General features: G+C 48.8%; 1 protein-coding gene across 11 annotated transcripts; it reads right to left on the reverse strand.

Moving 5' to 3' along the window:
• Positions 1–22,408: 22,408 nt before the first annotated feature.
• On the reverse strand, positions 22,409–60,409 carry LOC117360477. 11 transcript variants are annotated; one of them, XR_004539425.1, is made up of 7 exons: positions 60,147–60,409; positions 32,008–32,418; positions 31,785–31,907; positions 31,606–31,692; positions 24,706–25,421; positions 24,516–24,623; positions 22,409–24,382 (listed from the first exon to the last, which is right to left on the reverse strand). XR_004539425.1 is itself a non-coding variant. In XM_033944266.1 (6 exons), exons 1-6 carry the CDS (start codon positions 60,178–60,180, stop codon positions 25,234–25,236), a joined length of 732 nt encoding a protein of 243 aa, XP_033800157.1. In that variant the 5' UTR covers positions 60,181–60,409; the 3' UTR covers positions 22,409–25,233. The 11 variants fall into 11 exon arrangements, 2 of the variants coding, with proteins under 2 accessions (XP_033800157.1, XP_033800155.1); XR_004539427.1 differs by having other exon boundaries at positions 22,409–24,201; positions 24,311–24,382; positions 24,516–25,421; XR_004539428.1 differs by having other exon boundaries at positions 22,409–23,241; positions 23,334–23,396; positions 23,755–25,421.
• Between the last annotated feature and the right edge of the window lie 2,978 nt (positions 60,410–63,387).

The raw sequence follows: 63,387 nt of genomic DNA on the forward strand, positions 1-63,387 counted from the left end.
TGGAAATCTGCGGAATGTAGAGATTTTGTACTTCTGTGATAGTATTTTTCAGTAGGGACCATGCCTGGTCTACCGTTTCAAGTTTGTCCACCTTTTTCTTGAGTCGTTGTTCTACCATGGCTCTCAGGCGATCGTATTTACCCTTTTTAAAATTTAAGGTTGTGGTTAAGGTTTTGGCACGTTTCCCTTTCCTGATGTCAAGTTTAAAGTTGATCACATTGTGATCGCTTGTCCCCAGCGGGACCGTGACTTCTACTTCTTTTGTCGGTCCCATGAGGCCATTTAGGACCAAGTCCAACGTGGCGTTGCCTCTTGTCGGCTCTTTTACCATTTGTTCCAGGAAGCAATCCCCTAGCGCCTCCAGGAACTTGGCCTCCTTGCCGCAGTTGGAGGTTCCTAGTTTCCAATCTATCCCCGGGAAATTGAATATTATTAATATTATTATTATTAAATTGCCTGTCTTGCATTCTTGTTTGATTTCCTCTATCATTTCTGAGTCAGTTTCCTCCACCTGTCCTGGGGGACGATAGTAAAGGCCAATTTTTGTGTCTGCGCCGTTTTGACTAGAAATCTTGATCCAGAGGGACTCCAGCTTCTCTTTCATTTCCATCATAGCCACCCCAACAGATTCTACTCCTTCCTGAACATATAGGGCAATACCTCCACCTTTCTGCCCTACTCGATCTCTTCTATATAGTTTGTATCCCTGTAGTACTGTGTCCCATTTGTTTTCTTCATTCCACCATGTTTCTGTTATGCCAATGATTTCCAATTTATCATGTCTTGCTATTGTCTCTAGTTCCCCCATTTTATTTCCTAGACTTCTAGCGTTCGTATACATACATTTGAGTTCTCTTCGTGTTGCCTTTTTGGACTTTCTACTCTTGGCTGTCCCTACTGTTTTTTTCACGGTATCCTTTACCGCTCCTGTGATGTCTCCCTTGTTTGTTGTGTGGTCGTCCCCTCCTGTGTCTGAGTTGTCCCTTCTTGCCTTATCTCCCTTATTTGCTGTGAGGTCATCCTCTCCTGTGTATGAGTAGTAGCCCTTGGTTCCTTCGTCGGGGTATCCTGTCGTCCGTGCCATCAACTGATGGTCGACTGTCGGCTTTCCCCTGTCTTTTAGTTTAAAGCCTTCTCGATGGCTTTCTTCATGTTGCCTGCCAATACTCTTGCTCCTTCCTTGTTGAGGTGTAGTCCGTCCTTTCTGTAGTACTTGCTTTTTCCCCAGAACGCCGTCCAGTTGCGTCCAGTACTTCACAGCATGTTTACTTATAGCTTTTTACTTATTCATTGATCTTCAGAAGTGCCAGTATTAGCCAATTGATTTGAGTGGCCAAATACTATGTGGCACTAGCCTCCTCATCAGACTGTTGTGTTTTATATAAAGTGCTTTAGTTCATTAGTGCTTCAATACTTCAGTAAATAAATAATTGATCTTTCAACTTATCTTTTTCTGAGTTTTCCCTTTGTCAGTAATTATCGGGAAGGGACCTGTCATTCCGACATGTTTTGCCCAAAGGCTGTATCAAGAAAAAAGTCCCCTGCAATAAAATACATTCATTAAACTCAGTATAAAATATCAATTTAGTAAACAAGCCTTTCTGCTATTACAAACCTCTCTAAAAACATCTTTAAAGAAAGGGGTCCCTCTCTACCGACAAACCTTTTAGTTACCCCTTCTACTTTAGCTCCACACCATCCTGATCATTGGCAATTTTGTGACAAAGATGGCCGTGGCATTTTTTGCTCCTCTTTTTAAACCTCCCTCCTCTCTGACATCAGGAGCAGCAGTAGCGAATCAGGAATCAGATAAGAGACATCCATTCTATTTTCTGGTTTAGACCTCCCGGGTATACCGTATTCAACCTAAAAATCCAGTTTTGTTCACAGTAATTTAGCTTACGTTCATAGTTACCTCCCTCCCACCCTTCTTTGACATGATCTATCACTCACCATTGGATGTCTTGTAAACTATGATGTTTATCCTGCCAGTGTTGTACAAGCGGTGCTTCCAGGACACAATTCATAATGTGAGATTTATGTTCAATTAGTCTGACATGGACTGGTCTTTTAGTTCTTCCAATATATATCAGACTGCATGGACATATAATGCTATATACTACATTACAAGAATTACATGTTGTCCTACTTCTTGAACGGATTATGGTCTAATATATTTTATTGAACACAGCCAAAACACCAAACAGAGAAGCAAAAAGAAGTAGTAACAAGCTCAACATTTTCGAATAAAGAACCCAAGCCCCACATCACCCCACCCACGTAAGCCACCCCACCCTACTACTAAACTATCCCTCCAACCCTCCCCCCCCAGGGTCCTCCTTCCTCCAAGTACAATAGCAAAAAGAAAACACAAAAAGAACAGGCATACCAAATTTGACATAATGGGACAAAAACAGAGATTCAACAATTAAGCAAACAGCTGCGAGCTACCGGGGTCATGGTAGTCCAAAATGGTTCCCAAGTGCGCTGAAAGATGCGGCCCCAGAGAGAGGATAAATTTGTCACATCTCTCCATTCCCACATCACAAGAGTAAGCATCCGACAGCGCCAAAGGGAATAGTCCGGAGCGTCATCCTCATGCCATTTCTACAAGATACATTTCAGAGCAGCGAGGACAGTCCATTTAAGGAAAGCAGCAACCCCCTTATAACGAGGGTGATAATGAGGAACAGCACCAAATATAAACAAAGGGGAGCGGTGAATGGCAATGTTCCAAATGCGCTCCACAAAAACAAAGATAGTCCAAAAATCTTGAACCTTAGGGCAAGTCCAGAACATATATCCCAAGCCCGCTTCTGGAGCCTGGCATCTAAGACAGGCAGCGATCACACGAAGTCCAGATAAGCCCTCTTTGGAGAGATGTATAAACGGAAGACCAACTTATAGTATTGCTCCCAAAAAATAGTATATTTTCGAAAGGCCGGCAACCTACGAATATCATCAGACAGGTCAATGGCGAGGTCACGGGCCCAAGCATCCCTCAGTTTTGAATGATCAAACAAAGGAGACTCATCCTTCAAATGGCGATGATGGAATTTAAGGGGAACAGGGAGTTGGGAACCAATGGTGAAAGCCGTGGACAATAGCTCTTGGCAAGAGGCCTGCAAAGAACGAAAGGACAAGGAAGAAATATAATGTTGAATTTGCATATAAGCAAAATAATCAGTGGGAGGGAGATCAAATTTGTCTCGCAGCTGTACAAAAGACTTAAGGTTGCCATCATCATCAACCAATTGAAACACATAATGAATGCCCCTTGTTTCCCACCAGGCAAAACTCGGTCCATCTATTCCCAGTAAAAAGGAGCAATTAAAGCGGATAGGCAGGAAAAGAGTCACAGTAGCAGAAAGAGCATGAAATTTACAGACCTAGCGCCAAACCTTCCGCAAGGGACGGTGGAGCACCTTCGTAGTAAGAGGTTCAGGCAAAAGAGAAGGAAGAGAATGAAGATACGCACTAAAGTGAGTAGCCCGAAAACAGAATAGTTCCAAAGAAGTGTTAGTGAACGCTGAAGTACCCCTGAAAAAATCATTAATGTGGCGCATGCCACAGCCAACGGTCAGATAGCGAAGGTTCAACAAACCCAGCCCACCCTTGTACCACGGAGCTGCAGCCCGTTTGTAAGGCAGTCGAGGTCGCCTCCCAGTCCAAAGAAATCGTTGAACCAAGCGTTCCAAGCATCGTTCATCTCTAGAAGTCAAATAAAGAGGAAGGACCTGAAATGCATATAACCAACAGGGCATGTTATAAAGATGCCTAATAATGAAAACGGGAGAGGTCCCCAGAGTTGTAATTTATACTGAAGGGCCTGAAATAACGGTTCTACATTCAAATGATACAGACTAGATAAATCCCGAGGAATAAAGACTCCCAAATATTTCAAAGTAGAGTCAGCCAACGAAGAGGAAATATACCCCTCCATGTGGTTCATAATTCAAGGGAAACGGGCAACGCAAGGGACTTGTCTAGATTAAGAGACAGACCAGAATAAAAACCAAATTCAGAAATAAGGTCCAACACTATCGGTAAAGATTCTTCAGGCCTAGTAAGAATCAAAAACATGTCATCTGCAAATTCTAAGACCTTTAACTCTACCCCCTCAATGTGAAGATCCTGTACTGCCACAAACTCCCAAAGAGAGCAGAGCAACGATTCCAAAGAAAGGAGAAACAGCAATGGGGAAAGGGGGCATCCCTGCCGGGTACCACGAAGAATGGGGAAAGAATACGTACGTGTCCCATTAACCAGAATAGAAGCCCTCGGATTAGAATAAAGAGAACGTATGGCGTCAAGATAAAAACCGCCTAACCTCACATGTTCCAGGGTACGAAACAAGAAAGACCAGTGGACACTATCAAAAGCTTTAGAAGCATCTAAACTGACAAACAAAGCCGGAATCTGGTGAGATTGACAGTGAGCCAAGGCAAAAAGAACCTTACGGACGTTACATACAGACTGATGTCCCCTGACAAACCCGACTTTGATCTTCATGAATAAGTTTTGGGAGATGTGGAGCGAGGTGATCGGCCAACATGCGAGAAAAAAGCTCAAGATCCACGTTGATCAAGGAGATTGGACGATATGAACCTGGCTAATCAGCCGCCTTACCAGGCTTTAGCAACAAAGAAATAAGGGCCTCATTAGCATAACGTGGAAAAGATCCCAGAGCAATAGCAGCGTTAAAATAAGCCAGCAAGGGACCACAGAGATGTGACGAAAGGAGACGATAAAAGTCACCCGAAAATCCATCTGGACCCAGTGCCCGATCCGAGCGGAGAGCTTTGATTGCGGATTCCAATTCGGCTGCTTGAAAGGGACTATTGAGAGAAGACGCTACTGCACGATGCAGGCAAGGAAGTCCAGAGGACTGAAGGTAGTCTGTCAGTAAGTCTGGAGAAGCATTATTCGGAGCATCATATAAACGTCAAAAATAATCTAAAAGAACCGCAGAGACGTCAACCTTGTTAGTCACCCGACCCCACCCTGGGTCCGGAGAGTAAAGATCGGCTTCCTACGAGTCTCAACCCTTACCAAACGTGCCATGAGGTGCCCAGGCTTATTACCAAAATGATGAAAGCGGTGTTTATGAAAAGCAACCCATTTTAGGAAACGGGAATGAATCAGCGAATTCAGAGCTTCTTGGGTAGACAAATAACGGTCTCGAGCCTCCCTTGAGGGATTTGAGTGAAACGATCGCTTAGCTACTCGTAAGGCCCGTTCGAAGGCAATGATATCTCGATGAATACGTTTATTGCGAGCACTCAAAAAAAAATGATATGGCCCCGAAGCATTGTCTTGGCGGCTTCCCAAAATAAAATAGGATCATCCTGATGAAGAGCATTATTAGTAGAATAATCCTCCCATTGGGCTTGCAAAAAGGTTTGAAAGTCCTGGGTTAGATAACCCGGAAAACGCCAGAATGGTGTCCAAAGATACGTGGCATCCAGATGAATATCTACCCATATCGGGGTATGGTCAGAAATAGTCAGGGGACCAATCTCAGCTGAGCGGACTGATGAGAACAAAGTCAAGGACAGGAAAATGTGGTCTATCCGGGACCAAGTATTATGAGCCCGAGAAAGGTGAGTATAGTCACAGGTTTCAGGGTGAAGGAGACGCCAAGGGTCAACCACTGAAAGAGTATCACAAAAGTCAGAAAGAAGATGACCCTTGGCTCCCATGGAAGCAAGAGAAGTTCCAGACTTATCCTGAACAGGATCCAGCACCAAATTAACAAGTCTCCCAATATCAAAAGGGGATCCCCAGAAAAACGAGAGCAGAGCTGAAGCAACCGTTGCAAAAAAGCAGATTCCAACGAATTTGGGCTGTAAACCACAAGTAAGAGATAAGATTGAGCACCCAAAGTCAACCGCAAAAGCAGATTATCTCCCATCCATAGCTTTTTCAAGAACTTGCACACCAAGAGGGGAAGACTTACGAACCAGCACAGCAATGCCACCATGGCGGCCCTGAGAAGAAGCAAAATGAACCTCCCCTACCCAGGAATGACCCAGCTTTAGATGTTCCGTGTCAGTCAATCGAGTTTCCTGTAAGCAAGCAATATCTGAATGAGAACGCTGCAAAGCAGCCAAAATTTTGACCTCTTTATCGGGGATGTAATGCCCCCAACATTCCAAGAGGGGTACTCAGGTCAGAAAATCAGGAAAGTAGCATAATGAAAAAGAAAGAAGAAAAAGAATGAGACTACCCCAGGAGCCCAGCCACCCCCCAGAGCAGTAGTGCCAAAAAAATGGCATGGCCTGAACAGGTAAACAAAAGCAAGGTAACTGCATCAAACATCTAGTACACATTCGAAGGAGGACCCCCCACCCCCAGAAACCCCACCCACTCCCACCCAAACACCACCCCCTCCTGCCCCAACCAAACCCCCCAAAATCCCAACCACAAGCACATTTCCAGCCCACTTACATGGAACGGAGAGGGAGTCACGCTAGGACGAGAATAGGGCCCCCAGTCCCCTGTGACAAACCCAGCACCAGCACTAGTCCGGTCCCTGATAGGATCGGATGCAGAAGAGCAGACCAGATTGATTCTGGCAATCACCTTGAGGCTGACCTCCCTTGCCCCCATAACCAAGGAGATAGTGAACTGGAACAGAGACAGGCAGATTGGCAACAGCAGCTTCCGGGCTTTAGAACAGCTAAAGAAGCCACAAGGAAAGTTGCTGCAGTTGAAAAACCCAGGCAGAGGAAAACTGCTGTAGAGCCAAAACCCATCCCCCGCTACAAGCTGAAGGGGATTGGCTCTGATCTGTTTAAAAGCAGGCAGAGACAAACAGGAAGAGAAGGAGCGAGTGATGAGGGCGAGTCACTCCCACAGCCCAAGGCAGGAGAGGAGCTGTGGAACAGGGCAGCAGAGGAAAACATGCTGGATTATCCCATGCAGGATTTGGAGGAAATCTTAACCCCTTCAAACTATCCAGTGCCAGACCAGGTAGAAGGCATGGAGGTAGAAACAGCTGGCCCGAGGGTAGAAGGCCAAGTGGAAGGTATGGAATTCTGAATGAAAGAATACAGCAACAGGAAAACTGTTTGTACTTTATGTTTTCTTTTTGCATATCGTTTTTTTTTTCTCTCTCTCTGCTGCCCAAGTTACACCTGAAGAAGGGGATATATATATTGAGCTGTATAAGCATGAGAAGTTGGAGAATAATACTTGCCTGAAGTCTGAATCAAGTAATGCATTCAAAGACAAGTTTATGAACCAGAGGCAGGCTGCACTGTTTTAGAGTGTAGTTGGAACTGTAAGAAAGTTACTGTGACTCCCGTTGCAGGGAGCTAATTAGATTAACCGTCTCAGCTGTGTGATTTGTGCCTGCACGTAGGAGCTGAGAGAAAAGCTGTACTGCTAACAGAGTGTGCTGTGACGATTTTTGCCTACTGAGTTCTTGTCTGTTTGAAAATGTACTGTAAGTTTGATTTTTGCCAATTTACTATTTTTGTTCAATGACCTGCAAAGTGATATTGTTTTGCTGTTGCATATCTTTTGACCTGGAGGTCAGAATAAACCACTTATGTTTTCCTAAAGAACTCGTTTGCTTGGTGATATAGTGAAACCTTGTACTTACCCTATATCTCGAGGGGCCTAGACCGTTGTCTGGGGCCGCCTAAAAATCCTGGAGGTACCCCTAGTTGAAGGGGACGCGCCCGAAGCAGTGTGTTTGTCACACGCCAGCCCTGGACTGCAAGGGGGTTTGTGACACCCCCCACCCCAGACACACTCCACCAAGATCTAACCAGAAACTAAAAAAACCCACCCATACTCACAGCAAACCAGCCACACCACACATACACTCACTCAGTCACCCAAGAAGAGCTCCACACCACAATGAAGGTCGAAATAAAGGTGGATAGCAAGTGTGGCAGCACCATAAGGCCACACAAAGCATCAGAGCCCCCCAAATAGCCCATCCTCAAACTATCTCCAGATCTCGCAACCGGCCACCCCACAAAATCCACACACACATAGCAAGCACTCAGATATTCCCAACACCAGAGAGGCTAAGACAACCCAGAAACAAGAACAGAACTCCAAGCCAACAATCAGCCATACCCGTCCTCCCCTAATGGGTCCAAACACTACCGGGAACCCCTAAGCAGATAACCCCCAGACTCAAACAACAAACCCCACAAACATACCACAAGCACTCAGAAAACAACAAAGCTCAGAAACAAGTCAGTCCAGCGAGGGCTCCAGAATTCTAAGGGAGCCCCCACTCCACCAGATTGCCCAGTGCCCTAATGACATCTGCTAGAAAGGGTGCAACCACTTAGCTCACCACCACCACCTGGCTGCCTGGAACAGCTCCTGCAAAGGAGCCAAAGATCCATGCCCATACAAAATAAAAGTTTGACCCCCCCAAAAAGAAGGGCCAAAAAGTATGGGAGGAGATCAGAGACAACAAACATCCAGGAACATCAACGACAAGGCTCGGAAAGGTACAACAGTGCACAGCGTCCACTCAGACAGCCAAGGATGAAAAGTTGACAGCTGCTATCGAGGAGGCCAAAGTCCCAAGCATGTGCCAATCCGAGCACCAGCAGGAAGGCATGAACCACCACCGCAGGCCCTGTAACTTCAGGGGGCCGAGGAAGGCCCAGACTCCCCCAGCAGAGCATCTAAATACGCCTGTGCCTCCTCCACCGAAGCAAAACTCCTCCACCCAGCAGTTGTCCAGATCCGCAAAGCACAGGGTAGAGCAGCTGGAATCATTGTGCTCGAAAAGTGCGGAGCACACTCTGGAGAAGCGACGTCTGCGTTCCTGCAGCGCTGGGGAGTAGTCCTGGAAGAGACGAACCGGGGCTCCATCATAGGTGAGGGTGTTACGCCTCTGACGATAATTCTTCATCAATTCCTGCTTGTGGGCTGAGTTATGCACTTTAAAGATAGTGACTCGGGCGCGGGTATGGTCATCGGCTCGCCTCCCAAGACAATGGGCCCGATTCAGCCTCAGCGGCCCCATGCCTGCAGGGAGTGGCAATTCCGCACGGAGCCAGGTCTCCAATATGGCAAGCAGACGAGAATCTGGTACCGCTTCCGGTAGACCAATCAGGTGTAAGTTATCACGTATTGAGCGATTTTCAAGGTCTTCAATTTTGCCGGCTTGCCTTCAGAGACACCAAATCTGCCGCCGAGGCAGTATTGGCCTCCTCCACGTGCGCCACTCTGGTCTCCAGTTCCCCTGTTCGTCGAGTCATCTCAGATAGTAAGGATTCAAGTGAGGTGAGCTGGCCCGACAGTTGGTCAAATCGGGTATCCAAAGCCCTCACCACCGAGGTGGACAGAGCCGCGATATGCATTTCCGATAAGGGAAGCTCAGAGCCCGTGTCAGTCGCCGCCATCCTAGAGTCAGTCCGCAGTGTTCGCGCCTCTCGATCTTTATTGCTGCGGGTCACTTTCCCGCTCATAGCAGTGCTACCGGGCTGTACAAAGCGATCCATATACCAACAAATAGATAAAGTAGATGCCAAGTCAAAAGAACAAGATAGGCAAGGCGCGGGGGGATCCGGGGGCCCCGAAGCTCGAGCAAGGCACGTCCTGCTCGGCTCAGCACATCACGTGACCCCTCTTGAACGGATTATAATCTCCCTTCCTGGGGGTTTCCATTCCCCACCTTCAATTGTATTAGTGCACCACTGGCAGTTTCCACATTTCACATGTTCCACGTCCTGATCTTGATCTTGTACCACATCACCTCCATCATACCTGTGTTTAGCTAGTTGTTCTCCCAGATTGCTAGCTCTACTATATGCAATCGTGGAGGAAAAAGAAGTGGCGGATAGACTAAACATGTTCTTTTCGTCATTATTTACAAAAGAGGACATATCCAAAGTGCCGGAACCTGAAAAAATCTTCATAGGAGATCAAGCAGAAAAACTAACATCTATCGAGGTAAGCCCTGAGGACGTACACAAGCAGATGGATAGATTAAAAACTGACAAATCTCCGGGCCCAGATGGAATCCACCCTAGGGTATTGAAAGAACTAAAGGAGGAAATAGTGGAACTACTACAGCGTCTTTTGGGCTAGCAATAAATCCCGATTAACATATTTTGCCCTCAGGAAAGCTTTCCATATTGCTTTCCTGGGGTACCCCCTCTGGAAAATGCGTATCTCCAAAATTCTTGATTGTTTCACAAACTCTTCTTCTGTACAAAGTCTTCTTAATCTCAAGAATTGCCCCACTGGTAGATTAAATTTAAGCCTATAGGGATGATGACTGTGGAATTGTAACAGCATGTTCCTCTCAACTGGTTTTTGATATAATGTGGGTTTCAAACAGTCATGTGTCCGAATGATGCTGAAGTCTAAAAAATGTATACTGTGATTATTATATGTAAGAGTAAATTTTATTTGAGGGTCCAAGATATTAAACTCCTGCACAAAATCTTTCAAAGAATCCTCAGTGTCTTTCCATATAAAAAATATATCATCTAGAAAACATTTCCAAAGCAACACTTTCTTAAAATTTTCCAACACATATATCAGAGTCTCCTCCATTTTTGCCAACTAAATCTATCTAATCTAATCTAATCCTTAGGTTTGTATACCGCATCATCTCCATGTTTGTAGAGCACATGAGGGTGCTAGGGTTGCTCCCATAGCCACCCTCTGTGTTTGGATGTAATAAGATCCAGAAAACCAAAAATAGTTAGAACGAATCACCAGTTCTCCCAGGCTAAGTAAGAATTCAGTTTTTATTCGTGGTTCACCTTCTCTACTATCCAGATGGTATTTGATAATATCCAGTGCAGCCTGTTGGGGTATCATGGTATATAGGGAAGTAACATTCCTGTAGAATGGTAATAAAATGGGTGGAGTCCCTAATAAAGGAAGGAATTTTAGGTGTTATCGGTTGGAGGAAGCAATCAACAAACTAAGAAAGGGGTTGCAATACAGAACGCTTGGTAGAAACTATAACCTTAATGTCCTTATGTACCTTAGGTACAAAAAGCACAGTTACTTACCGTAACAGGTGTTATCCAGGGACAGCAGGCAGATATTCTTGACTGATGGGTGACGGCACCGACGGAGCCCCGGTACGGACAATTTTAGAGTGATTGCACTCTAAGAACTTTAGAAAGTTCTAGCTAGGCCGCACCGCGCGTGCGCGAGTGCCTTCCCGCCCGACGGAGGCGCGCGGTCCCCAGTTAGGATAAGCCAGCTAAGAAGCCAACCCGGGGAGGTGGGAGGGACGCAAGAATATCTGCCTGCTGTCCCTGGATAACACCTGTTACGGTAAGTAACTGTGCTTTATCCCAGGACAAGCAGGCAGCATATTCTTGACTGATGGGTGACCTCCAAGCTAACAAAAAGAGGGAAGGTTGGCCATTAGGAAAACAAATTTTGTAAAACAGATTGGCCGAAATGTCCATCCCGTCTGGAGAATGCATCCAGACAATAGTGAGATGTAAAAGTATGAACTGAGGACCAAGTAGCAGCCTTGCAGATTTCCTCAATGGAAGTGGAACGGAGGAAAGCTACAGACGCTGCCATAGCTCTAATCTTTTGGCCCGTGACAGAACCTTCCAGTGTCAGGCCCGACTGAGCATAACAGAATGAAACGCAAGCAGCAAGCCAATTGGACAGGGTGCGTTTAGATACAGGATGACCCAACTTGTTAGGATCAAAGGACAAAAACAGTTGAGGAGATGATCTGTGAAGTTTGGTGCGTTCAAGATAGTAAGCCAGAGCACGTTTACAATCCAAGGTATGCAAAGCCTGTTCACCTGGATTAGAATGAGGCTTTGGGAAAAAAACAGGTAGAACGATGGATTGGTTAAGATGAAACTCAGACACAACCTTAGGAAGGAATTTTGGATGTGTACGGAGGACGACCTTATCATGGTGAAAAACAGTGAAAGGTGGATCAGCCACCAGTGCATGGAGCTCACTGACCCTCCTGGCAGAAGTGAGAGCTATAAGAAAGACCACTTTCCAAGTTAGAAATTTAAAATGCGTTGTGGCCAAAGGCTCGAAAGGAGGTTTCATTAATGCAGAAAGAACCACATTAAGATCCCATACAACAGGAGGGGCCCTAAGAGGTGGCTTCACATTGAAAAGGCCCTTCATGAACCTAGAAACCAAGGGATGAGCTGAGAGGGGTTTTCCATGAATCGGCTCATGAAAAGCTGCAATAGCACTAAGGTGAACTCTTATCGAAGAGGATTTAAGACCAGAGTCAGATAAGGATAAAAGATAGTCCAACACCAGTCCCACTGCTGTAGACATGGGATTATGGTGATGTAAAAGGCACCAGGAAGAAAACCGAGACCACTTTTGTTGGTAACATTGAAGAGTAGACGGTTTTCTGGAGGCATCAATAATAGAACGGACAGGCTGAGAAAGGAGAGAGTGAGCCGAAGTCAGCCCGAGAGATACCAAGCTGTCAGGTGCAGAGACTGTAAGCTGGGATGAAGTAGAGTTTGCTGATGCTGTGTAAGCAGTGAAGGAAACAGAGGAAGAGGTATGGGTTCCCTGGAACTGAGTTGAAGCAGAAGGGAGAACCAATGCTGTCTGGGCCACCGTGGAGCGATGAGAATCATGGTGGCTTGTTCCCTCTTGAGCTTGAATAATGTGCGCAGCATGAGCGGAAGAGGAGGAAATGCATAAAGGAAGAGATTGGTCCAATCCAGGAGAAATGCATCGGGTTCCAGACGGTGAGGAGAGTAAAGTCTGGAGCAAAACAGGGGCAGTTGATGGTTGTGAGGAGCTGCAAAAAGATCCACTTGAGGTGTGCCCCATTGAGAGAAAATGGACTGGAGAGTCGAGGGGTCGAGAGTCCATTCGTGAGGTTGAAGAATTCTGCTGAGATTGTCTGCTAAGCAATTCTGTTCCCCTTGGATGTAGACTGCCTTCAGGAATAGGTGACGAGCAGTCGCCCAGGTCCAAATCCTTTGAGCTTCCTGACACAAGAGACGGGATCCCGTCCCTCCCTGTTTGTTGATGTAGTACATTGCAACTTGGTTGTCTGTGCAAATGAGTAGTACCTGAGGAAAAAGAAGATGTTGAAAAGCTTTGAGGGCGTAAAACATCGCTCTGAGTTCCAGGAAATTGATGTGGTGTTTCTTTTCCTGGGCAGACCAAAACCCCTGAGTTTGGAACTCGTTCAAGTGAGCTCCCCATGCATAGGGGGAGGAATCCGTGGTGATGACCAGTTGATGAGGAGGTAGATGGAACAGTAGACCTCTGGATAGATTTGAGGATGTCAACCACCAAAGAAGCGACTGCCGAAGAGACGAGGTCACAGATATGAGTTGTGAACATGGATCCGTCGCTTGAGACCATTGAGTCGCTAGGGCCCATTGAGGAGTACGCAGGTGGAGACGTGCGAAGGGGGTGGAGGCCATGTGTCCCAGAAGTACCATCATGCAGAGATGGAAGTTAGCTACCATACCTGTTGACAGAGATGAAGAATGGTGTGAAGGCGATTTTCTGGAAGAAACGCCCTCATCCGAACAGTATCTAGAATGGCTCCGATGAATTGAAGTCGCTGAGTTGGAATAAGGTGCGACTTGGATAGATTGATTTCGAATCCCAATAGTCGAAGAAAGAGAATGGTCTGATTGGTGGCAATCTGAACGGCCAGAGGAGAATGAGCCTTGATGAGCCAGTCGTCCAGATAAGGGAAGACTTGAAAGTTGTGGGAGCGGAGATAAGCTGCGACCACAATCAGACATTTGGTGAATACCCTGGGAGAGGAGGCTAGGCCGAAGGGTAACACCTTGTATTGGTAATGATGTTGGTTGACAAGGAAGCGAAGATATTGTCTGGACGTCAGATGAATCGGGATGTGAGTGTACGCCTCCTTGAGATCGAGGGAACATAGCCAGTCTTCCTGAGAGAGAAGAGGGTATAGGGTGGCAAGAGATAACATCTTGAACTTCTCCTTGACCAGACATTTGTTGAGATCCCTGAGATCTAATATTGGTCTGAGATCTCCGGTCTTTTTGGGTACGAGAAAGTACCGGGAATAAAATCCCAGGCCTTGCTGGTCTTGAGGAACTGGTTCGATGGCATTGAGAAGAAGGAGGGATTGAACCTCCTGAGCGAGGAGGAGGGACTGAGCCTTGTTGGAAGCAGACTCTTTTGGCAGACCTAATGGTGGAGGAGTCTGAAAGTTTAGGGAGTAGCCGTGGGCGATGATAGCAAGTACCCACTGGTCGGAGGTGATTGCTTCCCAGCGAGAAAGAAAAACATGGAGTCGACCTCCTATGGGCTGAGGAAGAGGACAGGAGGGAGGAAGACTGGCAATGCCCTGGAGAAGAGAGTCAAAAGGGCTGTGTCGGCTTAGGTTGAGGAGCAGGCTTTACGGTAGGCTGTTGTTGCTGACGGGCCTGTTGCTGTTGTTGACGCTGTCTGCGAGGTTGAGGAGGATGAGGCTGAGCCGGTCGAGCAGAAAACCTCCTTTGATATAAAGATTGTTGCCTGAATGGATGAGGAGGAGGAGGTTTCTTCTTGTTTTTCAACAAGGTGTCCCACCTAGTTTCATGGGCGGAGAGCTTTTGCGTGGTGGTATCCATGGACTCCCCAAATAGCTCATCCCCTAGGCAGGGCGCATTGGCAAGCCGGTCCTGGTGGTTTACATCCAGGTCTGAGACACGTAGCCATGCCAACCTTCTCATTGCCACAGACATAGCAGTAGCCCGTGATGTCAGTTCAAAAGTATCATAAATTGAACGGACCATAAACTTTCTGAGTTGCAAAAGACTAGAGGTACATTGCTGAAAAGCAGGAAGTTTACGGTCCGGAATATACTTTTGAAAAGAGGTTACCTGTTGAATGAGATGTTTCAGGTAAAAAGAGAAGTGGAATGCGTAATTACCTGAACGGTTGGCCAACATCGCATTTTGGTAAAGGCGTTTCCCAAATTTATCCATGGCCTTTCCTTCTCTGCCAGGAGGGACAGAGGCGTATACACTAGCTCCTGCAGATTTCTTCAGGGTTGACTCCACCAGCAGAGATTCATGGGGAAGTTGGTGTTTGTCAAATCCTGGAATTGGAATCACTTTATAAAGAGATTCCAGTTTTCTTGGGGCTCCTGGGATCGTCAAAGGAGTTTCCAAATTCTTATAAAAAGTTTCCCTCAAGATGTCATGGAGGGGCAACTTCAAAAACTCTTTAGGAGGTTGGTCAAAATCCAAAGCATCCAGAAATGCCTTGGATTTTTTAGAGTCAGACTCTAAAGGAATAGAAAGGGTGTCTGACATCTCCTTTAAAAATTTGGTGAAGCCGGAACAGGTGGGCTTTGTACGATCTCGTCAATCGGTAATTAATGTACGCCGGGTGCTCCTGGCCTTTTCTCGAGCCCAGCGGACCCACATTCCAGGGTTGTTGGTGGGGTTAGATGCGGCTAAGGCCTTTGATAAAGTCAATTGGCATTACCTCTTTCAGGTGCTACACTATATGGGGTTCCCTGATAGTTACCTGGCGTTGATTCGATCGCTCTACTTGAGACCCAGGGCATCGGTTTTGGTTAATGGAGTACGCTCTTCCTTCTTTGTGGTGGGCAGAGGGACGCGTCAGGGCTGCCCGTTATCACCCCTCCTTTTTCTTTTATACTTAGATCCTCTACTACGCACACTACAGAGGGACGACGAACTAGTGGGGTTACCTGAGGGCTCCTCTCAGCTGAGGGTGCTGGCATTCGCGGATGACCTTCTGCTTACTTTGGGTGATCCGCATCGTTCTTTGCCTCGAGCGCTGGAACTTCTGGATGAATTTAATCTTTATTCAGGTCTGGTGCTTAATAAGCAGAAGTCCATAGTGTTGCCCACCTCACCTGGGGTGCATCTGGGTTGGCAGGGAGAATTTCTCTTACAGTGGGCTACATCTCAGCTGACCTATTTGGGGGTTGTGATCCCTCAGGACCTGGACAGGCTGTATTCTATTAATGTCTTACCCTTATTTCAGCGCACTCTATCCACTCTCACGGGTTGGAGGAAACTCCCTTTGTCACTTTCTGGCCGTATTGCTTTGTACAATATGATGCTTTTACCGCAATGGCTTTACATTATGCAAATGTTGCCCATTATGCTTACACCTAGACACTTGGCACGGCTCAACTCACACCTCTCTGCTTATTTATGGCAGGGAAGGCGGGCTAGGATAGCTTTGTCCAAGTTGATGCTGCCAAGACATCGGGGGGGGATGGGCTTACTGGACATTTCCCGCTTTGCACTGGCATGTCAATTTAGACACCTACACGATTGGTTTTGTAATACCTCCTGGTTTTCCCAGCCTGAGAATGAATGTTTTGAGTTCCGACCATATCATTTCAGTTTCTTATTACATGTTCGACTGTTACCCGACTTGCCATCCCTACACAGTCATCCTTTTTTGCAGGTGATGCGAACAGCTTGGAAAAAACTATGTAGGTTATTGAAAACTTCTTCTGAAACAACGCCCTATCTTCCTGTGGCGGGCAACGGAGCCTTCCCACCAGGCATGGACTCTGCTGTCTTTGGCCGTTGGACTTCTCAGGGCTTTCATTACCTGTTCCAGGCGGTGCAGGATGCGGGTACTCCGACCCCACTTACTGACTTACAGAGGGAATTTACTTTTGTAACTGGGGACTGGTTTGCTCATCGACAACTGTGCCACTATATACAGACTTTGACTCCTACACTGTTGAGAGACGTGGTTCAATCTAGTTTACGAGAAGCCCTTGACCTCACGGCACACGACCATGTACCTTTAAAATTTTACCATAAATTCTTGCAAGACCTATCTGGAGAGTTGGACTTTGTCTCTCTTGCCCAGAAATGGTCGGCTGATCTGCAGGTACCAATCTCTGATGATATGTTGCGAAGGGGACTTCGCGTGGGACGTGACCCTACCTTGTCTTCACCGGAGAAAGAGCGTAATTACAAGTTTTTGTTGCGAGCATTCTACCCGCCCAAGAGGGCTATGATAATGGGGATTAGTACATCTTCTGGTTGTGGAAAATGCTCCTCTCCAATGGCATCCTTTGGACACATGTTTTGGACATGCCCCCTGGTGTCTGCATTTTGGTTGACTTTAATACCCACGTTGGCTGCGCTATGGGGCTGCTCGTGGAGGTTGCATCCCAGTTTTCTTCTTACTGCACAAATTCGATTTCATCCACCAACACCGGGATGTGCGGCCTTTCTCCGAAAGACTGTACTTATGGGCAGGAAATGCATTCTGACACAGTGGCTTTCACCTCAACCTCCTTCACTGCAACAGTGGCGCTCACTTATGCTACAGCAAATGCTGTTGGAAAGAAGGGACATTGTTGATTTGCACACCAAAAAGGGCAGGCTGTTCCGACAATGCTGGTACCTGTTTAGTCTAACATTTGTCACACCCATTCAACAACAACTATGAACAGACTGATCTGCCTACCACTTTACTGCTTTAGGTGCTTTAATAATATGTTCTCTTCCGCTGTTGCTGCCCGGGTGGGGTGGGATGGGGAGGGACGAGGGGGGGGGAGGATTGGGTGGGTTGGGGATTTGGGAATGTTTGCTCATCATATAACTTGACATTTTTGTTTACGTATTTGTCTTGCTATGCTGTTTAATAAAAATTATTACTCATAAAAATTTGGTGAAGGAGGAGTGCTCTGGCTTAGCAGCAGGATCCTGCACCGATGGATCATCCTCATCAGATGAATAATCTTCCTCGGTACCGAGGGGATCATCAGAGTCGTCCCACAAGTCAGGGTCCCGTACCGATTGGAGACGGCCCTGAGAAAGTGGAGTAGATGTTTCAGTATGCTTAGTCTTGCGTACCGATTTCCCTGAACGGGTGGAGACGGTACCTGGGGAGTGTAGTACGGTACGGGGTTCAGAGAACGGTACCGGGTCAGAAATCGTAGGAGTAGTACGCCGCTTCGGTTCCGCTGACAGAACAGGCATGGACAGAGATTTGTGCGGTGCCGACAAAGTCGATGTCAATAAAAGAGGCTGATCGACAGTCGGCACCGAAGGCTCACTAGGTACCGACACTGGAAGATTCGGAGTCAACAGAGCCGGGAGCAAGTGTTGGAGTTGCTCCTTAAGTTGGACCTGGAGGATAGAGGCAATGCGCTCATCCAACGTTGGTCCCGATGGCACCGGTACCGGTTTTTTCTTGCTCGGTACCTTCGGTGCCGCTCGACGCTCGGGTGAAGTCGATGCCGATGACGAGGCAGTGACTTCAATGGGAGCGGAGCGCTTACGGGGCCGGCGCTCAGTCTGCAGGACTTGGCTCACTGCATGCTCGACTGGCGGCCCTAGAACAGTAGGGGAAGGCTTCTTAGCCGGCTTACCTACAGGAGTCAACACCGGCGATGTATCTTGCGGTGCCGAGACAGTCGGTGTCGATTTGGAGGAAGTCGTCGACGTCGATACCGGTGTAACTTCCATAGCGGTACCAAAAAGGATCCGCTGTTGAATTTGTCGATTTTTTAACGTTCTCTATTGTAAAGAACTACAGCGGGTGCAGGTTTCAGCCCTATGGTCCGGACCCAGACACTGGAGGCACCACTTGTGCGGGTCGGAGAGGGATATAGGGCGCGCACACCGCTGACACTTTTTGAAACCCGGTGACGGGGGCATGAATGGAAAAACTGCTGTAGCAAAATCGAAGCCCGAGGCTTCGATGGTGCCAACAGGCCCCGCCGGGGCAGATCGAAAAAAATGAAAAATAAAACGATCTTTTTTTTTTTTTTCTTACACAAACGAAATAAAAGAATAAGAAAAGAAAATATGAAGAGAAAAATACGCGCGAGCGGGAAGGCAAGTGAATAAGAAAAATTTTCCAACAGCCGTTGGAAACACGCGTCTTCTTAGCTCCGCGGAATTAAGAAAACTAAAAAAACTGGGGACCGCGCGCCTCCGTCGGGCGGGAAGGCACTCGCGCACGCGCGGTGCGGCCTAGCTAGAAGTTTCTAAAGTTCTTAGAGTGCAATCACTCTAAAATTGTCCGTACCGGGGCTCCGTCGGTGCCGTCACCCATCAGTCAAGAATATGCTGCCTGCTTGTCCTGGGATAATAAGTCTTTGGAGTACTGGGGTGTTTTTCCAATAGGAAAGCAGCCTCTTTTTTTGTTAACATCCCATTTTTTTATGTGTCTTCAACCAATAATTTAATTTCAGTCTGCAGCTGGATTTTTGGATCTTCTAATCTTTGATAGGCTTGTTGGTCAGATAGTTGACGAAGGGCTTCTTTATTATATTGCTCCCTTGATTGCAGGACGATGGCTCCTCCTTTGTCAGCTTTAAGAATTACAGTATCCTTCCATTCAGTAAGTTGTTGCAAAGCCTCCCGTTGTTTTTTACTTAAATTTGCATGAGTGTGTCTAATAAGGACCTCCTGTTCATCCCTCTTAAGGTCCCCTAGCACTAATTCTTGGAAAGTTATAATGGTGAGTATTACCCAGGGGGGAGCCAACTACTCGTAGGTTTTTTTATAGAGATGTCGACACTGGGAGGATTATGCTGGAAAAACACTCTCAGTTGTAACTTGCGAATGAATTTAAAAAACGCTGCTCTGATCCAAAAAGGATCATAAGATGTAGTTGGAATAAAGCTTAACCCTAGCTGTAGAACCTCAACTTGAGGGTTTGTCGGTTGGGAGGGACCCCTTTCTTTAAAGATGTTTTTAGAAAGGTTTGTAATAGCAGAAAGGCTTGTTTACTAAATTGATATTTTATACTGAGTTTAATGAATGTATTTTATTGCAGGGGACTTTTTTCTTGATCCAGCCTTTGGGCGAAACATGTCAGAGGCTAGTGCCACATAGTATTTGGCCACTCAAATAAATTGGCTAATACTGGCACTTCTGAAGACCAATGAATAAGTAAAAAGCTATAAGTAAACATGATGTGATGTTATAATTAAAATCACAGATGTTCTGCGACTCATACCATGTGTAATCTAGTTACACATATTTTAGAGACTATTCATGTGCAACTTCTGTTAGCCAGGTTGTTTTCTCGGTGTTGAATGTTCATGTATCCTAATGTTTTTTTTGAGGGGGAACATTCTTCTCACATGTTGTTTCTTTTCTGATATGCTATCCCCCCTCAAAGCATCCTGCTCAGGAAGCAACCTATTTCAGCCACCACCTCAACTGTTCCTACACCCATTTCGTCAACAGCTGTTGGAGCTGACGAGGATGGGGGTCATGCACATTGTCCAACTTAAAAATTGTTTTTTGGGTCAATAAACAAGTAGACTGATGATCTAATACCGATACTGTCAGTCTGTGCTCGTAGAGAAGTGCTGCGGCTAGCGGAGCTCTTCTCTCTCAACGAGAGAATTATGTTTCCCCAAAAGGGAAGACTTAGGGATATTGAGACCTTGGACTGGGCCTGGAATAAACAGTTCAACGAACTTGCATTGACCCCCACGCTCTGTAAGTAACTCGTTTGTTATATGCTACCATCCCATTCTTCCGCCCCCTCTGCCTAAACAGCTCAGGTTCCTCCAAGGGCACTCCTTCCACCACAGGTCCGATAGTGGAGCGATTAGAGGGACAGAATGTCTCAAGTGGTAAGAGTTCCCCTGGCATAAATGTTGATCCTTGTCAGTAACAGTGACAGATCTGTAAGATAATGCTCTATTATTTGGTCCACTTTTTGGGATTTTGCCACCCTGAATGTCCCTCCGCCCATTTTGGACACAGAGGTTGACATTCATGGGGTGGTGGAGATGATGCGGATGGGGTCTGGCATGCTATTCCAAATTGCTGCACGTGGGAGAGCATCACTAAACAGGATAACTGACAATCTCATCCAGATTGTGTCAGAGGGTGCTCGGACCCTGATAATGATGACAAGCGAACTGGATCAGATTGCCAGCAAACTGGATGCACTGTTTTGAGGAGGAGGGGGGCATGGTTAATTGCCATTAATGTATTCATAAATTCTGCACTGTTTTGGAAACATATGTTATGCCTTGTTATTTTTCTTGATGTTCAAATGAAAGCTCAGAGGAGGAGGCGGCGGCGGAGGCAGGATCAGCAGCTGCTGCTGCTCCTGCCCCATGCCGACCCTTTCTCATGCCGTGCAGGCGCACCCTTCCAACCTCCCCCCCAGGCCCTTAGGTCAAAATTGGACCACATAAACTTGTGCAACATGGCATCTGCGTGTATTTAAAATTAAGATGCTAGGTTAAGGATTAAAAGAAGAAGGCGCAGGACCTGTATCTTCATCACCCGCGCTGGGGTCAGATGTGTGTGACGCAATTTTGATAACTCCCCAGATAGGCTTAACAGATTCTGAAGTGTGTTGTGGGAGTATGGGAATATCAGTAATAGCATTTTAGAAGCTGTTCTTTTCATTTAAGGTAATAGAATTTTGTTTTGGGGGGGGGGGAATTTAATAAATGAGGGCTAATTGCTCCGGCTATCGGAGCAAATTTATCTCAATGGGTGTTGCTGAGTTAACACCCCTGTTTCCTCCAAGGTCACTCCTTTCACCTTCAACTTCCTTCCCCATGCCATGGGTAACCCCAGATTTCTCAATTCATTATTTACATAAAGCTAAATGTGTTTGCACTAGAGGATTGTGATTGCCAGGTTGCACAAGTTTATGTGGTCAAATTTATACTTGGTCTTGCTAGACTTCATTTAAGGTTAACCTTTCTAATTATGGAAAAGTGCTCCTGCTAGCGGAGCTTCTGTCAACAGGTGTTGCAGAGTTACCATCCCTGCTTCCTCCAAGGTGCCTCCTTCCACCAGTGTAGGTGCTCATGGCACACTTATTGCCACACCTATACACATATTGTTACAAAAATGTAATGTTTCCCAAATGGATAACAGTGCCGAAAAGACCAATACACTTGTAAAGTGTTTGCCTTGACTGTATATTGCGTTAGTATTAACATGATGCTTGTAATACAGACACAGTGCAATGGTTGCTATTTAATACTTATGTGTGTTGTCCCTTTCTGTCCAAGTCTGTGTAATACCAGCCCTTATCACAACCATAATAAAAAATATATGAACAAAGATGTTTTATAGCAAGCATTTTTCTATATGGCTATGTAGGTATTTTTAACAAATGTTTGAAAATATTGTTAGACCCACCACACATTAGCACTTGAAAATGTCATCTACGAAGCAGAAACAGAACTTTTTTTCCCCCAAATCTTTATTCATTTTCATTTCTTACATCAAGTGTACAATAAAATATCAATTAGATCATACAAATCACTTGAAAATCTAATCAAACATCAGCATAAATATATAAATAAAAAACCCTCCCCCTCCCATCCCTTCCAACAATAGTATTCTCCAAATCTTTATTCATTTTAACATATACATCAAGTGTACTTTAAAATATGAACACAACATATTACATTATCACTTGATAATTCCCTAATAATATATACCTAAAAGATTTATATCCCACCCCATCTCATATCTATACATGAATAATATAATTCCTATGTATATTAATCAATTAAATTATGCACATATATATTAAATTATCATAACCTACCCATCCCCCCCAGAAACAGAACTTTGATAAACAGTGTTTTATTGAAATAAAAAACAGTTAGGAAACCACAAAGAACTACACAAATATCTATACACAGAACATTTCATAGTGTATTAGTCAATGCAATGCGTCTCCAGCTGATTGCTATGATGAAAAATATGCACAGATAATAAAGTATGAAGACATGCTGTATAATTTTATTGGTGGAAATAGGGGTATTACTACACATCCCAAGCACCACGCTCTGAAACCCAACCCAAATGTTGACACAGGCTATTTTTAATTTCAGAAATGGTAATATATAGCTTGAATTAAACCTAACACACCGGCAAAAAATATACATTCCATCCAAGTTTCAAAGCCTTATTGGATCCAATGCACAACTCAGACTTTTGTAATATTGAAAAAATATTACTATCATGCATCCTATTTCAAAAAATAACTGGAACACAAGTGTTTTTACTCTGTGCCGTCATGGTTGAGATGCCCATAAACATACGTTACATCCCTGTTTCTAAAGCCTTATTATTGCAAGTGCACAATGAAGGCATTTGAAACCTGGAAAAAAGGATCCTCGCAGGCACGAGGATTGCATTGGTTGCACCTCCAAGTAAAACCTGGAATGCACAATTGGGTTAAGGTTTCTGTTGAATCCGGGGATGATTCAACAGAAAGTGGAGGGCCCCGCACTGTCCCACGATGAATCACTCCCGAAGTCCCCTCAATCTGGGAACACTGCCGATAGTGCTGAAGGGTACATAAAAAGAAAAATGTGTGAGAGGGGCTTAAACCCAGCAAACAAACCAAAATAGGAAAGTAGGACAATGGACGCTACATACCTTGTGTGACATCGGCTCTTTTCCCAGTTGTGCCCCCGAAAAATGGACTCACAGGAACATGTCCTAGATGAAGAAAAAGAACAAAAAGATATTAGCTTCCCAAGACCCCCTAAATCCTAAAACTGAAACAAATAACCAAAGGATCGAAAGACAGACAGAAGGATCATAAAGCATTGCCCAAAATTAAAAAATGAGATGTAGAAGCTACAAATGAATTCCAATTTTTGGGGTTTTGCACAACGAACAACACTAGTATACTAATTAGCTGGGTCCCACGCGAACACTAATTGGAAGGGTTGCAACTCTGTGTCCTTGCTGTAGACTGCTGTGAATGCTGAAGTATAGAGGAAAAAATAGTGGATTAGGATAGGGAAAGCCTATAGTTAAATGAAATAAAGTGGAGCTAACGAGCGCCACTTACCTCGATACACAGCTTGTGCAGTACTGCTTAGGGGCCTAGTGGTTTGCATCGGCGTCGATGTTGCTGGTCCTACAGTGTATACAACATACCACAATCAATTAGTGACAGACTGTATGTGGCACCTTCAATATACAAGATAGGAAAAATGGAAAAGTAACACATACAAAGTAAAATTTACCCACGGATGATGGAAATGACCACCCATGATACGTGTGCGCAGGCTGCCAAGAAGCACTGTTATCTTGGACACCTACAAAGGATAAATCACAATTAGTAATGTAGGACACTTAAGCTACAAGAGGGTAGGTGGTATAAGATATCACACATTTATGGTTATTTACCGCATGTGATGGGGCTTGAAGAAACTGGAGGTGCCATAGTGGGTTGCGCATATGGATCCATGGGTGGTTGTGCGAGGTGGGCCCAAACTATAAACATGGTTTGAACCTATGGAGAAAAAGAAATGGACCGATTAGTATATCACTGTACAGGAATGGAGAAACCCCAAATGAATGAGTATGGGTGTAAAAACATCTTGCACATGGATGTTACTTACCACGTATGATAGGGCTAGAACATAAGGGTTGTACCCTAGTGGTGGACGCGTGTGAAGCCATAGGATTGAAATCTGTTGATTGAAATAAGCGGACAGATTAGCATGTTTCACACCTAAAGAGAAATTTAAATGAGGAACGGTGTATGCAGATATACTGAAGTTGAGGTAAGGGATTGTTCTAAAATGTAACAGGTTGAACACTCACCATGCATGTTTGGGCTGGACGAAACTTTAGGTGCCATACAAAGTGAAGCACGGGGAGCCATAGGGGGTTTCACTGCAGGAGCTACAGTACAAAGTGTATGGTTCGAACCTGTGGAAATGAAGCATTGCACATATTATCATCGCCTGGCACATATACTGAAACAATTAAAAATCCCCAAAATGTAACATACCTACTGACGCTTTGAAAGTACAAGTGGGGGTCACAGTATCAGCCTTCATTAAGGTCTGCCAAGCCTCACTTTGTTTTCTGAGCTTCTTCAACATCCCCTGGCTCAGCCTCTGTTGTCCACAACGACATTTATCAAGGCTTGATTCTGCCTCTGGAGATCCTGATTCTGCCTCTGGAGATCAAGCATAGCATTTGTTTGAGCCTGCATCATAGCGGTAAGGCTAGCAATATTCTGAGCCGTTGCTTGTGCACCCTCAGCAAGATTTCTCAAAACATTCTGCGCACTGTTATTCCACATCTCCTGATCAGCCACAGCAGACTGCAGGATTTGAATACGTGCGTCCCTACTTTGCCTGTCCACATGGGCACTCACACGCCCTCTCTCTAGGTCCTGCCTTGCGCTTCAGGGGACACTGGGCATGGCTGGCTGAGGAGATAAAGGGCATGATTGTGGGGTGAACACTATATGGTCCACTGTTCCGTCTTCCTCATCATGCATGGTGCCAGGAACTTGATCCTCAAGGTTGGTTTATTGAGAATGTTCTAAAAAGAGGAAAAAAAATAAGGTTTAAAAAATATAAATGGTAAAAATAACCAAATTAAGAAATATTAATACAACACTCACACCTTGCAAACCGCAGGCAAAAAACTCACCTTCATCTGCATAGAGGTCAGGTGAAACACAGGTTCCCACGATGTTCCCCTCCTGTTTATGTGCTGACGATAGAAACAAAGCATTTTTTTAAAATTAGAATTTACAGAGAGGTCACGTGATACCGTCTTGGTGAGCCAACGTGTGTGAAAGGAGCTCCCGGGCCCGCTCGCTTTTGCTGTGCTCTGCCGGTGTTGCTATCGGCGCGGTTTGCTTTCCCCGACTTCCGGTTTCGGAGGGGAAGTCCCTGCAGCGTTTCGTGCTCTTTTTGGGGTGCTATGGCTGCTAAAGTGACCCGCAAGGATCGGGAGAAGCCTTGGGTTGCTGACTCCAAGATAGCGGAACCGGCCCTTGTGTCTCCTCCTTTGCCACGCTCTGAGTGGGTAGCGGATATTATCACGGAGGTGCGGTCAGCGATTCAAGACACCCTTACCTCCCAGCTCCAAAAGCTCTCTGACAAAATGGATGGATTGGATGATTCTGTGAGCCATCTTAGAGCGGAGTTTGGTTCCTTTCAGCAAAGGGTGTCCGATTTGGAGGACTCGGCTGGGCTGTCTTGGGAGGCCCAGACAGCGGCAGACTCAAAAATACGCCAGCTGGAACTCAAGGTGGAGGACCTGGAGAATCGCTCCAGGCGCAGCAATTTGCGACTTGTTGGCGTTCCCGAGTCGGTGTTGGATGGGCAGCTGCATTCTTTTCTGGAATCCTGGTTGGTGCAGTCTCTTCAGCTTCCTTCGACTGCGGGGCCCCTGCGGATTGAAAGAGCGCATCGTCTGGGAGTTCGCCGCCAGGATGCTACCCGTCCTAAGGTGGTGATCTTCAAGGTGTTGAATTATGTCCACAAGGTGGAGATCCTGCGGGCTATTCGGGCGAAGGGCCCCCTCACCTATGAAAATCAGAAGATTTTGTGTTTCCAGGACTTCTCAGTTCAATTGGCTGCCCGGAGACAGGAGTTTGCCACTGTTTGCCGTCAACTCCATGAGCTGCACATCCAGTTCGCGCTTCTCTATCCTGCACGTCTCAAAGTTCAACATGAGGGTCGCTCTCACCTTTTTGACTCCGCGGCCGCTGCCTTGGCTTTTGTGCAACGCCTAGCGGGAGCGGCACCTAGCCCTTGACCTTTCTCTTTTTCCTTGTTCCTGGTTCCTGGGCTTTGCTGGGCTGGTTTTCTTGCTGTTTTGCTGCTGCTAGCATGCAGCCTCGGGACTTTGCCATAGGTTGCCGGTGGAGCGGCATCGCTGGAGGTTTGGCGGCTGCTGACATCTTCTCCGCAAGACCCATGTCCGCGGACTCCAGCCCTTTGGTTATATTTCTGCTGTCTTTGTTTGACTGTGTGTTGGATTTCATGGCACTGATCCCCCGTTGTGGATAGCCTGTTTTCCTGCCATGGTGCTCCTTTTGCTTTTGCTATAGCTTCTCGTTCTGTTCTCTCTCAGCATAATGCGTGTTTATTTTATTTTCTGCTTTGCTGTCTTCTTTGGGGTTTGCATTGGGAGTGTTTTCCCCCACATAGCTGCCTGTTCCTCTTCAGTAATTATTTTATTCTTATTTTTATTTATTGAGTTATTTATTGAGTTATATTTATACACTCTTTTTTTTTTTAATGTAATTCCTCTTCGTGGGCTGGTGTTTAGTTTATCTGGAAGTTGGGGGGTGGGCTCGGGAGGGCTTTTCAGCGTGACTTGTATCTGGGTTTCTCCCAGATCCATGCATGGGATTTTGGGGTTTGGAGATTGGGAGGTTGCTGGGGGGGTGGGGGGGTGTTGAGTGGTCTGGGGCAGGGCTTGGGAGGGTGGTTTGTATGTGTGGAGTGTATGGGTGGGTGTGCTTGGGTGTGAATGGATGTGGCTGTGAGATCCGGGGTGCTTGAGTTTGGTTTTGTTTGTTTTTTTTGGACTATGGGTGATCTTTTGTTCTGGGAAGGAGCCGCTGGCTGGGACGGTTCCCCCCGGTTGTCTATTCAGCTATCTTTCTTTTTACCTTAGCCTTTCCTACTCATGGTAATTAAGTTTATCTCCTGGAATGTTCATGGTATCACATCTCCTGTTAAACGCCAAAAAATTCTTAGTGCGTTGAATCGACAAAAGGCGGATATAGCATTTTTGCAGGAGACCCACCTCTCTTCTGCGGAACATGTTAAACTCTGCCGTTGGTGGGTTGGCGAGATTTTGGAGTCTCCGGGTCTGCACCGGAGGGCAGGGGTGGTCATCTTATGTCGCAAGGGTCTGCATCCGACTACCCATAAGGTATGGTCTGACCCGAAGGGGCGTTATCTTCTAGCTAAAGTCGCACTTAATAGGCAGGATTTGCTCTTGTGTAACATATATGCTCCTAACACTTGGGATGGGTCCTTTATGCATTCCCTCAACAGACTCCTTCATCAGGATCTCCCCGTGGTGTTGGGGGGGGATTTTAATCAAGCTTATGATCCCACTATTGACAAGTCTACTCCCCTTCCTCATGACAGGTATGCCCCGACTAGAGGCCTCCCCTTATTTGCTTCTTCTATGTCTTTGATTGATGTGTGGCGGGTGTTACACCCTGGAGACCGCGAATACACTCATACGTCTAGTGCCCATGCAACGCAGTCCCGTATTGATTATTGGCTGCTCACGGACTCCCTGTTTTCGCAGGTGAGCTCGGCGGAGATTGGGGGATATGATGTTTCGGATCATGCTATGATTGTTCTTACTTTAGAGTTTCCTGGAGATGCCCCTGGGGGCTTTCATTGGCGGTTTCCTCTTTCGCTCTATTCTGACCAGGAGTTTCATACTTTTTTGGTAGACAAATGGAAGGATTATGCTTTTCATAATGCGGCTCATAGAGGTGACTCACTTCTTTACTGGGAGGCTGCTAAAGTGATTTTGCGCGGTGAGATCATTGCTTACTCAAGCCGGAAGAAAAAACGGCGCGACCGTCAGGTACTCCGGTTGGAACGCCAGGTTCAGGATGACCGTCGCCGCTATGGGGCTCATCCAACCGGAATCAATAGAGCGTTATTGATGGCCTCGCAGTTGTCATTGCGGGAACTTTTACATGACCGGGCTATGAAATCTTTGGCATACTATAAATTTCAACTGTATTTGCATGCTAATAAGAGCGGTAAGCTGTTGGCTAATTTAATTCGGCGTGCTAAGGGGTTTTCCCCAATTCTACACCTTCGCCGGGCAGATGGTGGTCTGGTCCACAGGGATGAGGATATGGCGGCGGTGTTTCAACATTATTTTCAGGAGTTGTATGCTGCTCCACTGGTTTCTCCGTTGGCGGGGGATCTTTATTTGGATCAGGTCTCTCACCCGGTGGTGACAGACACTCAGAATGCGCGATTACAGGCTCCTTTTACGGTTGAAGAGCTGTCGCTGGTTCTTGGTAGTTCTCCGTTGCAAAAGGCGGCGGGGCCCGATGGCTTTCGAAACAAATTTTACAGACTTCTACTTGCGGACGTGGCCCCGGTTCTGGTTGATGTGTTTAACGTTGCGGTCCGCGATGGGGCTCTCCCGCCTTCTCTTCAGGTTGCTCAGATTGTGGTTTTGCTTAAGCCCGGGAAAGACCCATTAAGGGCCACCTCTTATCGTCCCATTTCCCTGTTGAATGCTGAAGCTAAATTCTTTGCTAAATTGTTGGCCAACCGGTTGGCGGGGATCTTGCCCTCACTTGTGGCGGATCCTCAAGTTGGGTTCGTCCAAGGTCGGTCGTCCACTCGCAATTTACGTACTATTCTGGCTTCTCTGGAGTGGGTGGAGTGGGAGAAAGTTTCTTCTTTGTTGGTCAGTTTTGATGCCCATAAGGCCTTTGATAGGGTTTTGTGGGACTTTTTGTTTTGTACTCTTCAACATTATGGTATGGGAGGTTTCTTTAGTGACGCGGTGGCTGCGTTGTATCATAATCCGCAGGCCAGGGTGCTGGTTAATGGAGTTTCTTCGGTGGTTTTTCCGATTCAGCGGGGTACTAGACAGGGTTGCCCCTTGTCTCCTCTTCTTTTTGTGCTCACCTTGGATCCTTTAATTCGCGAGATTTCTGCTAATCCGGCGGTTCGGGGTGTCCATCTCGGCGGCCGAGAGTTTAAGATTTCGGCATTTGCGGACGATTTGTTGGTTCATTTGACCTCCCCGTGGGCTTCCTTTCCTGCTCTTATGTCGCTTTTTAAGGAGTATGGTGATTTTTCTGGCTTTCAACTGAATTATGATAAATCTTTGGCATTAGCTACTGCCGACTCGGTGCGATTGGAGTGGCCGGGTCAGTTTCCTTTACGGTGGGTGGATGGTGTGTTCAAATATTTGGGAGTGCAACTCACGAGCTGTGTGGGTTGGATATATCGTGCTAATGTAGATGCTTTGTTGGCCGCTACGGAGGGTTGTTTCGCACAGTGGATGTCCCTGCCTCTTTCTTTCTACGGTAGGGTTCACTTGTATAAGATGGTTATTTTTCCCCGCTGGTTGTATATACTCCAGTTGCTGCCTCTTTGTCTTCGCCGTCGCGATCTTCAACGGCTTCATAGGCAGCTGACCCGGTTCCTTTGGCAAGGCAAGAAGTCTCAGATATCGATCTCTTATTTGTTCGGCCCGGGGAGGATTGGCGGTTTGGGACTCCCGGATATTGGCCTATATAATTTGACTTGCTTGCTGCGATTTTTGGGTGACTGGTGCCTACGGAGTGATGACTATCTTTTTCGGGACTTTGAAACTGCTCTTTTCTCTCCTTGGCACTTGTTTTCGTTGTCTCGGTTGCCTGTTCGTCTCTTGCCCCCCGCGATCCGATCCAGTTTTCTTCTTCGGTCGTGGCGCTTTTGCTGGAAGGCCTTGGTCGGGTTGCTGGGGGGAGACCATCAGGTTTTGGATCAGTTGTCTATACGGGGGAATCCGCAGTTCCTGCCTGGCTGTGATAACCCTGTCTTTGTGCGATGGACTGGAGAGGGGTTGCTTCTTCTTGAGCATTTATTGGACGTGGAGGGGGCTATAAGATCTTGGGGAGATTTTCCCATGCTCCATTCCTTGGGGGTGGGAGGTTTATTTGCATATCAGCAAATTCATCACTATGTGAGGTCCTTGGCTAGCCCGGGCTTACGGTTTCGATTGGGTCACCAATTTCGTCTCTTTTTTGCCCAATTTCATGCTAGTGGCTTGATGGTGTCTGCGTTGCATGGTGCTTTGCGCCGTCTTACTCCTCAGAAGTCTTATGCGGCTTTGGAGTGCCGCTGGGGGAGAGACTTGGGCATACCTGGTGAGTCCTTGAACTTTCCTTCCCTTATTAATCGTATCTCTTCTATTTCTATTAGCGCAGAACTGAAGGAATGCCAATTTCGAGTGGTCTATTGAGGATATTTTTCCCAAGAGTGGGTCCACAAGGTTGGGGGCATTTCTTCTCCAATCTGCCCTAAGTGTCAGCTGGGTTGCAACACTTTTTTTCATGCATTTTGGAGATGCCCTCAAGTGAAAGTTTTTTGGAGAGCTGTACTCCGCTTCTTGGAGCGGCTTGTTGGTCACTCTATTCCGATGTCTCCGGTAGGCTTGCTTTTGGATAGATATGAATCTTTGCGAGTGCCTGCTCGGGGACATCGGTTGCTGATCCGGAAAGGTGCTGTTATAGGAAAGAAGATCATTCTTAGCGTTTGGACGCAAGCCATCGCACCTGCTTACTGGGCTTGGAGGAATCAATTTCATAATCTGATGCTCTTGGAGCAGCGCCATGCTCGTTTATCCGTCAGGCGGACAAAAGTTTTCCTGCAGACCTGGGACCCCTATATTTGCTCGCTTTCCCCTAGGGCCAGAAGTCTGGTCTTAAACTCATTTTGATGATGATACCCTATGCTCTCAGCTGTTTCCCCGGGATGGTTGGTGGGTTGTTTGGGTGAGTGTGACTGGAGGGTATGACTGGTTGGATGTATGTGGAGTTAGTTGGGTAGGAGGAGACTCCATTCTGTGGGTGGGTGGACGGGATTTGGTTGTCTTGTTTGCTATGTGCTGAGCGGCATAAGAACACAGCTTGCTCAGCATACTCTTTTCTTGCTGGATTTGGGTTATGGGTTGGGTTTCATGGTGAGGGTTCGGGTTGGGGTGGGGATTGGGGAGATTCTTTGGGGGGGGAAACAAAAAAAAAATTGTTTGGTTGTACATTTGGTGATCTCGACCTTGTTGTGCTGTATTGTGTATTTACTGATAGTGCACCAATAAAACATGATTTATACTAAAATTAGAATTTACAAAAGTACCTTACAAGAGTACATCACAACCTGCATTAATCAAAACTTACCATGTTGCAGATCCATATTCTGTGTTGGTGAAACTGGCGCAATCGCTGTTAATCTTCCAACACCCGATGTCCCCGGCTGTGGCTCGTCTGAAAGAAGATACAGAAAGGTATTTCCAGGGGACACACATATATATGTAATTTAACATAAAAGATGCCATCCTCCATAGATCGATGCTCACTTTCCTCAGAATTCATAGTAGGGGCAACCGGTTCAGCTGGACACAATCTTCTTTTTTGTCCTCTTCCCACAGGAAATGTAGAAATGTGTAGGGTGGCCTCAGCCCCTGTATGGCCATCTTGCGCTGTAAGAAAAAAGACAAATCATTTAGGAAAAAAAAATAACTGCATGAAAAATGTGACGTACAAATGTGAACTAACAGCAAAAAAGTACAACTAACTCACCGTTTCCATAATCGCTCACCGGGGCTGATGTGTCCACACCACCAGGGATACCTACAATCTGTTCAGAATGCAGGGTGCGAAGAACATGACGCTTCAGGTCACTGAGCTCTACAGCACATGGAGGGCCACCACCGGTACCCTTGGCATGTCTGCATATCTTGCTGTAATTGGCCTTAACCACAGCACGGATGTCCTTCCAACAGTGCTTGCATTGCAGGACACTGCGTTTACACGACACATCACTTGCAATTTTCGCCCAAATTGCAAGTTTCATCCCAGAAGAAAGCCTTGTGCTGTGGAATAGATCCTTAAACTTCGCCACTACACTATTCACAAGAACAGCAAACTCTTCATCTGTGAATCTGCGTGCTCTGACCTTAGTGGTGAGGACTCCCTCTGCCTCCATGTCTCCTGCAATAGAAAGTAACAGGTAGGTTAGAACAACGTTCCCTCCCTTGTAAAAAATAGACTAATCTAAACATTTCAGATACATAAAATGACTGTATGTCCTGGATTTTAAATGAAATGAAATGTTACAACGGACAAACCCCTAGCCTGGTAACGAACAGACTTGTTTTTTCACATACTCCATAACCAGTTAATAAACGGCACAAATCTATTCCGAAAAGATGATAAAAATTAAGGCGAATGCCTTACAACGAATAAACCACCTACCCCCACCTACCCGAGAGAAAGTACAGTATCCCTGAAACCAATGTGTCTCCTAACACCCTCTCCCCTTCCTCTAACAAACGGCAACTTACCAACATAAGAAAATCAAAAGAGATGAATTTATGCTTTTTGGAAGTGCGCAAAACTTTGAGATCGATCCCTGAGGATTGGAAGATAGCAAATGTTACACCCATCTTTAAAAAAGGTTCGAGAGGTGACTCAGGGAACTACAGACTGGTAAGTCTGACATCGGTCCCAGGGAAGATGGTGGAAGCACTGATAAAAGACAGCATTGACGAGCATCTAGAAAGGAATAAACTGATGAACACAACCCAACATGGCTTCAGCAAAGGAAGATCGTGTCTAACGAACTTATTACACTTCTTCGAAGGAGTAAACAAGCAAATGGACGAAGGAGCCCCCATAGACATTGTATACTTGGATTTCCAAAAAGCCTTCGACAAGGTACACATGAACACCTGCTAAGGAAACTAAGGAGCCATGGGGTGGAAGGGGATGTACATAGATGGATCAAAAACTGGTTGGCAGATAGGAAGCAAAGGGTAGGAGTAAAGAGCCACTACTCGGACTGGAGAGGGGTCACGAGTGGTGTCCAGCAGGGATCGATACTCGGACCACTGCTGTTCAATGTTTTCATAAATGACATAGAAACAGGGCTGAAGTGTGAAGTTATAAAATTCGCAGACGACACAAAACTTTAATGGGGTTAGGAGCAAAGAGGACTGTGAAGATTTACAAAGGGACCTGAACAAACTGGGAGAGTGGGCAACTAAATGGCAGATGAAGTTTAATGTAGAAAAATGCAAAGTCTTGAATGTAGGACACAGAAACCCGATGTACAGCTATACGATGGGGGGGCTAGTAATGGGTGAGAGTAGCCTTGAGAAAGACTTAGGGATAATGGTAGACAGATCAATGAAGCCGTCAGTGCAGTGCGCAGCAGCCTCAAAAAAGGCGAACAGAATGCTAGGTATAATCAAGAAGGGTATTACAGCTAGAACGGCAGAAGTTATCCTGCCGCTATATCGGGCAATGGTGCGCCCGCATCTGGAGTACTGCGTCCAATTCTGGTCACCGTACCTTAAGAAGGATATGGCGATACTCGAGAGGGTTCAGAGTAGAGCGACGCGACTGATAAAGGGTATGGAAAACCTTACATATGCCGAAAGATTGGAGAAACTGGGCCTCTTTTCCTTGGAGAAGCGGAGGCTTAGAGGGGACATGATAGAGACCTACAAGATCATGAAAGGCATGGAGAAAGTAGAGAGGGACAGATTTTTCAAAATTTTGAAAAATATAAGAATGAGGAGGCATTCGGAAAAGTTAAGAGGGGACAGATTCAGAACCAATACTAGAAAGTTCTTTTTCACCCAGAGGGTGGTGGACACCTGGAATGCGCTTCCAGAGGGTGTAATACGACAGAGTACACTACAGGGTTTCAGGAAGGGTTTGGATGAATTCCTGAAGGATAAGGGGATTGAAGGGTATAGATAGAGGAGTGGATGATTTCCTGAAGGAAAAGGGATTGAGGGGTACTGATAGAGAATTACTATGCAGGTCCTTGACCTGAATGGGCCGCCGCGCAAGCGGACTGCTGGGCGGGATGGACCTCTGGTCTGACCCAGCAGAGGCACTGCTTAGTCCTTAAAAAATAGATGTACAGTATCCCCGAAACCATCGGGTCTCATAACACCCTCCCCCCTTTCCGTTAACAAACGTCAATTTACCAACATATGAAAATCAAAAGAGATGAATTTATGCTTTTTGGAAGTGCGCAAAACTTCAAGATCGAACCGTTAAAAAAGGACGAACTCGAAGAATTCAACAGGTCGCTCACAAACCTCTGATGCTAAAAATTTTCAAAAAGCTACGGTCATAGCTTGTACTGCTTGCAACAGTACTTCAGAAAAATAACAGTTGGTAATAATACTTCCTTATATTGCTTTTTGTATGACAACAATGCTTTGAGGTAGGCGCATTTGGAACCCACTAATGACGTCCATGATTAAACCATGTTCCATTTCTACGCAGTGAAGTCCTAAAGAGCTAGCGCATGCGTTATGAGCTTCAAAACCAACAAAGATACAGTGCGCATGCACGTCGATCGATGTTTCAGCACTAATAGCGGCATGTTTACAATTGGATCATTTGCATGTACAAGCTTTACTGAATCAATCAGTTACAATGACTCGAAAATGGATAGGACACGAATAGGATAGATTTCAGGATATTAGTGAATCCTGCCCCATGTAGATTTTCATATCCTTTCTCTCTCCCACTCCCCACCCACCATACTGTGTTTATGGATATGAGTGGTTATAAGTTCCACATATTTGAGCAATACAAGTTCCATGTAGGCAGAAATTTATAACTTTAAAAAGTAAGCACCATCTATCCAGTTCTGTGCTCTTGAATGGGCTGCCATGGATATTGATATGATGTTTTACAGGTCATAGGATATTAGTATAGGTGTGCTTAATAGAGCTCTCTGACAATATCTGGGACTAGCAGTAAAGTGTGATATACTTGCTTAGGGAATTCTAAGATTACTATTGTGGCCTTGTTTACACTCTGTTGTGGTCAGAGTAGGCAGCAGCCTTGGCCCTATGTGGAAGTAGGAAAAGGCAACCCACATTTAATTGGGAGGCAGTAGCCTAGAGAAGGTATAACAACCCCTGTCCTAGGCTGATCTTATTGCATTAAAAAGAAAACCACAGTAAAAGGTTGAGTAATAATTTTTGTGTCACTATTAGTGCTGCCTGATTCACGATTCGAATTGGTTCACCAATTCACTTCGGGTAAATCGATTCTGCTGACCTTCCCCTCTCGCCCCCTAAAGCAGGAGTGGCAGCGCTGCTCTTGCTGGCTGGTGCTGCCGCAGCTGCTTTAGAGAGCGAGGGGAGAGGGTCAGTCAGGAAGTACTGCTGTCGACTTCCCCCTCCTGGCCTCCCGTTCCCCCCTGGCCTCCCCGCACCATTTACCGTTGAGGAGCACCCTACAGACAAGATCGCGATGCCAGCAATCTTTGCACTGCTTCTGAGCTGTTTCCTCCGCTGCGATCCTACCTCTGACGTCAGAGGAGAGGAGGGGCAGGACCGCGGCAGAGGAAACAGCTCAGAAGTAGTGCAAAGATCGCTGGCATCATGGTCTTCTCTGCAGGCTGCTCCTCAAAGGTAAACGGTGCGGGGAGGCCAGGGGGGAAGCCGGCACCAGTGGGAGGCCAGGGGGAACACGCAGGCCTTCCGGGGGGGGGGGGTGAGCAGTCTTTAGGGGTGGAAGTCAGGCCTTCAGGGGGGACAGGCAGGCAGGCCTTCAGGGGTGGGATGCAGGCCTTTAAGGGGGAACAAGCCTTCAAGGGGGGGAGACAGGCCTTTAAGGGGGGGGACAGGCAGGCCTTTATGAGTGGGATGCAGGCCTTTAAGGGGGGGACAAGCCTTCAAGGGGTGGAGACAGGCCTTTGGGGGGGGACAGGCCTTCAAGGGGGGGGGGATAGGCCTTCAAGGGGGAGGTGCAGGTCTTCAGGAGGGACAGACCTTCAAGGGGGAGACAGGCTTTCAGCGGGGACCAGCAGGCCTTCAGGGGTTGGATGCAGACCTTTAAGGAGGGGACAGGCCTTTAAGGGGGGGGACAAGCCTTCAAGGGGGAAACAGGCCTTCAGGGAAGACAGGCAAGCATTTAGGGGTGGGGTGCAGGCCTTCAGGGGGGACTCACCTTCAGGGGAGGGGGCCCTGGTGTAGAAGTACACAGAGGGAGGGAGGGAAGGGGGGGTTCAAAGTGACATGCATTTCCTTAGCAACAGCAGCAGATGAATCCAGAGACCAATGGGATAGCCCACATCTACCAGCAGGCGGAGATAGAGAAACTGATTAACAGGTGGTCCTATTGACTGGCATTCCTCCTGTATCATCAGTATTCTCTATCTCCCAGCAGGTGATGGGTTGCTATTCTATTAGCTCCTGGATTCTGGCTGTGTCTGGAACCTTCTTTTCTCCTGTTGAGTTTTTATCTTCAGTGAGCTAACAATTCTGTTTCTCCTGTTGAGGTTCTCTCTTCAGTGAGACAGGGGTGTCCGGCTGAACAGTGCCAGCTTTAGAGGTTACACCTGGGCCCCCCAGGTCCCTGCCTCACCCTCCCTCCAGTGATAGAGGGTTTGACTTAGTCCCTGTTTTTTCTTCTTTCCCTTATTTAAAAAAAAAAAAAAAGGGACGACACAGTTGCATTTCTGCCCTGCTAGTGCTGAGCAACTGGCATTTGCCGGCATCTACCGGCACTCCTAACAAGGTTGTGAGTATATATTTAATTCTCCTTATATTTGAACTGCGGGTGCTGTTTTATGCTGGTGTGAGCTCAGGTGGTTCACTGTTGAGTGGTTCTTCTTTATGGACCTTTTCTTTTGTTAACCACTGTTTTCTTGTGGGTTAACATTTAGTTTTCTCCAGAGTGGCTTCGGTGCAGGGCTATACTCGGTTAAGGGAGCTGGTGCTTTCCCAAGTGGCAGAAGCACAAGCTTCTTTTCTTTCCCTGGCAATAGAGCTGCAGTGTTTGTAGGTTTCTGGGGCTGTTCCTCCTCAGCGTTGCTGCGGCCAGTGGGGGGGCGCCATATTTGAGCGGCTCCCGGTGTTGAATTGGGGAGGTACATATTTGCACGGCTCCCAGTATGGCCGTGGGGGGCCACACTGGGGGAGGTGAGATCAGCTCCAAGTGTGTTCTTCGGTCACTGTCCAGGAGCCGGGTCTTTACTGAGCGCAAACGGCGCACGCTTGTTCTCAAACGCTGTTGAGACCAAGCACCTTTGATTCATTTCCTCCCCAGGGTGAATTTTCAAATATTTAGGCCACGGCTATGTGTGTCTGTTTCATCGCGGGGCTCTGGGTCTGTTTTGCAGAGCTGTTCTGGGAGAAGTCATATTTTGGCGCGAAGCTTCCCGCGCTTGGGTCTCCTTTGAGAGCGGGAATGCCGCAGTGTTCAGGGAGCTGTTTTATACTGCTGACTTTTTCAGCATGTACCATGGCTTTTCCTTTTCGGGGTCTGATACATTGGGGATGTTAAGACAGCTTTGACCCTTGTGGCGGTGCTCAAGTTTGGTGTGTGTGTATTCCACTAGCTTCACTTGAAGATAGGCAGCTAGTTTTCTTGGGTCTGTTCTGTTATGTCTCAAGGGACTTAAGGTGAAATATTCTGCCATGTGTGGCTGCCGACGCTCAGTTTTTCTACGTTGTGGGTGGTCAGTAGGCACGGTGAAGTGCCCTGAGAGTTCCCATGTTTCATACAGGTAGTTCATTGTCTCTCTCGGGGTCCCTGAAGGGTGGAGCTATGTATGTTGGAGGTTTCGTTGATCTTTCTTCCTATGTGCAGCACTGCATGTGTCTGGTAGCGCTATAGAACTACTTCTTCAACATATTTTGTCTGGATTCCAAGTGAGGGGACTCTCTTGGGGGCCAGTTGACACTTCCCTTCTTCCTGGGGGTTTGGGTGTCTCCGAGGTCTGCAGGTTGTTATGGCTTATCGCATGGAGGTCACTATCTACTCCTGGCGCATACTAGGCAGCCCTCCAATCTAGCAGCAAGGTCTATGAGACTGATGATGACTAGGGGCAAGTTTCCTCTTCTTCCACATGCTTAGGGTGACATAAGCTATATGCCTGTTGACATCGTCCCTGATTCTTCTCATGGCACATGCTAGATGGACCCCCAGACCAGACAGGGCTGTTCAGCTCCTTCTCACCAGGGGCCAGTTACCTATTCTGTAAACCCGCGGAGGAGCACGCGCTATGTGTCTGTTAGCCTCATCCCGGAAGCTCTTATTAACGATGTGAGCTTTATCTATACCTGTTAGGCTGCTGTTGCTTTCCACGGGGCGGTAGATGCAGCATTTTGATTGCGTCTCGTAAGTATTCACTTTAAAGGACATGCATATTTCGTTCACATTGCATGGAGTTAGTACTGTGTTCGTGATTCCAGTATACTCCTCTTTACATTGCGTAAAACTTGATTTTTCCTTGGAGAGTTTCTTTCTTCTTACGGATCCTACAGTTCTCATCCTGCCGTTCCCTGACCTTCTGCACTTCATTCTGAGGGGATCTTGACTTCTTCCAATGACTCTTCAGGCTTTCTCATGAGGGGGAAGATGCTATAATGCAAGGTGATGCATCTGGGTAGGAAAAACAAGGAACATGAATATAGAATGTTAGGTGTAGGCAGGAAGCCTGAGCACGAGGCAGACCGCGGCGGTGTTCAAATCGGCTTCTCTTATCTTGTTCTTTCTTTTCAGGCTAGCAAGCCGGATCGGAAGGCAGGCAGGAAGCCAGGGCTGAGAGGAGAGACACTAGGGCAGCAGGCAGAGGACAGGAGGGGTGGAAGACTGATCGGGGTAGCGGCGAGAGTAAGCTCCGCCCAACCCCACCGCGTCAGAGGTCGCTTCAGTGCCCAGGCTCCCCCTTAAAAGGCAGGAAGCCTGAGCACGAGGCAGACCGCGGCGGCGTTCAAATCGGCTTCTCTTATCTTGTTCTTTCTTTTCAGGCTAGCAAGCAGGATCGGGAGGCAGGCAGGAAGCCAGGGCTGAGAGGAGAGACACTAGGGCAGCAGGCAGAGGACAGGAGGGGTGGAAGACTGATCGGGGTAGCGGCGAGAGTAAGCTCCGCCCACCCCCACCGCGTCAGAGGTCGCTTCAGTGCCCAGGCTCCCCCTTAAAAGGCAGGAAGCCTGAGCACGAGGCAGACCGCGGCGGCGTTCAAATCGGCTTCTCTTATCTTGTTCTTTCTTTTCAGGCTAGCAAGCAGGATCGGGAGGCAGGCAGGAAGCCAGGGCTGAGAGGAGAGACACTAGGGCAGCAGGCAGAGGACAGGAGGGGTGGAAGACTGATCGGAGTAGCGGCGAGAGTAAGCTCCGCCCACCCCCACCGCGTCAGAGGTCGCTTCAGTGCCCAGGCTCCCCCTTAAAAGGCAGGAAGCCTGAGCACGAGGCAGACCGCGGCGGCGTTCAAATCGGCTTCTCTTATCTTGTTCTTTCTTTTCAGGCTAGCAAGCAGGATCGGGAGGCAGGCAGGAAGCCAGGGCTGAGAGGAGAGACACTAGGGCAGCAGGCAGAGGACAGGAGGGGTGGAAGACTGATCGGGGTAGCGGCGAGAGTAAGCTCCGCCCACCCCCACCGCATCAGAGGTCGCTTCAGTGCCCAGGCTCCCCCTTAAAAGGTGGCGTGCCAACGGAGCGCGGCCGTTTGGCGTGCGGTGAAGGCGAGCGGCAAAGGCGCTCGCCTTAGCGAGGGCGCCTTTGCGAAGGAGCCGAGAGAAGGAGCCAGGAGTCCCGGCTGCACAGCAGCAACTTCAATTTTCAACCTTCAATCTTCCTAATTAAATTCTAAAAAAAAAAAAAAAAAATCTATCCTTTCTTCTATACTCATTATTTCTTCTCTCTCTACTTCTCCACCTAGCTGCACGTCGGGCACACTCCAGCTCACAACTTTAAATCACAAGGAAAGAAAAATGGAGGCAGCAGAAGGCCAGCGAAGCTTTCCAGTATACTGCATTGAATGTCACATGTATGAATACCTCCCTTCTGGGAGGCAGGCCTACATGTGCAGTCGATGTCAGGAACTGGCTAGCCTAAGGAAGGAGGTCGGGAGACTGCAGATCAAAGTGCAAGAGCTAGAGGGACTCCGCTCCATAGAGGAACCAAGGGAATTTGAACCAACTGAGGACACCAACAGAGAAAACCACATCAACGAACAGGTCAGAGAGCTCGAAAGATTCATCGAGGAGGCCTGCAGGATGGTAGAAACACAGGATCACCCGCTCTTCAGAAGGGAACAAACGGATGGAGGACAGGACCAGCCAGGAGCCTCCAGGACCCACCAGGAGCCGAGGGGTAGGAACCTTGCGGAGAAACCAATCAGGAGAAAGAAGGATTGGAGGACCCAATCATTGACACAGACCTGAGACCCAGGAGGAAGCTGAGGAGAGGAAAATCTGCTATCGTGGTGGGAGACTCAATCTTGAGAGAGGTGGACAGTCACATAGCAGGAGGCAGAGCGGATCGCCTAGTGACATGTCTCCCAGGGGCGAGGACAAAGGATATCTCCGACAGAATCGAGATAATTATGGAGGGAGCTGAGACAGAGGAAACAGCAGTGATAATCCACGTCGGAACCAATGACGTCAGCAGAAGAAATTTCAACATGACTACACTGACCGAGCAGTTTAAGATCCTGGGGAGGATGCTGAAGCTGAGGACAGGGAAGATAGCCTTTTCAGAGATCCTGCCAGTACCAAGGGCAGATGCAAGGAGGCAGACCGAGCTGCAAGCAACAAATGGATGGCTGAGGCGATGGTGTGATGAGGAGGGTTTCCTCTTTGTACGGAACTGGTCAACCTTCCTGGGGAAAAATAAGCTCTACAGGAGAGATGGACTGCATTTGAGCACGGCTGGGACAAGGATGCTGGCACGAAACTTCCAGACCTGCATAGACATGGCTTTAAACTGATAACAAGGGGAAAGCCGACAGTCGATCTGACCTCGACACATCGGACCACGGTATCAAACAAGGATACTGAAACAGGAAAGGGCGATAGTGGACTAGAGACAAAATGGACACTTTATGGATATAAACCCAAAGATGCAGTACAGGGACCCGAGAGGAAATCAGAGCAAAAGAGCAAGACAAGGAGGAAACAGCTGGAACCAGAGGGCTATCAAAGAACAAAGAAGAGGGCAGAGGACAGGATAGACACACCACAGGAGGCAGACCGTGAGGAGGCAGCCCGTGAGGAGACCAGCAAGGGCATCAAATCAAGAGTAGATCCAAAAGAAAAGGTAACAAACTGGGACTTAAATTGCCTATATACAAATGCTAGGAGCCTAAGGACTAAAATGGGGGAGTTAGAAGTTATAGCCAGAAATAAGGACCTAGACATAATAGGAATCACAGAGACATGGTGGTCAGAGGACAACAAATGGGATGTGGCCCTGCCAGGGTACAAACTCTACAGGAGGGACAGGGCACACAAGAAGGGGGGAGGAATAGCACTGTATATAAAGGACTCCATTCCTTCATCCAGAACAGAAACAACAATAAGGGCAGACAGTCTGGAGTCACTATGGGTTAAGCTCACAGGAGGGGAAGGAGCTGACATCAAATTGGGACTGTACTATCGCCCACCAGGACAGCCAGAAGCAAACGACCTGGACCTGGAGGCCGAACTGAGGCAGGTGTGCAAAAGTGGAAGGGTGGTGGTTATGGGGGATTTCAACTATCCGGGAATAGACTGGGACATTGGGCTCTCAAATTGCACGAGAGAAACTAAATTCCTAGAGGCAATAAGGGACTGTTTCATGGAGCAGCTGGTCACGGAACCAACACGAGGGGATGCCACTCTAGACCTAATCCTCAACGGGCTAGAAGGACCCGCAAAGGAAGTGGTGGTAATAGCACCATTAGGGAACAGCGATCACAACATGATCCAGTACAAATTAAACATGGGAACATCAAAGGCGAAAAGAACCACAACGACAGCACTCAACTTCAGAAAAGGAAACTACAAAGACATGAGGAAAATGGTGGGAAAAAAGCTCAGCAACAGCTCAGGGAAAGTGAAGACCGTAAAGGAAGCCTGGACACTGCTTAAAGGCACAGTGCTCGAGGCGCAAGACCTGTACGTCCCAAGGTTTAGGAAAGGGTGCAAAAAAAAATCGAACTAGAAACCCAGCATGGATAACTACTGCAGTTAAAAAGGCGATAAGCAACAAGAAATCATCCTTCAAAAAATGGAAAAAGGAACCAACAAAGGAAAACCAAGAAGAGCACAAAAGACACCAGAAAGAATGCCATCAAGAGGTCAAGAAAGCAAAGAGAGAATATGAGGAAAGACTGGCAGGAGAAGCAAGAAACTTCAAACCCTTCTTCAGGTATGTGAAAGAGAAACAACCAGCCAGAGAGGAAGTGGGACCACTGGACGACGGAGACAGGAAAGGAGCGATAAAGGAGGAAAAAGAGATAGCTGACAGGTTAAACAAATTCTTCTCGTCAGTCTTCACCAGAGAGGATACATCCAATATCCCAGAACCCGAGGTGATTATAAGCGGAGAACACGACGAAAGGCTGGTACAACTAGAGGTAAGCAAAGAGGATGTCCTCAGGCAGATAGACAGACTAAAGAGTGACAAATCACCGGGCCCGGACGGCATCCACCCAAGGGTACTAAAAGAACTGAGAAACGAAATAGCAGAGACACTTCGCCAAATATGTAACCTCTCCCTAAAAACTGGGGAGATCCCAGAGGACTGGAAAATAGCAAATGTCACGCCCATCTTTAAAAAGGGATCAAGGGGTGACCCGGGAAACTACAGGCCTGTGAGTTTGACCTCGGTTCCGGGAAAGATGATGGAAGCAATGGTAAAAGACACAATCTGCGAACACATAGAAAACAATGGACAACTGAAGGCGAGCCAGCATGGCTTCTGCCAGGGAAGGTCATGCCTCACGAACTTGCTGTACTTCTTTGAGGGAATAAACAGCCAGATGGATAAGGGGGAATCCATAGACATCATTTACCTTGACTTCCAAAAAGCCTTCGACAAGGTACCTCACGAACGGCTACTTAAAAAGCTGTGGAACCACGGGGTGCAAGGGGATATCCACCGATGGATCAAAACACTGGTTGGCAGGCAGGAAACAGAGGGTTGGAGTAAAGGGCCAATACTCAGACTGGCAATGGGTCACGAGCGGAGTTCCACAGGGGTCGGTGCTGGGACCTCTACTATTCAGTATATTTATTAACGATCTGGAGACGGGGACAAAATGTGAGGTTATCAAATTTGCTGATGACACCAAACTCTGCAGCAGGGTTAGAAACACGGAAGACTGTGAAGACCTGCAAAGGGACCTAACGAGATTGGAAGACTGGGCAAAAAAGTGGCAAATGAGTTTTAACGTACAGAAATGCAAGGTCATGCATGTAGGGAAAAAGAACCCGATGTTCAGCTACAAAATGGGGGGAACACTTCTAGGGGTGAGTAACCTTGAGAGGGACCTGGGGGTGATGGTCGACACATCACTGAAACCATCGGCGCAGTGTGCGACAGCCTCAAAGAAGGCAAACAGAATGCTGGGCATCATCAAAAAAGGTATCACAACCAGGACGAAGGAAGTCATCATGCCGCTGTATCGCGCAATGGTGCGCCCGCACCTGGAGTACTGTGTTCAATACTGGTCGCCGTACCTCAAGAAGGACATGGCGGTACTAGAGGGAGTGCAGAGGAGAGCGACTAAACTGATAAAAGGTATGGAAAATTTTTCATACGCTGACAGGTTAAAAATGCTGGGGCTGTTCTCCCTGGAGAAAAGGAGACTTAGAGGGGACATGATAGAAACCTTCAAAATCCTAAAGGGCATAGAGAAAGTGAATAGGGACAGATTCTTCAAACTGAGGGGAGCCACAAACACTAGGGGTCACTCGGAGAAATTGAAGGGGGATAGGTTTAGAACAAATGCTAGGAAGTTCTTTTTTACCCAGATGGTGGTGGACACATGGAACGCGCTTCCGGAGGATGTGATAGGCCAGAAATCTGTACAGAGGTTCAAGGAGGGTTTGGATAGGTTCCTGAAGGAAAAAGGGATAGAGGGGTACAGATAGAACTTGAGGTAGGTTATAGAAATGGTCAGAAACCACTTCACAGGTCGCGGACCTGATGGGCTGCCGCGGGAGCAGACCGCTGGGCGAGATGGACCTCTGGTCTGACCCAGTGGAGGCAACTTCTTATGTTCTTATGTGTAACATTAGGTAAATGTGAACAAGAAAGAGACTTAGGGGTACTGATAGACAGGACCCTGAAGCCATTGGCTCAATGTGCGGCGGCGGCAAAGAAAGCAAACAGGATGTTGGGCATGATAAAGAAGGGCATCACGAGTAGATCGGTGGACGTCATAATGCCGCTTTATAGAGCAATGGTCAGACCACACTTGGAGTATTGTGTCCAACACTGGTCTCCATACCTTAAGAAAGATATAACCCTGCTGGAGAAGGTGCAGAGGCGAGCCACAAAACTAATCAAAGGTATGGAGAATTTGAGCTACAAAGAACGCCTCGGAAAACTGGGACTATTCACCCTTGAAAAGAGGAGATATGATAGAGACTTTTAAAATATTAAAAGGATTTGACAAAATAGACCAAGAAACAGCATTATTCACTTTTTCAGATGTGACACGGACAAGAGGTCATAGACTGAAACTGAGGGGCAGCAGGTCCAAGACAAATGCCAGGAAGTTTTGTTTCGCACAGAGAGTGGTGGACGCTTGGAATGCTCTCCCGGAGGAGGTTGTGATGGAGACTACCATTCTGGGATTCAAACGCAAGTTGGATGCACACCTTCTTGCAAATCACATCGAGGGATACGGGAAATCAGGATCTCCAACAGGGAGTACCTAGCTTGGTCTCCGCGTGTGCGGGTCTAGATGGACCTAGGGTCTGATCCGGTGAAGGCGTTTCTTATTTTCTTATGTTTTTATGTAGGTCAGGGGGCTGTGAACATTTTTTCGGGATGCTTGCAACTTTGCATCCTCCTCAGGTTTCCGGTTTGTTCTTGGAGTCTCTATGTCTTGTGTTTCATTATGTGTTACATTTTCCCTATGGACTCCGACTCAGAACTAGGTTGGCTTGCCTCTCTTGGAGCAGCGCTTTTGGTTTTGGCACATGACATTTTGCCTACCCAAGGTTTCACAAACATCTTAGCAAAGGTGGGCAGTGGTACCGTACTTTCTTCTTGACGGACAGCTTGATTCAGACGTCTTCCAGTCGGGCCCTCCTTCCCCCCTTTCTCTCCCCCCTTCTACACATAAGTTCATGTAATCCTTTTTCTTCTTCTCTACCCACTATTTTAAGTTCTTGTAAACCGTGTCGAGCTCCATTCTCATGGAGATGATGCGGTATATAAACTTAAGGTTTAGATTAGATTAGATTAGGGTGGTTTCTGTTCCTCAGTTCTTTGGACGTGTATCGTTGATTATCCCAGGACAAGCAGGCATGATATTCTCACATGTGGGTGACGTCATCTACGGAGCCCCAGCGCGGACAGCTTTTCAAGCAAACTTGATTGAAGTTTCAAGTTTGCACACTGCACCACGCATGTGCTAGCCTTCTTGCCCACTAGAGGGCGCATCCCCACCTCGTGGTCCTCAGTTCTAATTCATCCGCGGAGCCAGAAGCCCTGTGGATATTTTTGTGCTCTAATTGCCTTCTGTCGCCGCGGCTGTGGACGTTTTTCGACGCGGTCACTGCGTGTAGTTCTTTCTTTCTTTCTTTCTTTGTTTTTCATTTTTCTAAAAAAAAAAAAAAATTCCTTTTTCTGTCGCTCCAGGGGCTCCCGGTAGCCACGGCCCGGGAACCTCGTTCGTTCCCGGCCACGTTGTAGGCCCATGTCCCGGCCTGTTACGGGGTTTAAAAAGTGCGGTCGTTGTGACCGATTACTTTCGATAACAGACCCCCATCGCTGCTGTTTACGGTGCTTGGGGCCCCAGCACCCGACAGAGGCGTGTGTCAAGTGTGCCACCTTTCAGAAGCGGGCACTCACGCGCCGTAAGGCCCGCATGGCGGATCTTTTCTCCGTAGAGTCCCCGCCTGGGAAGGCCTCGAGTTCGGCCTCGGCTTCGGCCCCGGCCTTGACCTCGGCCTCGGCCTCGGGACCCTCGGCTTTGCCTCGTCCCTCGATGCCCTCTAAGCCAGTAGCTGCATCCAAGGCCTCGGGTAAGTCTCCACTTCCCTCCTCAGCTCCAGGATCATCTAAAAAGCCATCCTCGGGCTCTTCGACGGCGGGAGGGTCCACCTCCACTCAGCCCAGGATGCCCAAGTCCATCGCCCCGAGGGAATACTCGAGACCGAGGTCGCCCTCTGAGGAGCGTCGGCAGGTGCTGCCCCAGGGGATGTCGATCCCGGTGTTCCAGGAATTGCTCCGGGCATTGATCGCCTCGGAGCTCACCGGGGCGATTGAGCACCTGCAGCAGGCTTCGGCCTCGACTGCTTCGGCCTCGATGCCCCCGCAGTTGGCGACCTCGGCCTCGGGTACCGGGGCGTCGGCTCCAGAGGCGCCCACGGCCTCGACCTCGGCATTGCCCTCAGACTCGGCTTCGAGGGGACAGCCGGAGCGTAGCGTGCGCCCATGCGACAAGGTGCGCCGGGTACGGCGGCTCTCGTCGTCGTCCTCGGAGTCCTCGCGAGGTTCATCACCCTCGGGCAAGCCTCGGACGAGGCACCGTGCGAGGAAGGCCAAGCGGTCTCGGGCCTCGCCTCGGCGGCGCGGTCGCTCGTCGCCTGCCGGGGTCGATACCTTGAGGGTTCGGGACCTGCGGGTCGATAATCCCAATTTGTTCAGGTCTCCTGCCAGGGAGAGTTCCCGAGCGTCCTCGCCGTGGCCGAAGGGACGGGCTTCGGTGCCCCGGACCCCGGGGGGATCCCCCAAGGGTTCCCTTCGACAACATCGGTCTCCGACCCCCTCGAGGTCACAGGATTGTGCCTCCTTGGGATCGGGTTCGGGGAGGGAGCCGAGGTACTCTCACGAGGCCTCTCCCTTCGGCTCGGCTGGGAAGTCTCGGTCACCCTCTCCTCCTGCCAGACCTTCATCCTTCACGAGATTTGTGCAGGATATGGCGGTGGCTTTGGGTGTTGACTTGTTGGAGGGATCCACTTACACCAAGGAGTTTTTAGAGGAGCAGGATCTTCCTGCTCCCCCTCGGGAATCCCCTCACCTTCCCATCAACAAGGTCCTCCATCAGACCTTCCTTCGGAATCTCGAGGCTCCTTTGACGGTTGCTGTGGTGCCCTCCAAAATGGAGTCTAAATATCGCACCCTTCCCATCAAGGGGTTCGAGAAGGGGCAGCTGTCTCACAATTCCCTTCTGGTGGAGTCGGCACTTAAGAAATCGCAGCCTTCCAGGGTGTCGGCAGCGGTCCTGCCGGGTAGGGAGGGCCGGACCCTGGACAAATTCGGCCGTCGCCTTTATGCCAACTCTCTCATGGCGACGAGGGTGCTGAATTACGCCTTTTCGTACTCATCATTCTTGCATACGATGGTGAAGGACCTCCCTTCTTTTCGCGAGGTGATACCGGAGTCCCATAGAGACAGGTTTGCCACCTTCAGCTCTAATCTTTCTCAGCTGCGCCTCTACTTGTTCCACGCAGTTTACGACGCATTTGAACTTGCCTCGAGGGTATCTGCCTGTGCGGTGGCCATGCGCCGGCTGGCGTGGCTTCGTACCCTCGAGATGGATTCAAATTTGCAAGAGCGCTTGGCTAACTTACCTTGCGTCGGGGCGGAGCTCTTTGACGACTCATTGGATGCGGTGACCAAGAGGCTTTCTGAACAGGAACGCTCCCTGGCCTCTTTGGTGCGTCCGAAGCCTAAGCCCACTCCGCAGCGTCCCTTCCGGCAGCCCCCGAGGAGGTATCCTCAGAAGTCTACGCCGGCCTTCTCTAGACCACCACCACGGCCCCCTCCCCAGCAGGGTAGGGGTGGCCCTTCTAAACCCGCCACGCAGGGAGCGGCCAAGCCCGCGCCGTCTTTTTGACGGGGTGTGCGGTTGGGGGCGGGCCCCCTCCGCGATTTCGCTGAACCCCCTCCCCATCGGGGGTCGCCTCAGCGCATTTACCGGGGCGTGGTCTGGGATCACGTCCGACGCTTGGGTGCTCCGGAACATCTCAGAGGGCTATTCATTAAACTTCTCCGTGCAGCCTCCGGACATGCCACCCAGAGCTTGGCAGCAGTCGCGGAGTCAGTTGTCCCTTCTCCTGATCGAGGCCAGAGCCTTGTTGAGCCTCCGCGCCGTAGAGCTGGTGCCGCCGGATCAGAGGGGGCAGGGGTTTTACTCCCGCTACTTTCTGGTCCCGAAAAAGACAGGGGACTTGCGCCCCATTTTGGACCTTCGGAGGCTCAACAAGTGCCTGGTCCGGGAGAAGTTCCGTATGTTATCACTTCCAGTTTTGTATCCACTTCTGGAAGCAGGGGATTGGATGTGCTCCCTGGACTTGAAGGAAGCATACACCCATGTTCCGGTGCATCCCGCTTTCCGCAAGTTCTTGCGGTTCCAAGTAGGCGATTTGCACCTGCAGTATCGGGTTCTTCCCTTTGGTCTGGCGTCGTCCCCTCGGGTGTTCACCAAGTGTATGGTGGTGGTTGCGGCGGCCCTGCGCTCTCGGGGGCTGCAGGTCTTTCCCTACCTGGACGATTGGTTGATCAAGGCACCGTCCAGGGAGGGGGTTATCTTAGCGACCCAACAGACTATCAGTCTACTGCAAGGCCTGGGGTTCGAGGTGAACTTTCCCAAGTCTCAGTTGTGCCCAGCGCAGTCTCTCCAGTTCATTGGGGCCGTGCTGGACACGGTTCGCCTCCGCGCTTTCCTCCCCCCTCTCCAGCGGGAGGCCCTGCTTCGGTGGAGCCGCCACTGTCGGAAGCAATCCGTGGTGTCAGCCCAGCACATGATGATTCTGCTGGGTCACATGGCGTCGACGGTTCACGTCACGCCCTTCGCCCGCCTGCATCTGAGGCTCGCTCAGTGGACTCTGGCTTCTCAGTGGCGGCAGGATCGAGATCCAGTGTCTTCCCCGATATCAGTGACTCCTTCTTTGAGTCGATTGCTCCGTTGGTGGACCAACTCTTCCAATCTTTCCGGGGGTTTGCTGTTTCTCGTTCCACCTTACAGCAAGGTCCTGACCACGGACTCCTCAGAGTACGCGTGGGGGGCTCATCTGGACGGTCTGCGGACGCAGGGTCTGTGGTCGGCCGAAGACCGTCGGTGCCACATCAATGTGCTGGAGCTTCGCGCCATTTTTCTGGCGGCGCGAGCGTTTGTCCACCTGCTGCACGATCAGGTGGTGCTCGTGCGGACCGACAACCAGGTGGCGATGTACTATGTCAACAAACAAGGGGGTACGGGCTCTTGGCCTCTGTGCCAGGAGTCTCTTCGTCTTTGGGAATGGGCGGTCTCCCAGAACATATTCCTGCGGGCAGTTTACATTCAGGGAGAGCAGAACCGGCTGGCAGACAAACTCAGTTGGCTTCTCCAGCCGCACGAGTGGTCCCTAAACTCCCGGGTCCTGCGCGAGGTCTTCGACCGCTGGGGGACTCCTCAGGTGGATCTGTTTGCCTCCCCGGAAACTCACAAACTGCCTCTTTATTGTTCTCGGATGTATTCCCGGGACCGTCTCGAGGCCGATGCCTTCCTTCTCGACTGGGAGGGGAAGTTCCTTTATGCGTTCCCTCCTTTTCCTCTGATTTTGAGAACGCTGGTTCATCTCAGATCGACCGGAGCCTCTATGATCCTCATTGCGCCTCGTTGGCCCAGACAGCACTGGTTCTCCCTGCTTCTTCAGCTCAGTGTCAGGGAACCTCTACTTCTGCCGGTCTTTCCCTCTCTGCTGTCTCAGAGTCGGGGTTCGCTGTTACATCCCAATCTTCAGTCTTTACATCTGACTGCTTGGTTCCTCTCCCCCTGACTTCGATCCTGGTGTCTCAGGCCGTGAGGGAGATTTTGGAGGCCTCGCGCAAGATCTCGACTCGGCGCTGTTATGCCCAAAAGTGGACCAGATTTTCGTCCTGGTGCTCTTTGAATCGTCTGGAACCTAGTTCGGTTCCGGTGTCTTCGGTTTTGGACTATTTATTGCATCTGTCTGAGTCAGGCCTGAAGACGACTTCCATTCGGGTGCATCTCAGTGCCATTGCCGCTTTCCATCGGCACCTCGAGCGTCGTTCTCTCTCTCTTCATCCTCTGGTTGCTCGTTTCATGAAGGGTTTAGTGAATGTCCATCCTCCTCTGAAACCTTCTCCGGTGGTGTGGGATCTTAATGTAGTTTTGGCTCAGCTGATGAAGCCTCCTTTTGAGCCTATCGACAAGTCTCATCTTAAGTTTCTCACTTGGAAAGTGGTCTTTTTGATTGCGCTCACGTCCGCTCGTCGGATTAGTGAGCTGCAGGCCTTGGTGGCGGATCCTCCTTTCACGGTGTTTCATCATGATAAGGTGGTTCTTCGCACCCATCCTAAATTTTTGCCTAAGGTTGTGTCTGATTTCCACCTCAATCAGTCCATTGTCCTTCCAGTATTTTTTCCGAAGCCCCACTCACATCCCGGTGAGGCGGCGCTTCATACGCTTGACTGTAAGAGGGCGTTGGCTTTTTATCTCCAACGTTCCAAGTCTTATCGGAAGGTTCCTCAATTGTTTTTGTCCTTTGACCCTAATCGTTTAGGACACCCAGTCTCAAAGCGCACCTTGTCAAACTGGTTAGCTGCTTGTATTTCCTTTTGCTACGCTCAGGCTGATCTCCCGCTTTCGGGTCGAGTCACGGGGCATAAAGTCCGAGCGATGGCAGCTTCGGTTGCTTTCCTCCGATCCACGCCTATGGAGGAGATTTGTAAAGCTGCCACTTGGTCTTCGGTTCATACGTTCACCTCCCATTACTGTCTGGACTCTTTGTCCAGAAGTGACGGCCGGTTTGGCCAGTCGGTGTTACGTAATCTGTTTTCCTAAATTGCCATCCTCCCTCCTTCCCGTTTTTGGTTGGCTTGGAGGTCACCCACATGTGAGAATATCATGCCTGCTTGTCCTGGGATAAAGCACAGTTACTTACCGTAACAGGTGTTATCCAGGGACAGCAGGCATATATTCTCACAACCCGCCCTCCTCCCCGGGGATGGCTTTTTATTTTGCTTGATATGGAACTGAGGACCACGAGGTGGGGATGCGCCCTCTAGTGGGCAAGAAGGCTAGCACATGCGTGGTGCAGTGTGCAAACTTGAAACTTCAATCAAGTTTGCTTGAAAAGCTGTCCGCGCTGGGGCTCCGTAGATGACGTCACCCACATGTGAGAATATATGCCTGCTGTCCCTGGATAACACCTGTTACGGTAAGTAACTGTGCTATTTACGCAGCGCTCTTTTCTCCTGTACTATTTATAGGTATATCGGGTAGTTGTTTTTTTTCATATAGGAGAGAAATGTGTTTCTTCCCAGGGACTAGGGTGATGGGTCACAGTCTCAGGTTTGCATTCTTCTTTGGTCACCGTGACTAAGAGTATGGGATTCTGTACAGATTCTAGGATCCATGTTGCTGACTCCTCTGGGAACTTCAGCTTGCTTTCCCGTTATAACGGTGTCGTGGTGCTCCCGTTATTTGGTAGGCTCCTCAAGCATTGCTCAGTGTGATTTGGTGGCTCAGCATGATTTCTCTTTTCAAAGGCATGCCTCGGTCTTTGCTGGACTGGATCCTGGTCACCACACATCCCGGGCAGGCGGGTTTGGGGAGGCTCGGTGCCTTCCATCCTCAGATCCACGAGTGTGGTCTTGAGAGGTGACTCAGTACTTGTTCATTGTTCTGCTCTGGAGCATGGTCAGACTACCTTTCTGGAGCTTCAGACCATTCTTCCGGTATTCCACTGAAGCTCTTTTCAGTCAGTATTATGATGGTGTATTTCTCTGCAGCCTGAGCAGTAGGTGATATTCTCAATTGGCAGGTAATGTCATGGTTCTACTTCCATGGGTGGACCCTGTCATACCTACCCAGCTCCTGTTCACGGCAGCGAGCTGGAACACGGTGATTGTCTCTGTTCACACGTGTACCCTTTTAACCAGGGTACCCTTCAGGCTTTCTTAGGCGTCTGCCTAAGGTACAATATCAGATTCCCTGACATTACCAAAAGAAAACAGGCAAGGGAAAAGAAATTCACACACCTCCAAAATCCAGGATAGCAGAATAATCAAATTGAGTTTATTCCTTTGGTTCTGGATTGTTCTGTACAATTGTTCTTAGTGTCCTGCAACAATTCTCACACAGGTTTGAAAGAAATATAAACTTTGGGTTAAGTTAACCACTCTGGCTTTGTGCATACCAGTTTGACTCTAATGTCCAAAAAAATAAGAAATGCAAAATAAACTTTTCAGGCTGGACTCTAAATCTTTTGTAACATAGTCCTCTTCACCAGCCAATTATGTGACAAGGATGGCTGTAGCCACAATTCTTTCTCCAGGTCAAACAAAGCTTATACAAAAGCAGAAAGAAAAAAACAAACAGGTCAAAAGAACACAGTTAACTTTGCAACCCTGCCACGGAGTGACTGCAGAAAAGGAACTCTCCTTAAAGAAGTTCCCCTGTGTTGGCCGTTTCAGAGAAAGCACAGTTACTTACCGTAACAGGTGTTATCCAGGGACAGCAGGCATATATTCTCACATGTGGGTGACGTCATCTACGGAGCCCCGATGCGGAAGCATTTTCAAGCAAACTTGATTGAAGATTTAAGTTTGCTCTGCTGCTCCACACATGCGTGCCTTCCTGCTCCACTAGGGGGTGCATCCCCTCGTGGTCTCAAGTTCACTTAACTAGCCAAGAAGCCAACCTCGGGGAGGTGGGTGGGTTGTGAGAATATATGCCTGCTGTCCCTGGATAACACCTGTTACGGTAAGTAACTGTGCTTTATCCCAGGACAAGCAGGCATGATATTCTCACATGTGGGTGACCTCCAAGCTTACTGAAGAGGGATGGAGGGAAGTTGGCAATTTAAGCAAATAGATTTCGCAATACCGATTGGCCGAACCGGCCATCGCTTCTGGACAGGGAGTCCAGACAGTAGTGGGAGGTGAAGGTATGAACCGAAGACCACGTGGCAGCCTTGCAGATTTCCTCGATAGGTGTGGACCTGAGGAACGCTACGGAGGCTGCCATCGCTCGGACTTTGTGTCCCGTTACTCGACCATGCAGCGCGAGACCAGCCTGAGCGTAGCAAAAGGAGATGCAATCGGCCAACCAGTTGGACAAGGTGCGTTTGGAAACTGGGTGGCCTAACCGGTTTGGGTCGAAGGACAGAAACAGTTGTTGGACTTTCCGGTGTGGCTGAGTGCGTTGGAGGTAAAAGGCCAACGCTCTTTTGCAGTCAAGAGTGTGGAGCGCCACTTCTCCGGGGTGAGAGTGGGGCTTGGGAAAAAACACGGGTAGGACGATGGACTGATTGAGATGGAAATCAGACACTACTTTAGGTAGGAACTTTGGATGGGTGCGGAGTACCACCTTGTCGTGATGGAATACCGTGAAGGGTGGGTCCGCTACCAGCGCTTGTAGCTCACTAACCCGCCGTGCGGACGTGAGCGCGAGTAAGAAAATTACCTTCCAAGTGAAGAATTTTGGATGGCATTTGTCTAGTGGCTCAAATGGAGGTTTCATTAGTTGAGCCAGAACCACGTTAAGGTCCCAAACCACCGGGGGAGGTTTGAGAGGGGGGTGGACGTTCAGCAGACCCTTCATGAAGCGAGTGACTAAGGGATGGAGCGAGAGGGCTTTCCCTTCCAGGGGCTGATGGAAGGCCGCAATCGCACTGAGGTGTACTCGAATGGAGTTGGTCTTTAGGCCGGAATGAGATAGTTGAAGTAGATAGTCAAGGACCAGGGGGACGGGGACCGACACCGGGTCCTGGCTGTGGGAGGAGCACCAGGTTGAGAATCTGGTCCACTTTTGGGAGTAGCAGGTTCTCGTCGAGGTTTTTCTAGAGGCCTCCAATATCTCCTTGACTGATTGAGACACGGGGAGAGCAGTCAGGGGGAGAGAAACCAAGCATTCAGATGAAGAGACTGAAGATTGGGATGTAACAGTGAACCCTGACCCTGTGACAGTAGAGAGGGAAACAGAGGCAGAGGCAGTGGATCTCTGACACTGAGTTGAAGTAGTAGGGAAAACCACGGCTGGCGTGGCCAGCGAGGGGCAATCAGGATCAGGGTGGCTTGTACTGTTTTCAGGTGGACAAGCGTCCGCAGTATCAGAGGAAATGGCGGGAACGCGTACAGGAACCTTCCCTCCCAGTCGAGGAGGAAGGCGTCGGCCTCGAGCCGGTCCGGGGAGTATATCCGGGAGCAGAAGAGAGGCAGCTTGTGATTGTGAGGGGACGCGAACAGGTCTATTTGAGGTGTCCCCCACCGTTCGAACACCCCTCGTAGGGTCTGGGAGTGTAGTGACCACTCGGGTGGCTGGAGGAGGCGGCTGAGTCTGTCCGCCAGGCAGTTTTGTTCTCCTTGTATGTACACTTCTTCGAGGGAATTAACAAACAGATGGACAAAGGAGACCCCATAGACATCATATACCTAGATTTCCAGAAAGCCTTTGACAAGGTGCCTCATGAACGTCTACTCCGGAAACTGAAGAACCATGGGGTGGACGGAGCCGTGCATAGATGGATCAGAAACTGGTTAGCGGGTAGGAAACAGAGGGTAGGGGTGAAGGGACACTACTCAGACTGGAGGAAAGTCACGAGTGGTGTCCCGCAGGGCTCAGTGCTCGGGCCACTGCTATTTAATATATTCATAAATGATCTAGAAACAGGAACAAAGAGTGAGATAATAAAATTTGCGGATGACACCAAACTATTTAGTGGAGCTCGGACAAAGGAAGACTGTGAAAAATTGCAAAGGGACTTGGACAAATTGGGAGAATGGGCAGAGAGATGGCAGATGAAGTTCAATGTTGAGAAATGTAAAGTATTGCATGTGGGAATCAGAAACCCGAGGCACAGCTATACAATGGGAGGGATGTTATTGAATGAGAGTACCCAAGAAAGGGACTTGGGGGTAATGGTGGACATGACAATGAAGCCGACGGCACAGTGCGCAGCGGCCGCCAAGAGAGCGAATAAAATGCTGGGGATAATCAAGAAGGGTATTACAACAAGAACGAAAGAAGTTATCCTGCCGCTGTACCGGGCAATGGTGCGTCCGCATCTTGAGTACTGCGTCCAGTATTGGTCACCATACCTTAAGAAGGATATGGTGTTACTCGAGAGAGTTCAGAGGAGAGCGACACGACTGATTAAGGGGATGGAAAACCTTTCATACGCTGAGAGATTGGAGAAACTGGGTCTCTTTTCCCTGGAGAAGAGAAGACTTAGAGGGGATATGATAGAGACTTACAAGATCATGAAGGGCATAGAGAGAGTAGAGAGGGACAGATTCTTCAAACTTTCAGAACATAAAAAAAAACAAGAGGGCATTCGGAAAAGTTGAAAGGGGACAGATTCAAAACAAATGCTAGGAAGTTCTTCTTTACCCAACGTGTGGTGGACACCTGGAATGCGCTTCCAGAGGACGTTATAGGGCAGCGAACGGTACTGGGGTTTAAGAAAGGATTGGACAATTTCCTGCTGGAAAAGGGGATAGAGGGGTATAGATAAAAGATTACTGCACAGGTCCTGAACCTGATGGGCCGCCGCGTGAGCGGACTGCTGGGCGCGATGGACCTTAGGTCTGACCCAGCGGAGGCATTTCTTATGTTCTTACACCGCTCGAAGGAAGGTGTTGTTGGAGATTGCCCATTTCCAGAGGCGCAGGGCTTCCCGACAAAGGGACCAAGACCCTGTCCCCCCTTGTTTGTTTATGTAGTACATCGCTACCTGGTTGTCGGTTCGGATGAGAACCACTCGGTCGTGGAGCAGATGTTGGAAGGCTACAGCTGCGAGATAGATGGCCCGGAGTTCTAGCACGTTGATGTGGCAGCGACGGTCTTGTGCTGACCACATTCCTTGGGTGCGTAGGCCGTCCAGATGGGCTCCCCAAGCGTACTCCGACGAGTCCGTGGTGAGTACCTTGCTGTGGGGTGGGGTGAGGAAGAGCAAACCTTTGGAAAGATTTGAAGAGTCGCCCCACCAGCGGAGCGATCGTTGCAATGAAGGAGTCACTGTCACGGAGCGGTCGATCGGGTCCCGGTCTTGACGCCATTGAGACGCCAGGGTCCATTGAGGGATTCTCAGATGGAGGCGGGCGAAGGGTGTGACATGGACGGTGGAGGCCATGTGGCCCAGGAGGGTCATCATCTGTCGAGCTGATACCGAGGTCAGCAGGGAGATCCTTCGGCTCAGACTTGCTAACGCCTCCAGGCGCGGAGGGGGGAGGAAGGAACGGAGGCGAACCGTGTCCAGCGTGGCCCCGATGAACTGTAGGGACTGCGAGGGGCATAGTTGAGATTTTGGGAAGTTTATTTCGAACCCCAGACTTTGTAGGTAGGTAATAGTCTGTTGGGTCGCTGAGATAACCCCTTCCCTGGACGGGGCTTTGATTAGCCAGTCGTCCAGGTAGGGGAATACCTGGAGGCCCTGGGAACGTAAGGTTGCTGCTACCACCACGAGGCACTTGGTGAAGACCCGAGGTGATGATGCTAGTCCGAAGGGGAGGACTCGGTATTGTAGGTGCCAGTCCCCTACCTGGAAACGCAAGAATTTGCGGTGAGCGGGGTGCACTGGGACATGTGTGTACGCCTCCTTGAGATCGAGGGAGCAGAGCCAGTCGCCCTCGTCGATCAGGGGGTAAAGTGTCGGTAGTGAGAGCATCCAAAACTTTTCCCGTACCAGGAATTTGTTGAGGCGTCTCAAGTCTAGTATTGGGCGTAGGTCTCCCGTTTTTTTCGGTACCAGGAAGTAACGGGAGTAGAAGCCCTTCCCCCGTTGGTCGGGGGGAACCTTCTCCACTGCTCTCAGGCGAAGCAGGTCTCGAGCTTCGGAGAGGAGTAGGGATAGCTGAGTCCGGTTGGGAGGGCAATTCCTTGGGGGGTTGTCCGGGGGAATGGCCCGAAAGTTGAGAGAGTACCCTGATGAGATCACGCCAAGGACCCATGCGTCCGACGTGGCTTGTTCCCAGCGAGGGTAAAAGGCTTTGAGTCGACCCTCGATGGGAAGGAGGCCTGGGACTATGGCGGAGGGGGCCCGCCCCCTTCCGCATGCCCCGTCAAAAGGACGGGGATGGTTTGGTGGTCGCAGGCGGTTGGGACTTGGGCATGGCCCTGTGGTGGGCTTGCGGACGCCTGGGTGGGGGCTGCGAGAAAGCAGGGGTGGACTTTTGTGGGTAGCGGCGCGAAGGGGCCCTATACAGCCTGGCCGCTGGCGGTTTGGGCTTTTGCCGGACAAGGGAGGCAAACGAGCGTTCATGTTCGGAGAGGCGTTTTGTAGCCGCCTCGATAGTGTCATCGAACAATTCCTTTCCCACGCAGGGGAGGTTAGCCAACCGGTCCTGTAAGTTGGGGTCCATGTCGACCAGGCGCAGCCAAGCTAGTCGGCGCATGGCGATAGCGAAGGCTGCTTCTCTGGAGGAGAGTTCGAAGCCATCGTAGGCCGCGTGGAATAGATGAAGGCGCAGGTTGGAGAGAGACTCTAAAAGCAGGCCGAACGTTCCTTGCCGGGAGGCCGGTAGGTCAGTCTCAAAGGCTCTCAATAGTCCAATGAGGTGTTTGAGGTAGGATGTGAAGGTGAAAGTGTAGCTTTGCACCCTAGAGGCCATCATTGGGTTTTGGTATAGTGTCCTGCTGAACTTGTCCAGGGTTCGGCCTTCTCGGCCTGGGGGGACCGCTGCTGAGACCCGGGACGGGTGAGCCTTTTTCAAGGAGGATTCTACTAGCAGCGATTGGTGGGAGAGCTGTGGTTGCTCGAATCCCGGGTAAGGTACTGTGCGGTACTTGGCCTCCATTTTGGAGGGTACGGCCGTGACCATGTAGGGGGTCTCCAGGTTCCTGAAGAAGGCCTGTTGGAGTACCGGGTTAGGTGGTAAGCGAAGGGACTCTCTGGGCAGTGATGGCATATCCAGCTCCGCCAGGTACTCCTTAGAGTATCTGGAGTCGGACTGGAGGTCTAAGTCCAATGCGTGGCCCATGTCTTGGACAAAGCGAGTGAAGGATGGGCGAGATGTCCCCGGGGCCCCGTGCGGGGTCGGGGAACGAGACCTTCGTCGGGTGGAGAAGGATAGGGAGGCTTCCCTCGAGTATCGAGGTTCATGCTCTGATCCATGCTCCGAGACTGGGGAAGCACTGTGAGAGTGTTCCGGGGTTGTCGATCTTCGGCGTCTCGAGGGGCCCCTCGGAGACGATGCCAGAGTTAGGGGTACCGATCGATGTCGGATCGGTGACCTCGATCCGGACTCCCTTGGAGAATACGTCCGAGGGGGAGTTCGGAGGATGCGCGGGTTGGAGAGTGATAACTCCGCCACCCTTAGTGGTCCCGTACGAGGTGTGGGAGAACGGCCTCATAGAGTTGGTGAACCTCGGGCCTTCTTGGAGGTACGGCGGTTCGAGGTTTCTGTCGTTTTAGCCCGACGTTTTGCCCCTCGGCGGTATGCGGAAGGGGAACGTCTCGGGCGCCTCGGCGAGGAGTCCGAGGAGGATGGGATGCGGCGAGGATTGCGCACCTTTCCTCGAGGTTGTTCGGTGCGAGGCTCAGGCTGGTCTGGCACATTTGAGGTCGAGGCCGATTGAAACTGGGCCATTGCAGTGGACAGCTCCGACGTGATCATCGCTCGGAGTAGGTCCTGGAAGACGGGCACGGACAGCATCGAAGGCATGTCCACTGCCTCGGTGCACTCCACCTGGGGCGACCTCGTATCAGAGTATTCCCGTGTGGTGGAGGCACGGCCCGAAGGCTTGGAGGGCTTAGTCGGGGCTGTAAGCATGGGGCTTCCGCCATGCGTCGACGTTGTCCCCGAGGCTGGCTTCTTCACTGTTACAGAACCTGAAGAGGGAAGAGGGGACTTACCCGGGGCCGAGGCTTTCTGTTGTCCCGAGGACTTCGGGGTCGAGTCTCGAGGCGATGCTGAGGTATCAGGGGCCGAGGTCAAGGCCGGGGCCGAGGCCGGGGCCGACCTCGAGGCCGAGGTGGAGGGTTGGTCCGGAGTGAAGAGGTCCGCCATGCGGGCTTTTCTTCGGCGGAGGGCCCGGTTTTGGAAATTAGCGCACTGGGGGCAGGAGTCGGTTGGATGAGCCGCCCCCAGACAGAGGATGCACCGGCGATGCGGATCTGTGAGAGAAAGAAGCCGCTCGCACCGGGTGCACTTTTTAAAGCCGGTCAAAGGCCGGGACATTAAATCGAAAGTAGCCGCGGCTCGATTAGCCACGCGGCCACGGGGACCCGGAAGCCTCCGGGTCGTCGAAAACGAAGCAGGAATCAAGTAAAGAAGTAAAGGATTCGCGCACAGCGACTTAATCGAGAAAAAACAAGAAAAAATCGCGGTGCTAGAAGGCAGTTGGGGCAGAGCCTGAGAAACACGGCTTCTAGGCTCACGGAAAATTTTGAACTGGAGACCACGAGGGGATGCACCCCCTAGTGGAGCAGGAAGGCACGCATGCGTGGAGCAGCAGAGCAAACTTAAATCTTCAATCAAGTTTGCTTGAAAATGCTTCCGCATCGGGGCTCTGTAGATGACGTCACCCACATGTGAGAATATCATGCCTGCTTGTCCTGGGATAATGTTATCTCCCTTAATTACTCCCCAGCTGAGCTGAGAGGGAACAAACAAATGATCCGTGCTGCAGTGGAATTTCACAGTTCAAATTATCAGTGCTTTTGAAGATAGCTTTTCTATTCTCCCCCAGCGTTTGGCATACAAACACTTTCATTCAAACCATTAAGCAGAACTTACAACAAAAAAACTGGTGAGAAAAAAAACCAATAAGTCATTCATTTCCCACCTTTGTTCAGGCTGTGTCCATTGCCTCTAAGCATTCCCTAGGCATAGGAGACACACCAATATCCATTGGTTCACAGCTGGGCAACTGTCTCTCTGTTCCAGCCTCAAGCACTCCTGAGACGTCCACCATGTCCCAGTCTTGGTTCATTAGCATTCAGTTGAGGAGGAGAGTGTTCTCCACCGAGCTCACCTTGAAGCCTCCTCGGCTCCTCCTCCTCTCTGTGTCTCAGCTGCTCTGCTTTAACCCCCTCTAATTCGCCCCTCCCTGCTCTGAAGAGGGGGAAGGGAGAGAAATCTCTCTGCAGCTGTGTCTGTCTCAGTGACAGCTTCCTGTGTAGAGCCTGGCCTTCTGGGAGCTGTAGTTTCTTAGCTCCTGGGTTAGTCCCAGTGAAGTCAGCGCTTATAACATCAGCAGGGCCAACCTGATCCGCTCTCCTGCAACGGGGTTTCCTGCTCTTCTTCCCTAATTCTGTGTCAAAGCTAGGAAGAGAGCTAGATTTGTCACAACCCTCATCTGCTTCTTCGGTTGGCAGCTCATTTTCCAGGTCAGGAAATGGGTTTGGATAGACTTTCTCTCCGTGAAATCTGAGCATGGCTCATTTATTGTATGTGACGGTATACTGCGCTGTGTACGCTCTAGCAAGTGTGAAGGATAGTAATAGTGAAATCTTCTACATCGTGTGAATTTTAGTTCAGGCGTTCCGGCTCTTTGTATGGAAGTGAGATCTCCTGGAACTAGACCTCATGGCCTCATCTTGAAATTTTAAGCTTCCTAGTTTCTTCAGCGGACACAGGGAGTAGGCGTCAGAGCAGCGTGGCTTCTTTCTCACCTCTGGTTTCTCTTTTTTTCAGTGTTTCCCCTGCTGATGATGAATTGGCTTGGCCATCTCACGCTCGCTTTCAGGGCGCAATATTTGTAGAATCTCTGGATTGGCTGCACCATTCTTGCTTTGCGGTTCTGATGAGTTTTTCGACAGCTGGACTGTTGAGTTTCCTGGTATCTCCAGATTGCTTACCTAGAGTCCGATCAACATGCTTATTTGTACTACTTTGGTATTACTGAAAGGTCACTTGGACACACAAAGTCAGAGGCGTGAAGAAAGTAAAAGAAATTTATTCACAGCATGCATGTTGGACCCCTGAGCTTCAAGCTGGCTCAGAAGTGCCGAAACCAGGAAGTTACAGAGATATTTATTCATTTTTCTGGCTATACAACTGAATTCTAGAAAAAGCTTTTCACGTGTTACTTTTCTTAACACTCATTGGTTCTAAGCTCACACTAGCAGGTCACTAGCAGGACACCTATCTAACTCTAACAGTTAAATGTACAGAAGGGCAGGGTACATCATGGCTCAAACTCTTATCTATTCAGCTTACAATGTGGTAAGGTAGGGACATACATTTTAGGCAGATGCAGTCAATAGATTATACACTGTTTTCAGCTATGTAGGCCAGAGCAATATTTTAAACAACAGTTAACTATTTCATGACCCTACATTCCCCCCTTTCAGGCTGGCGTACCTAAGGAGCCAAGCCTGACAAAATAAAGTTAGGGGTCAGGAAAGTCGGGGTCCCCAGTGGGTAAGGGACGATACTGGGAGAGGGCCAATGCAGCAGTGGAACGTTTGACAACAGAGTCCATAGTTCAGTGGAGCAGCTTTATGGCTATGGGGACCACACAGGGCAGGCAGCAAAGGAGCAGAGAAGACAGGGCAGCAACCAGCAAGATGATCTTCAATGCTGAACCAGAGGGCAACCAGGAGCTGAAGGTACCAGAGATCCAGTCTGCAGTAAGGTCACGCTAGGTCTGGTCAGGAACATGAGCCAGTTTGGTGATACGATCCACATCGTTCTCAATCACTTTACTCAAGTTCAAGGCAGCAGTTGGAGAGGTTGAATTTATCACAGGCACAGCAGCTAGTAAATAGTCCAAAGCTAGACGATTCTGATAAATAGCAGTGCGCATTTTAGCATTCGCTCTGCCAATGGTACTCAAAGCTCGGGAGGTCTCATTGGTTATCAGTTCAAGTACAGCTTATAGACAAATAATGCAGTTCAGCATATAGATTGGGGTCTGATAGCCCCAGGTGTCATCCTCGGTCCATGTGGCAGGTCCATAAGCAGCAATGATCCGTTCTGCAGGCCATTCATCACCCCATTCACCTATTTTAAGGGAATTGGTGGAAGTAGACCGCTTTTGGCGACCTCTGGTGTTGAATACAGGGGCTCCCAGGTGTTCACCATCGGCCAGCGGTAACAGGAAGAAGCTGGGACGGATCATGCAAAGCACATATGTACCAGTCCATTAAGCAGGCAACCAAGAGTAGGCAAACGGATCACAGAGCCAATATCAACTATCAGGAGCTGACCATAATTCATAGGAAGTTCCATTAAGCAGTGTCTGAAGGGCTGAAGACAGTGGGAAGCAACAATGGAGGCTCACAAGGCCCATTGTGAAGGTCGTGGACCTGACGTAAAAGTGAGGGTCTGTGAAGTCAGATTTAACATGTCCAGCTGCATTGCCTCCCATAGCCACTGTTCTCCCATACCAGTCCCTCCTCATACAAAATAATTGCTAACATTAAGAGTCTGACCTATAGTTTCAGCAAACTATATAAACAGATTTCTAGTGATTACAGGATATTAGTATCTACTTTCATAAAACTGGGGAAACACCACAGAGTGATAGACAGGAGCACATGAGTGGGATACAATTCGGACATATACATCAGTACCTGGGTCTCACCTTTTACCATCAATATACAATACCATACGGTCTCTGGCCTTCTGGATTTGGACATTGGCATTCCAGTTATGTGGGTCAGTGAGAGTGAAAACCATGGGATTACAGTAGCCTGTAGTACACAAGGGGCCGGAGCTAGGATCTAAAGTAAGGGAGGCAGACGGGGTATTCTTTCTCATAAAGGACAGGCTCCACCATTAGTGAAGGTTTCCTCATAGGGGCAGTTCTTAAAGGCATCAGGTTATACAGACCTATAGCACATTTGGTATAATAACGCTGTCAATCTAGGGAGCCACACAAAACTGAATTAGGGGTAGTACCATGACCTTGAGAAACATCAAATAGCACACATGTATCACAATACAAAGACACCGGGCGAGTGGGGTCTACAATAAGAGTCTAGTTGATAAGTGGACCCTCAACATCATCAATGCAGATTTCCGTCCACTTTTAAACTTCATCACCAGTAGGTTGGAAACAGAAAATACTCTCTGATGTT

The sequence above is a fragment of the Geotrypetes seraphini genome, chromosome 5 (genome assembly GCF_902459505.1).
Source record: "Geotrypetes seraphini chromosome 5, aGeoSer1.1, whole genome shotgun sequence".
Classification (NCBI taxonomy): Eukaryota; Metazoa; Chordata; class Amphibia; order Gymnophiona; family Dermophiidae; genus Geotrypetes; species Geotrypetes seraphini.

Coding starts and splice junctions, on each gene's coding strand:
- LOC117360477 (XM_033944264.1), bottom strand. CDS start 60,180: ATGCTTAGAGGCAATGGACACAGCCTGAACAAAG. Junction 31,908..32,007: donor GGTGAGCGATTATGGAAACG/GTGAGTTAGTTG, acceptor TTTTTCTTACAG/CGCAAGATGGCCATACAGGG. Junction 25,422..31,605: donor GAATATGGATCTGCAACATG/GTAAGTTTTGAT, acceptor TTCTATCGTCAG/CACATAAACAGGAGGGGAAC.